This window comes from Cicer arietinum, chromosome 1 (assembly GCF_000331145.2).
Source record: "Cicer arietinum cultivar CDC Frontier isolate Library 1 chromosome 1, Cicar.CDCFrontier_v2.0, whole genome shotgun sequence".
Taxonomy (NCBI): domain Eukaryota; kingdom Viridiplantae; phylum Streptophyta; class Magnoliopsida; order Fabales; family Fabaceae; genus Cicer; species Cicer arietinum.
Window position 1 is genome coordinate 42,548,858 of NC_021160.2, and position 52,182 is coordinate 42,601,039.

Sequence of the window (52,182 nt, forward strand, 5' to 3'; positions counted from 1 at the left end):
AACTGTTTATCAATTAATTTCATACATTTTCTTGATACACAGTGATGTAGATTTTGAAAAAATTGTGAATTATACCCGTGCTCAACATCCTTGATGGTTTTCTGAAAAGAAGATTGAATGATACATATTTGGTTCTTCAATATCATATTCACTGCATCCCAACTTTTACACAAATCACCAAAACTAGTTTGAAGCATGTTTTTCAATCTCCAATGAGCAGACTCAACTCTACAAATAAATTAAATAACACAAACAAATTAAAACAAATCACATAAACTAGTAAATCATGTTTGCTAAAACAACACAATTCATATTTTAAAAATACCTGTTAAATGTTGTGTTCCCCAAATGCATCACTCTATTGGTCCAAACGTTGACAAACCTTTCTTTGTAAGATGTTAACGATGAATTTTCACATAATCAACAAAAAGAATAATATCGGCACACAATAGCTCAAATTGTTGCAAATGATGATCATACTCTTCCACACTAGTTGAATAGACAATCTTTTTTCATAAATTCATTACTTCTTCTTGTCTATCCTTTTTGACATATTGTTTGCATTTTGCCCCAACATTTTTTTCAATATGAAAACGACATAGCAAATGTATTGAAGTAGGAAACACAACACTAATCGCATTCATCATGGCAAGATCTCTATCAGTCACAATAACTTTAGAAATCAAAGACTCAGATTTGAACAACATTCGTACCTTTTCAAATGCCCATATGAAGTTATCTTGTCGCTCTTTTTCCAAATAAGCAAACCCAACTGAAAATGTCAAACTAGTAGATGTGACACCGACTATTTCAAGTAATGGTAACCGATATCTGTTTGTTTTGTATGTGCTATCACATATCAAAACAAAATGAAATGTGTTTAACAACTTTATACAATCAGGATGCGTCCAAAAAATATCTCTCAAAATATCAGAATTTTCCTGTCTTCTTGTCCAATGCACATAATTTTCTTGTTGTATTAACTTCAACAGATGCTGCATTTATGTGTACGGACCTCTCAATGATGATCGATAAGTACTCATTGCTTTATATATTTGAATGGGAATAGTGACATTGGTTTCATTTCTCACTTTCAAAGCATTTAGAATGAATCTGGGTGCAAGCTTATACTTTGTCATATCATTGACAAATTTCCTCTCTTCTTCGTTTAAACGCCCCAAATAAGAATGACCGGTTACAGTATCAAGTAATTCATGATTGTGTGTCCCACAACGAACACTAATTTTCCATCCTTCACCGACACTTAATGGTACACATCTGAGAGTAAATGGACAGTTTTCCTTATGAGAGCAAGTTACTGATTTTTTTGATTCTGATTTATATCTTCCACCTCTTTCGCATCCCAAAATCAATTTGTCTTTTCTTCCCCTAATTCCGTTTGCTTTATCTGATCGAATGGTAACAATTAAAATTCCATTTTTTCTTCCAATGGCTTTTGCCCATTCAAATACAGCTTCTCGAGAAGAAAATACCTACAAAATACGTTTCAAATAAAACATTAACTATATCGCTATAATGAAAATTTAATCGGTGATGAATCATGAGTAGTAATAATAATACCTGATCAGTGGTGAATTTTTCTATAGAATCTATAACATTTTTTGACGCAGAAGCATCAACTCTACTCATACCTAATTTCAAAATTAGTAACAAATTTAATTAAAAATAATATTCTAAATATTGAATTTAAAAAAAAAAATTAAAATAATTTCTAACATAAATATTGAATTTAAAAAAAAATTAAAAAACATTTCGAAACTTTGACTTATTGTAAAAAGTTCGAAATCTGATTTTCGAAAATCTTAAAAATTCGAATAAAAATTTCGAAACTTTTGTGAAAAGCCAAACTTTCGAAGACCAAATTTCATTTCGAAATTTGTAAAAATTCGAATATACATTTCGAAAGTTTCGTGAAAGGCCAAATGTTCGAAGCATTAGTGTATTTCGAAACTTTCAAATGCAACCAAATACTCGAATAATGTCCATTTCGAAAATTTGGTGTTTATCCAAATTTTCGAATATTTGTATTTTTTTAAAAGATATTGCATTTCAAAGGTTTTAAAATAACAAAAGTTTGGAGTAACTTACTGAAATTCATTTCGAAACTTTTAAACTTTCGAATCCTACATTTTTTTTCAAAATTTTCGAAAGTGGTGGGGTGTGAAATCAGAATGGTAATTTTTTAATGATGTTATACTATTTTACAGAGGGGTATAATAGTCTTTAAAAAATACTGGGGGGTGGCAGGTAAAATTGGGGGGGTGCCTGGTACAAAACTCAAATATTAATTGCAATATATTGTCATAAGATCAATTGGGTCCAACATTGTCTACTCATTCATTATTGCAATTTTGTAGTGCTTCTATATTAATTTTTTTATTCCTTCAGGCAACTTAGTTGTACATTTAAAATAATTGTAGCAGAGGTCACAATCAATATTAGTCTTCAAGTGTGCACAACATAGTGTGATAGTTGAGGACTAAATTGAGGGTTAATATACTAATCACTTTTAGTTAAACAAGTGTGGAACAGTCTCTTTGATTTTTCTTATGTGTATTATATTGAATGAAATATTTCCTCAACTCGCTAATGTATGTTGCTAAACTTTGGTTTTTATTTATGAGTTTGTATATAATATTTAATAGATGTATATTTGTCATAGACTTTTTTTTTTGTACAAAAGAGTGGCGAAACCCAAAAGAAAACTAAATGATAAGGTGGATATTCCTAGGCATGCAAGCTCCGAAGATTTCATCATAAAAGTACCTATGGATCTTATACGAAGAAGATTTCACTACAATACAATTAAAATTGTCTAAAGAGAGACTATAGCGTGTCAATCAATATTCTTGTTCCCTCTCGTCAAATATGTTGGATTTGGATGTTCCCAATGAGAGTCAAAATATGATTAATACTCCAAATCAAATTAGGGATCGTCCCACCTAACTTACAATTTCTTACAATTTTCTATGATCATGTCAACCAAAACTTTGGTCACTTTTCACAATAAGCTCTCCACACTCGAAAAGCTCACCATTGTTCTTGCAAGCGCCATCACTATTAAGCTTGATCCATCCTTTTACGAGGGTTTTTACACCCAATGTAGATGATTTCTCATTGATACAATTGTTAATGAAGCGTTTGAGAGGAGCAATCCTCAATCTCTCTAACGAAGTTCTGAATAGTCCTAACTCGGTTGTGAGGTCGTTGAAAGTCCATCTCAAAGATGGCATTGTTTCTCCACGTCCACAAAAACAAGCATGTAGTCATGAAGGTAGATTTCCATCCTTCTATTTGTTTGAACCCGATGATTGTTGAGGTTGTTAGTGACCCAATTCCTACAATCGTAAGAGAAAGATAAATTAGAAGTCAAATTAGATGAAACAATACAAAGCTATTTTTGAGTTGTGTGCACACAGTCACACATAACATGAAGGATTGTCTCATCATATCTCCCACATAAGGAGGAACAAACATGCGAGATCCCCACACACCACTTGCTTATGCAGTAATTTGTAAGGATGCACTCATGGACATCTAACCACATGAACGTCTAAATACGATGAGGACCACCCCAACTCCAAAGGTTCCTCCAGATATTAGTCGTAACTTGGCTATTCCCCTACTGCAACTAATAAACACTTTGTATAGTGAACTATTGTGTGCTAGTTCTGCCCCACCCTAAGATATCATAACAATCTCTATCGGTAAGAGTCGGAAGAACATCCTGGACCACAGTGTCCTCATGGAGTTTCTTAGTTAGGAAGTTCAAGTCCTAGTCACCATTAGTGGTCAATACATCTCTCAAAATAATGGTAGTGTGAATGCAAGAATTGTTGGCACAAGTTGTATATTTGAGAGGAATTGAAATTGAGAAGAAAAGAGAAGAAAAATAGAAAGTCAAAAAAACGAAGATTGATTATCAATCTGGGCAGTCTGGAGAAAGTTCTGGTTAAGCATTACCAGATTGTTCTTGGTTTTAGGCTTTTATAGAAACAATTTTTAGCTGATTCAGTTACAATAAACTTAACCAACTTCTAAGTAACTAATTACAAATAAATTTAAATTACATTTAACGTGCTCCCTGATTCAATTTGATGTCAATCCAGGTTTGATCTTCATCTCTTGAAACTTCACTCTCTTCAAGCTTTTGGTTAAGATGTCAAACTTTGATCATTTGTATTGCAGTGTTCCAGCTTTATCTTACCCTTCATTACTTGATCCCTTAGGAAATGGAATCTCGTTTCTATGTGCTTGCTTCTTCCACGAACACTTGGATGTCTTACTAGGTTTATAGCTGATTTATTATCTATCTTCATCTTCAACGCAACAATGTTTCTCAGTCCCAGTTGTGCCATTAACTCTGCCAGCCACATAGCTTGACATGCTCCCCTAGATGCAGCCACATATTCAGCTTCACATGTGGACAATGCTACTATGCTTTGTTTTTTTCAACACCAAGAGATTGGTGAGTTATTGATGGTAAATACATAGCCCGTGATACTCTTTCTATCATCCATATCTCCACACCAATCATCATCAGTGAACCCAATAAGTTCAACTTCCTCTTCATTCAGTTTTGTGGAATACAAGAGACCAAGCTCAATGGTCTCCTTTATGTATCTCAAGATCCTTTTTGCTGCCATGTAGTGTGATGTCCTAGGCTTCTCCATGTATCTACTAATCAATCCAACACTATATGAGATATCTGACCTAGTGTTGCACAAGTATCTCAAGGATCCTACAATTTGCTTGAAGGTTGTAGGATCAATCAACTCATTATTGCCCTCTTTGGACATCACCATCCCTGATTCTGATGGGTGTTGCTTCCGTTGCAATCTTGCATTTTAAACCTTTTTAATATATCACTTGCATACTTTCTTTGATGCATAAAAATTCCATTTTCCTGATTTCAAATTCAATACCAAGAAAATATGCCAGCATGCCTAAATCAGTCATCTCAAATTCTTTCTCCATTCTGAATTTGAACTCACTGATTTTCACTTCATCACTGCCAATTAGCAGTAATTCATCAACATAAAGGCATATCAGCAATGCAGGTGTTGCTGCTCCCTTCTTGACATAAACTCCATGCTCATTCACACACTTTTCAAATTGCTGCTCTATGAGGAATTTGTCAATCCTCTTGTTTTAGGCCATATAAGGCTTTCTTCTGTTTGTACACATGATCTTTTTTGTTTGTTTTCACATATCCAGGGGGCTGCTTCATATACACCTCTTCATCTAATAATCCATTGAGGAAGGCTGATTTAACATTCATCTGATGCATAGACCAACATTTGTAGCTAGCCATTGATACTACCATCCTTACTGTTTCAATTCTAGCTACTGGGGAAAATACCTCATCATAGTCCAACCCATGTTTTTGCAAAAATCCTTTTGCTACAAGTTTGGCTTTGTACCTGGCAACCTGCCCATCAGGTTTCAATTTCAGTTTATAGACCCATTTCACATCAATTAGTCTCTTGTTCATTGTCAGGGTCATCAGCTCCCATGTCTTGTTCTTTTCTATGGATTCGAGCTCCTCATCCATTGCTGCTATCCATCTAGGATCAGTCAATGCTTCTTCATCACTTATTGATTTTTATTCAGCAAGTAAGGCAAAATGAATTAATTTTCCATCTGCATTGATGGCTGAGTCATATGTTACTTCATATGGCTGTAGTATGATTGAAGGTTGCCTAGCTCTTGCAGATCTCTTCATAGGTTCAAAAGCTGGCTGATTTGCTACCTCTGTTGGTTGGTCCTCAACCAGTTCAACTGCTACTGCACAACTGACTGGTCTGGTTGGTATTCCTGGGCTGATTGCATTCATTGTCCAGTCCCAACCTCTTGATTCATCCACTGGTATATCTCTGCTTATCACCACTTTGTTCTTATTTTGATCATACAACTTCTAAGCCCCAGTGGCATCATAACCCAGCAACACCATTTGTTCATCCATGTCATCAAGCTTCCTCCTGTTTTGAGTTGGTACATGCTTGAAGCACAATGAGCCAAACACTTTCAAGTGATTCACAACTTGCTTTCTTCTAGTCCAAGCTTCTTCAGGTGTCCTTGTGTCTAGTCTCTTGGTTGGCCACCTGTTCAAAATGTATACTGCAGTTGATACTACTTCCCCCCAGAATCTACGAGGCATGTTCTTCCACTTCAACATGCTCCTGGCCATGTTCACTATAGTTATGTTTCTTCTTTCAGCAGTGCCATTATGTTGGGGAGTGAATGGTGCAGTCACTTCATGCAATATCCCTTCTTTTTAACAAAAATCATGGAATTCATGAGAATTATATTCTCCTCCTCCATCTGTCCTGATGATTTTTATACTAGAACCACTTTGTTTTTCCAGCCATTCTCTTGAATTTTTTAAGTATCTCAAACACTTCATTCTTTTCTTTTGATTAGATATATTCACATGTTCTTTGTAAAATCATCAATAAATGGTACAAAGTAGTAATTACCTCCTACTAACATTTCTTCAAATGGACCACAAACATCAGGAAAAAAATTACCTCCATCATTCTTGAGGATCTAGTTGGTAATTCTGATTTAAATGAATTCCTATACTGCTTGGTTTGACAACATTCTTCACATATCTCCTTTAGCACTGGAATTTCTGGAATTCCTATGACCATATCACTACTCTGCAACATTTGAAGACTTCTAAAATTTAGATGTCCAAATCTCTGGTGCCATAGCCAGTCTTCCCTCCTGATTTCTACAGCAAGACACTGATTTTCATTGATCTGTATTTCAATCTTGAAGTTCTGTTATTGGACAATGGTGCCTTCAAGATAAACCTCTTGGCACTATCAAACATCTTCATTTGTCCATTCTCCATACTCATAGAGTATCCCTTCTCCAGTAATTGTCCAAGGCTTAACATATTGTTCTTCATATTTGGCACATACAACACATCACATATGAAAGATTGTTTGTCATCCCTTCTTTAAATCAAGATCTTGCCAACTCCTTCATCTGTTACTGTGCTGTTATCTGCAAATCTGATTTCCCTTTTCACCTTCTCATCAATACTTACAAACCAATCTTTATGGCCAATCATGTGATTCGAGCACCTTGTGTCAAGGTACCACAATCCTGGACAGTCATCCTCCATGCTTGTAGAAGCCATCAGTAACACTTCATCTGAGTCAAAACTGTCTGCCTGGGCCAATTGAACTTCACCATCATCTCTTTGTTCTTTCTTGGATCTGCATTCATCTGCAAAATGCCCATATTTTTGACAATTATAACATTGGACCCTCCTTTTGTCAAACTTCTTCTTGCCAGATGGTTTCTTGCTTTTATTATCACTGTTTTGTTGACTTCTTGAACCTCCAGCCTCCTCATCTTGATCCTGTTTCTGGTGCCATCTTGACTTGCCCTTCCATTTCTTGTTTTTTACTCCATCTTGATTGGACTTCTTGCTGATCTGAGCTTGCAGTGCCTGTGTTTGTGTGTGTGCCTCATCTCTTTCTTTTACCCTTAATTCATGAGCTTCTAGGGAGCTTTGTAGATCTTCCAACTTCATTGTATCAAGGTCCTTTGATTCTTCAATAGCCACCACTATGTGATCGTATCTTTGTGTTAGTGTCCTCAAAATCTTTTCAATGATCACAACCTCAGTCATCACTTCTCCATTGGCTTTCATCTGATTAGTGATTGTCTGCACTCGATTGAAATAGTCAGTCACATTCTCATTGTTCTCCATTTGATGTAATTCATACTTTCTTCTTAGCATTTGAAGTTTGATCTTCTTGGTTTTTTCATCACCCGTGTAATACTTCACCAAGATATCTCATGTCTCTTTTGATGTAGATACCTTTGAGATCATTTCATAATTGTTTGAATTCACACTTTGCTGGATGTAGAACAATGCCTTGCAATCTCTTTTCTTTCAATCTTTGAAAGTTGTTTGTTGTCTTTTTGTTGGATTCACACCAAGTTGTTCATAGCCATCTTGAACAATCTCAAATACTTCTTGAGCTCCCAGCAACGATCTCATTGATGCAGACCACCTCTCCCAGTTCTTCCCATCCAGAATTGGCAAATTCGATGAAAATCCTTCTCCATTCATGTCTTCTTTTACTCACACTTGTGTTTCCCAATTTTGATTCCCCCTCACACTTGCACTTGTGTTTCCCAAGGTTTAGAACCCAAGCTCTTGATGCCAATTGTTGGAACAGGTTGTATATTTGAGATGAATTGAAATTGAGAAGAAAAGAGAAGAAAAACAGAAAGTCAGAAAAACGAATATTGATTATCAATCTGGACAGTCTGGATAATGTTATGTTTAAGCATTACCATACTGTTCTTGATTTTGAAGGCTTTTATAGAAACAATTTTTAGTTGATTCAGTTACAACAAACTTAACTAACTTCTAACCATATTCTAACTGTATTCTAACTAGCTAATTACAAATCAATTTGAATTACATTTAACAAGAATGAGATCCAATAGAGAATAACTCCACATTGCGTGGAACCATCTCCAATTTGAGAGAGTAATCCTGCAGCCAAATTTAGACACTACTGCTTCTCAATTTGCTCTGAACTTTTTGGATAATATGATTCAAATGGCCTCTACTAGATCTTACCTAGAGCAATATTGGCACCTAGATACTTCCCTAGGCTGGTTATAAGGTAAATCAAGATCCTGTTATGCCTGCAATTAATATTTTCAAGATGCTTGGTTCACTTTATTTTATTATAAAAGTGCACTTAATAATTCTCAGTAAGTGTTCAACTCACTCATATATTTGATTGGTTTGGCATTATAAACAGAATTCATGAGAGGTTGCATCAAATTAGAAAAAAATTGTGGGCACCAAACTTTTTTATTTACCTCTTCCTATAAAATTTGTGCAATAGCAACATGAAGTTTTTGAATTTTTTGTTTAATTAAAATTGTAACAATTTGGTATAATGGTATTCTCTAACAATATTAAACTAAGATTTTCCTAAGACTTGCATAACTTACAAAATAATTATTTTTATTCTTGAAAATAAATCTTATTAGTAGTCTACTATGTTACAACCTAGAATAAATAGTCAATGAAGACTATGCATATTTCATGAGATTAACTTATATAGAAATATTTAGTGACCTTATGAAGATGCATGGTTATATAAACAAAGATGATTCTTTTTCAAATCCATACAACATTTATAGAACAGAAGGAACTATGTCCACAAGTATTTGATGAATATATCCTTAGAGTTACATGGAATAATTTTACAACTTAAATATGAACTTAGCAAAGTCTATTGTGACAAAGCACTTGTGTTGTAGACAAGAAGTGCACCACCAGCCAGAAGACCAGCTAGAGTTACTGCCCATATAGCCAACCCAGTCGTACCTGCAGTTTATAAAATTTCTTATCATACTATTTCTAGGAAAATTAATTATTCTTTCACATTTAATTTTGTTATAGTATAATCATAACCAAAATAGTTTAGAGATAGATTTGCATATAACATCAACAATTGGTATTATTCATCAGTTGTGAATTGCAATGTTTTAAAAATCAGACTGAATATTGAATTAACGAGACCTCTGAGTCATTGTTCAATTGATTTAATCAGAGTTGAACTCAAAATCTAATAAATAATAATGCAACATAAAAATCGGTTGAATCAATCATGGTTTGATTTAAAGTAGACTACGAATCAAACAAAACCGACTTGTTCCCAAACGGTTTTAAAATACCGGTTAAGAGAAACAAAAACCCTACAATTCATGCTATTGTTTTTTAGAGTGAATTTAAGACATCAAATTTACCCAAAAAATATAACAAGTTTCTTACCTCCGGCGTAGACGTCACCGGTTGCAGACCAGTCCTTGGGTTCATAGATAGGACTGCATAATAAATCAAACAAATACAATTTGAATAAGTAGTTCAAATTCTATATAATTGCATGAAAATAATTAATAAGTAAACATCAATATCAAGAAATTTAAATAGCACAAACTTAATCTCTAATCCAAAGTTTCTTTTATAAATACTTGAAGATGTACTTCTATGTATATGTATATATAACACGAGAGTCGACATTAGTCTTGACTACACAATTATACATGAATCATGAATGACCATAGTAGTTTAATTTTGATAGATCCTCTCATGAAATAGTTCTTTCACCTAGCTAGTATGATATTATATGTATAAAACTGAACCTAGAATTCACAAAAAATGTAACATATATACCTGTATCCATCAACATTAGCACCATATTTGTCCACAAACTGGTAAACACCCTTTCCCTGAATTGAAGTTGTGAAGTTAGAAGATGCTATGAAAGTTAATTTAATTAAATATTTTCTTTTCCTTTTATGTAATTCATTAAATTTTATATAAAATTCACTTTACTTGTGACAACCATTTTATGTTTGGATACCCCTTTGAATAAATAAATGTAAAAATTAAAGAATAAACTATCAATTTGGTCCTCTAAATTATATGAAATCCGTTTAATTAATTTCTATGATTAAGGTGTTAGGGACTAACCTAATTGATTTTCACATACTTTATAAACTACTTATCTTCTCATATATGAAACTAGTTAGAAGACAGGGTTATACTTAAAGAATTAAATTAAAGATTTACTATTAATTAAGTTGTAATCAGGTAGCAGATGCTTTCACCAAATAGGGATGCTTTTACTAAATATTCTGTTAAAAAAATATCATACTAAAAGAACAATTTATAATACTATTATGAGTAAAAAAAATATTATACTATCATAAGCAATATAATTAAATGCAAAAAAATAAATCAATAACTAAACACAATTCCTAACCTTTTGTTTCCTGCCAGAAGCATCAAGTCCATTGGGAAGGTCCATGCCACCACCAGTTCCTGAAATCATAAAAAAAAATTAGAATGTGAAAAAGATTATATTTAGAAGTGTATATAAAATAGTTATGATAAATATAATAATAAAAAATAATCATAATATATATATATATAATATATGAATGTATGCATGTTATGAAATATAAGAAAATAGGTTGTAATTAATTAATTAACTAACCATAAGGTGTGTCAGTCTTAATCTTCTTGATACCACTGGCCACAACTCTGAAGGGCCTTGAAATTGAAGGAAGTCCTTTCACTGAAGATTTCTCAATTGTGAAAGGGGTTGGTTTCAGACTCAAAGAAGCCATTACTGAAGATGCCATTTTTTCTTTCTTTGATTTTTGGTATGGGAAACAAAACAACTTACTCTTCTCATAATAATAAAGACTACTCACTTTCAATTAGGTGATTTTATTTGTGCCACGTGGCATGTAATTTGTGGTATTGTGGAGGATATGGTAGTGCAAACATTATCTCAAATGAGATTAAATTTTCACCTTTTATTTTTATTTTAGCATATGAAAACAAATAGAATCTTCATACTCATCTTGAGGCACAGACGTGGATATTCTCTCTTATTTATTTATTTATCATCCACACAAAAATGTGAAAGTGATTTTTTTTTTTTTGTTCTCAAACCTTCCATTAATTAGTAATATCAGAGAGAAAAAAGTTAATTAAAAATTCGTATATATATTTTGGATCTCAAATAATGTTACAAAACTTGTCGATCATGGACTAATGTTTTTTTCTTTAAAGTGGGGTCCAAGGCTTTGTTTTGTAATGCTAAACCGCTGGTTTATAATGTATAAGCTTATTTGATCAAAGTAGATTCTGTAATAACTCTTTCACGATTTTATAATGTTTCTTTTTATTAATTTATAGTATTTTTTCGATTTAGCTCAATTAGTTTTTGAGAATACATAACATCATTTTTTCTCTCATTTTTATTATAATTATTTTATTTAATTGAAAAAAAAAATTAAATATTAATTAAATTTTAAAAAATATTCTATATCATTATGAAATATTTATTTTCAACCACTAATTTTATAGAATATTTAAAAATTTAATATGATAATTTATCCACAATCAACTAAACTCATGTCTCTGATATAAAAAGAAAAAAAAAAAAAAAAAAACAAACCCATATGCCATCTGTTAGTTTATCAGACATTCACCAATTTTTACCAAACATGCCTAAGTTGATGTGTTAACAAACGAATTAGTGAATTACTATTAGTTATCCATATATGCATACATATTAACTCAAAAATACCACATGTAAGTTTTGCATATTAAAATAAATTTAAAAAAATTCTATAGAGAAAAAATTTTACACCAAAATTGAATATACATTTATAAATTAATATAATATATTAAAAAAACTCAAATTATTATGTTGATACATCACATTCTTATATATCATGTAACATTAATTAAGTTACATCACTCAATAATATGACGCAAATCTAGAATCCATTCATTATTTGTTCTTCATTCTATTATTTCTTTGTCTATATTTTTAATAAATGATATGATTAAAAAATATAACTATAATTACAAATTTAATTTTATTAATCGTTATTTTTAATAAGTCATTACATATAAATATATAACAATATTTTTATCATACCTTTATAGTTAAAATATACCAAACATTAAATTACCATAAAATATATGAAAGTATAATCATCGTATCTTAAAAATAATTAATAAAAATTATGCACAAATAATCAAATGAGATTTAAATTTAAATAAATGAAAAATATTAAAACAAACAAATCAGCCTTTGCAAAAAAAAATTACAGCAAAACATATTTTTTTTATCAAAATAAAAATGTTAAACTATACATTGGATATTTTTAAAGTAATAAAAGTTTGTGTACATTTTACTTTTATCGGTGCTTAGGTATATATTCTATTTTTTCACTAAAGGATACATCACAATATAGTTTCATTTGACAGTTAAAATAATCAAAATCAAGTAATCATGTCTTATTATTTTTAATATTATCTTTTTTCTCTTAAAAAATAGTACTTTGAATTTATTCATTATAAACAATCTCCAAAAACAAAAAGATACAATCAAATATTTATAAAAAAACATGTAACATAACACCTCTAATGAAAAAATAATTATTCAAAGCATAAGTAAAAGTGAGGCGCAAAATATAATATACAAGAAATAATTATACATTCAATTAGTAAAAAAAATAATAATAATACATTTAAGATAAAAAGTAAAATATAAATAATAATCATATAAAAATCAATGTTTAAATATATATATATATATATATATATATATATATATATATATATATATATATAATCCGCACGTTGCGCAAGTGTTATATGTAAAATATTCTTTCAGTATAAATTTTTAAAAAAAATTGAAGGTGATAATGGTGTATAAATGTAGGAAAAATGAGCGATTTTCACTCTAAAAAATATGATTAAAAAAAGATGAATTAGGGTTTGTATACACAATTAAAAAGATTTAAATGAAATGAGTGATTCTCACTTTAAAAATATTATTAAAAAAAGATGAGTGATTGTTTATATACATTTTGTTTTGTTTTAAATATTCAATCATTATAGAATACTTTCTTCCTATAAAAAATAGAATATATATTTTCCAATTATTAATTTGAGATATATTTATAAGCATTGGTTTTATACGATCCTTATTTTTTTTTTTGTTTTACTTTTTATCTTGAGTACTATTATTTTTTTGACGAATTGAATGAACTATTTTTTCTTATATTTTATGTTTTATGTCTCATTTCCACTTAAATTTTCGATAACTAATTCTTAATTAGGGGTGTTATGTCATGTATTTCTTTCAAAAATATTTTGATTTAATTTTTTTTGTTGGATACTGTATATAATGAATAAACTCAAAGTATTATTTTTTACAACAAAAATAAGAAATAATGTTGAGAATGATAAATAATCACTACTTGATTTTGAATATTTTTATCGTTAATTAAAACTAGGCTCTGATTTATGCTTCATCCAATCTATAAATTTAATATTTTGAAATGAGTGTTTTTATTTTCATGAAGAATTTATATATACAAATACTTTCTTTGTATTAAAGGAATATAATATGTATTTGAGCACTAATAAAAAGAAAATTAACATAAATTGTATATTACTTTGAAAATACTTAATGTATAATTTAACATTTTTATTTAAAAAAAAAATATTCTTTGTTGTTTTTTGTGTGTGCAAAGGTTTGTTAATTTAAATGTTTGTGTTTTAATATTTTTTATTTATTTTAATTTAAACTTCATTAGATTGTTTGTGCATAAGTTTGATTATTGATGTTTCATGTCATTATTATGTTTTTATATATTTGTGGTAATTTACCGTTACTACATTTTGATTAATAAAATATAATTAAAATATTGTGAGTTATTTATATGCAATGAATTAAAAAAGTAATAAATAATTAAATCAAGTTTGTAATGAGAGTTATATTTTTATTGTCGTTTTTTTAATTATAGAGATATAGACAAAGAATTAGTAGAATGTGAAATAAAAAATGAATGAATTCTAGATTGAATGATATGGCAAAATTAGTGTTACATGACATATAAAATTATGATGTATCAACATATAATTTTAGGAGTTTATTTTAATATATTATATTGATTCAATGCTTACAAAATATATATATTCTATTTTTTATAAGAAGAAAGCATTCTACCTATAATGATCGAATGTTTAAAGCAAAACAAAAAAAATATTTATATATATATATAAATAAACAGTCACTCATTTTTTTTAATGATATTTTTTAAAGTGAAAAGCACTCATATTTTATTATAAACTTTTCAATTTTCATTCAATTTGTTTCTTTTATTACAATCAATTATTCTTATAAACTTGAAAATTTATAAATATTAAAATATTTTTTTAAGTCAAATTGATTTATTTATACATAAAAAATATCACCATCCAACTTTTAAAAAAATTCAAATTGGAAGAAAACGTGGGTTATATTTTATAGAGAAAAAAGATTTATACCATAATTGAATACAAATTTAATTTTAACTTTGAAGTTATAGTACAGGCATTTACATCTATTTGTCATATTAAGAGAACAAATTAACAATCATTAATATTGTTTTTGATTGATCTGAATTAAACTATTTGGTTCAAGTCGATTTTACTCACACTGGACTCAAACCATCCACGCGTATTCTACAATATTAGGCAAAAAAAATAATAAAAATAACTACTAAGTTTTGATATAATGGATAACAAATACTGAGTTTTTTGGATCAAAGTGTTTGTGATATAATACATAACCATTATGTATTATACAATACATAACCACTGGACTCAAACCATCCATATGCGTATTCTACAATACATAATCATTACAATGTTGAGATTTGAAGGATAAGGTGTTTGTGATATACTTTTTTCTTCCTTTTCTTGAAAATCTCATGGCCAAATTAACTATGACTAATCAGTATCAAATGAGATAAGTTATTACAGGAAAAACCAAATAAATCATATTAGATGCATATAAAATATTAAGGTAATGAGTGTATAAATTATATAATATCATCACTTAACTCAATACTTGCATTTTCAACAATAGCATGACCACAAATTCACAGCTATATAGTAGATTTGGCCATCCTCTGCATCACAAACATTTACCATATTTGAAAACTCTAATTTTCACAGAAGTACTGCACGTCGAACCAAAAGCTAGCTTCACCGTCTGTGCCAAGTCACTGGTTTTCCAAACACACTATTAGTAATATAATACATCGATGTCTTGAAGAAATATTAAACAAGTTTTTCCATATTAGAGTATATAGCTTAGACTTTGTTAGTTCAGTTTTTGTAAAATAACTAGCACATGTTTCTTACTGTTGACTAAGTTAGTTTTCTGTTAAGGGTTGATTACATCAGTTAGTAACTGATCCTGTTAGTCTCAATGCTATATATATTGTATTCCTCTCTTTGTAATAATTAAGTTGAGTTTAATCATGTACACACAAAGTGTGACAATTATTCAGTAATGAAAACAGAGTTTTCAGTATTAACATTCCACAAGTATTAAACCCGAATTAAAACACTCCCATGTTTGGAGAAATAGAAATGATAATAATGTTGAAAGGCTTCAATCTTTGAACTATAAACAGCTAGAACTAATATCTTTAAGCCTTAAAGCTGCTGCTAATCCACTGTGTATGGCTCCTTCAACATTAGGGCTAACACAAAAGTCACCACATATGGCTAGTCTCTTGTTTCTGTCCCAAAGACATTTTTCCTCTGGTGCAACACTAGTAGCTGGAAATGCACTCCCCCTACAAAACCAACCAATATTATTACAAAATAGTTCTCAACTTCTCATTATAGGACGTGTTTGGAATGACTTACTTGAGCTTATCTATTGGCAAAGGCACTTGTGTGACAATTTTCAGAGAGCTTATGAAATGTGCTTAAGTCGTTTTCAGCTTATTTATATAAGCTCTCTATGATAGCTTATGAAAATAGTTTATAATGTATATGAAAATGGATTGAATTTATTATATCTTATGTTACAAATATTGTTTAGACATTATAAGCACTTATGTGATAAGTGCGTATGCTATAACTAAGCACTTAATTAAGTTGTCTATCCAAACAAAGCCTAAATATGCATTAGATAATAGTATTACAAATAGTAATTATAATTATTTTTCTATTCTCTACGGTTTCTGATGTTAAAAGTAAAAAAAGAAAAAGGAAAACAAAACAAAGTAGTTAGAAAAGAAAAATGTGATACATAATGGCCCTTTCTGTGCACATGTCTATATCCTATACCTATTCAGTTGCTAGAGCTATCTAAAAAGTTAGTATTCATCCATTAACTAGGCAGTAACTATTATATGCTTATCTTAAACACACACTTCTCATGCACAGATGTTATATTACCTCAAATGCAAGCAGAAATAATGCATAGATCAAATCATTGTAAGAAGAAAGGGGTCCCCTTAACATGCACCTGGTCCAAACATGGACGACTTTGTTTAACCTGCTACAACAGGTTAAGTAACCGACTAACTAAAATTAACCTGCAACAGATCAAGGTCGTTGTTCAGGATGATTTATAAGCTAGCTAGGTTTGATAGCTTAAAATGCCTTAATGCCATGATCTCGGGGTTTACTTCCATCTGTGAGACTGAATGTTCTGTGAACCTTTTAAGAGGAGAAACGATATTTAGACAAACAAAATTAACAATTTGGATCTTTAACGCAGTTTAAATATACTACTAATTACATTCAGTAGATGGTTAGCGAATATAACAAGGTGTTACAACTCATTAACCATCAACAAATTGCGATAAATCACAATTTGGAATTTCATTAAGCACAAATTTTAGAAGTTTAAATATACATGATATCTATTAACTATCCAAACTGCGTTCAAATATACATGATTTTTAGGTGTTCAAATAATTAGTATCCATTAACTATGATTTGTGTGAAGTCTGATACTATTTTGAATCCAACTTGGCAGTTATTTGACTCTGAGTGAAATTTGGTTATGGGCTCCAAGGATATGAGCATGAATGACTTCAAGTATTCAAGGGGCTGACTTAGCCGATTACTTAACCTGCTATAGCAGGTTCAACAAAGAGGAGTACTATAAGAAAACCACAGATGAACCAACATCCACTATCCAGCGAAGTGTCAGTGTTACATAGACTATAGTCTAGAACTTGAGATAGTTCTCTCAAGTCTCAGGCTCAAATGATCAAATGCAACGCTAGCGATATTACATAAGTCCATGACATTTGCAATAGCAGTCAACTCGGAGTAACTTACCATCTATGAGCTCTCTTGAAAAAGGGCTGTGATATGTTAGCCCCTGTACTTTGAAATTCTTGGAAAAGCTCTTCAGCCACTTTATTCAATGTAACTTCTGAGGGCTTGTTGAGCCCCGCTTGAGCAATTACATTCTCTGCATACTCTGCTGTCGAATGAAGAACCCATCTTTCACTGTAACAAAACGATGCCAACATTTAAGCAATGTAGAGTAAGGATGCCACCCTTTAATTTGTATGTATTATCTGAGTAAAAGTTTTGTATACATGTGTCCAATCATATCTCTATTGTAGACATTTGTGGAGGGAATTAATGTAAAAAAGTTGTATTATGGTGTGATTTGATTGGATGCATGTGTGAAATAGTGCATAACAACTAATCTATATATATATATATATATATATGGTCGAGTAATGTAACCTTAACCAAATACCTTGTAGCAGAACGGCCTGGCTTGCTGCTATCACAGTAAGCCGAGCGTAAAACTTTAGAATTTTTAACTGAGAAGCCTTTAACTGGAATCTGAACATAGAATTGAATTTTGTAGATTAAGATCCTTGATTTTACATCACAAGAAATGTTCCTACTTCTACATGGAAGATTAAATAGCCAAGCTTTAACTTAACTTGATTATAAATGCAATATCTTTACACAAAAATAATTAGGATAAATATCCCATCTTTTACATTGTAATAGGCAGTCCACATTATACTTTGTTAGAAAAACAATTCCGATTAAAAAAAAAAATCAAAAAACACAAACAGACAATACACAATATTTGATCACAGAGTTCAGCCAATTATGCCTACGTCTCTGACTGCAGTGCGATTGCAATATCTTTCTAAGTATTATATTCAAGCTTAGGGTTTATAGCTAGGGTTGTCTTAATATTTTTGGAAGCCCTGTTCAAATCTAAAAAATTGGGCCCCTAATATAACAATGAAATTTTAATAATTATAAATTATTTCAAAATATTATATTTATACCGAGTGAAACATCAAAAACTCAAACAACTTTATTTAAATTCATCAAAATAAGTAAATTGTAAATAATATCAAAATAAAACTTCAAGCTAGTATTAACCTTCTAGCTATTTAAAAAGAGTCCTCTTTCTAACACTTTTTGAAGCAAATTCATCAACCAAGTCTTCATATTGTATTTAAATAACATCATTTTATTTATAAGTAAAAAAAATATATTTAGGGCCCTGTGCAATAGCCCAAATTGTGGTTAAACATGCATATAACCATCCCTGTTTGTAGGGTACAACTTATGTTTAAATACTAGAGTTCTTTGTCCAAGATTACTCCTGGTCCAGCAACCTGCTCTCTTATCACACTATCAACATACTTTTTGAATTTGAGTGTTAAAAAATATTGCAACAGACTTATTCCTGCGAAACTAATTTTCAGTTGTTTCATACAGGATATTGTTAGAAACTGGTATTTAAGAGACTAATGGATAGAATGATAAACTGAATATTATTATTGATATAACAATTCTATAGGAAATTACACTTGCTGCAATAGGAATAATAAACTACTAATAACCAACATAATCCTCTAGGAATTAGAGAGCCTAGTCTCTCCCAAAGCAACCCAACATACAAAATACCTAATCCCTATCCCTTCCCCTTATTCTCTATTTATTTAGTAATTAAATGGAAGTTACAAAACAGTTATTATAGCAGTTCCAATATTAAAATGACCGTTACTAACAGATATCAAGCTCCATAACTTCATGAGTGTGAAAATGAATAAGGAATAAAACATGAAAGCTTTACAATAAAAAAACAGGAAATAAAGAATCATCGCGCTATAACCAAGCATGAGATGAAATGGGTCCAAAATCAAATGGGCCATATAAAATTCATGTATTAGCAAACTATAGAGTATAGAATATAATGACAGTTCTTGAGTTGTATAATTTAATCATACCGATGATAGAGGCTCTGCAAATGCCAGCATTACTGCGAAACATGGCCTAACAGGAAGATTGTGCAACTTTTCTGACAACTCAGGCAGCAACTTCAGATCTGCATCTTCGCAGATTCCATAGGTGAGTGTAAAACATTCAAAATATATTTCATAATTCCAAGTTCATCAAGTTGAAGTTTAAGTTGAATCTATACAAAAACAACAGCCAAGCCAGTATACCCCAAGTAAATGGGGTCGATATGGATCAACTGAGGCCAAAAAATGTTGTCATTTGTTTCCTCCAGAGATAGAAATAAAATGGTTGACAAGGCTTCGCATTGAAGCATAAAATATGACAACCAAAATCAGATAACATATATAAAAAAAGATGCAGCAAGAAGACCAAAGAGAGATGATACAGTTAAAACAGTTGTGAAATCATTATTCATCAAAGCCTCTTTTAATCTACACTTGTATCCTCTTCATAGCAACATTTTATGGTGGACAATACCCTTCCAAAATAACCATTGTAAATAGAAAATATTTTGTAATTATCTGTAATAATTGTATTCCGCCCACTAATCAGTAGTGCTAGATTTAGAGTAGCCTATATAACCATACTAGCGTTTGTACTTTATTAACAACTTTGAAATAATATTCAGAAAATTATCTCCCATTTTCACAATAGCTAATCAGCAATTCAAGGAAAAAGTGGTAGAAAATGCTCTTCTACCAAAATAAGAACAGTACTACGGATCAAGATTATTTGCATAGAAAATGGCTTATACCTGCTACCCTCTACAATCACTTATGTTGCTTTTGCCAGTTTCATTCAGTAAATAATTTAATAGCAAATATATAAGCTAGTTTGTTCTCTAGATGGCTAGAAAGCATATCCATACCAAGTGGTGGCAACCGACCGGTAACTTCTGCGGTTCTCGTAGAAACTATATTCTTATCTGATGCAACAAGTCCTTTAAACTGACCAAGGTTTTGTCCATCTACCCCTATCAATGACCACAATTTCTCATCTTCCAACCATTCAACTCTTCCAATTCCCACACCAAACTTGCTTTCCACACCTAACAAATAAGAAATTACAATAATAAGAGTGGTTTAGAGTCAAATCTGAACAACAAAAGTAAATTAATAAAAATAATTAAGTAGATACCACTCTCGTTGCATAATGCTTTGCATATAGAATTCATGCCTGGAACACCCACAAATCTCTTGCTTAATCCTTCCTAAAAAATATGTCAGTCAGAGAAAAACACTATTCTAATAAATTTGATCACAAATGCACTAGGATTCTTTACTTGTCATGTCTTCTACATAATTTCGATGAGTACATAACCGATGTTAAAAATGGAAGAAACATAACTGCTTAATCAATTTAAACATATGAAGAATACTTGTCAACCTGCTCTAAGTTGTCAAATTTAAGGGTTTGAAAATCAAATGAGCCAAACTTTTCTTTCCATTCAGCTACGAGACCCCTCAACTCCCATTCTTGAACTAGATGGACCACTTCCGGCTTGCTAACCGAGAAAAACGGAGCACCATGGTCGAAATGCAGCTCCTTGCCATCTTCAGTTTTCTCTCTGAATTTCCAGAGAATAGGAAAAACTTATTAGGACCCACTTACAAATTACCACTAAGCCAATGAAAAGGATTTCAAAACTAAAGTAATTATCACTATATACAATCACTGTTTCTTTGACCAAATAAAGAATATATTACTTGCTTTCAAACAATGCTTCAATTCAAACAATGGATACTAAGAGATTAAGCTACATGCTACTAAACTGAGAAATTGAAATACATAATAGTTCTCCCTGATCAATGCAATAATCAAATATACCAATGAAAAACACCCAAATTAAAATAAAAATAAATAAATTCTTTCAGAAAGAAACTGCAAAATTCTGTACCAATGATATATAAAATATAAAAATTGTCTCTGAACATTGTTGTTAAATAGTGGCCATATAGTATAGCAGAATTTAAGCAAATCAGGTATTGTTCAACAATATACTATTTAGTACAAAAGATTGTCAAATAGTGGCTATAGCCGCGCTAATAATTTGATCAAATCCCTATTTTGTGCGATCCACAATTGACAACACCACGTCAAAATGCTAATAATCCAAATGGATATAACAATAATAATTACACAGAACCCCCATTAAATTAAAAAAGGGGAAAAACCCCATTTAAAAAAAAAAAAAAAAAAAAAAAAAAGAACCTTCTTTGGGACATGCGTCCACCAGGGCCTCTAGCTGAGTCAAAGAGTGTAACAGAAACTCCATTTCTAGCAAGAGTTGATGCACAAACTGCTCCTGAAACTGCAACCATTTCATAATCATAATTACATACAAATATTAGATCAATAAAATCAAAAAAAGATATGAAGAATTGGGTAAAATATGATGCATACTTCCACTACCCAAGACAGCAACCTTGAAGGCTGTGTTACTCATTGTGAATGGGTTGTGAAAGAAATGTAGTTAGTGAGGAGAGATAAAGGGTTGGGTTTGAAAGGGAAGTAGTTGTAACAGTGAAAATATTCATGGCAGTGCTTTTGCTTTGCATTGCATTGCAAGCTCCTTTTTTCCAATGGGTCATTGTCATTGAAATTTACACTAATACTAATTTCTCTATTAAGAACAAGATTATCACCATGCAATGCAATATAATTGATGTTTGCAAATTAACAATCACAAAATTAGGTGGGTAATGAAAATGCTATTTTTAATATTTATTACTAATTTTTTTTTAATTAGTAACTTAAATAAACTAGACATTTGTGAAATTATTCTGCATATGTTTTGTCTCACGTTATTAATATACACCATTTTTTAAGTATATGTATAATTTAAATAGGATCCTTTTAATCCCAACGAACAAGTCATTTAACTAATGCAAGAACCACTAAACCCAATGGGTGAGTGGCCCATTTAGTTTGAGGCATATTTATGTGGATGATGGATATCTATAAATATATGTATAATTTTTTCTGTGTTACACTAACATACAATAAAAACTGTTATATTTTTATATAATATGATCAAATTCAAAATAACTGCATAAAGGTGGAGTGATGGAGCAAAATAGTGAATTGTTATTTGATTAGGGTAAAATAATTTTATATTTACTATGTATATTTTTTAATTCTAAAATATTATATAAATAAAATATCTTATGTGATCTCTTAACTTCAAGTTATTTTTTTTTTATTTGATTATTTATTTAATTTTAAATAACGATTTGATTTTTTAGGTCTTAAAATGTCAACATTACTATCATTTTTTTATAGAAACTCCAAAAATTCATCAAAATCTTCAAACAAAACCTATTAAATCAATTATCATCTTCAACATAATCCAAATTTTCACAAAATTTAAAAATCAAATATTCAAATAAACTCATATTTTCTTCTCCAACGACGTCAAATTCATCAAATAAAGAATGAAAATTTTAAGATTTAGGTTAAGAATTTGATTTGGAGAATGATTGAAATAAGAAGAAGATATTGTCCTGATGATTAGGGGATCAAATCTTAAAATATGAGTTTTTTATTTGATAAATTTGGTGTTGTTGTTGTTAGATATGGAGATATGAGATTATTTGAATATTTGAGTTATGAAATTGATGAATATATAAATTTTCTTAAAATTGGTAATGAATTTTATGGGTTTTGTTTGAAGAGTTTGAAGAATTTTTTGAGTTTAGGTAAAAAAAAATGGATAACATAATTGACATTTTAAGACCTAAATGATCAAATTGTTACTTAAAATTAAATAAAGCACCAAATCGGAGGAAAAAGATAAATAATTGAATTGTTATATGAAATTAAGTTAAGAGACGAGAGAAAGAGATTTTGTCTATTATATATATGAGTTTAATTTTCATGCACTAACAATGTAAACTTTTTTACACATTCGGTAAATCATAATAAATCATATTAGTCATTTTATAAGTAATTACGAAAAAAAGTCAAATATTATTAACGATTTAAGAGTTGTGATTGATTGATGATATAAAAAAAGTTTACACTGACAGTGCATATAAATTAAATTATATATATCATTTTTTTCCGTCAAAAAAATATATTACTTTTTTAGAGTTTAATTTTCATCCATCGATAATATAAAATGTTTTACACTTTCGACACATTATAATCAATATATGTGCGTGATTTTAAAAGTAGTTATAACAAAAATCAAATATTATTACTCATCTAAAGATTGTGATTTGATTGAACGCATAAAAACTCTTTATAGTGACAATATATATAAATCAAATTCATTTATTTATTTATGAATTCACTACTTTATTTTACTAAAATGTTACAATAATTTATTCAAATTTATAAAGTATATTGATGGAAAACAAAATCAATTTTGCTAATTGATGTAGACATTGATATATCACCAAATAAAGTTCCAAATGCAGATGTAGAGCCAGTTTAAGGTCATGCAAAGATGAGATCACAAAGGGCTAGAGTTCTACCAATGTTTTCTCCTATTGTCAAAAGTGAGTTATTTTTCCGTGAGAAAGTACATAAAGAAAAAATTGATAAAGCTCATTGCAATACTAAAAGGCAAGAAGTTGATATCATCACCAAGCCAATGAAGATTGAGAAGCTTAGAGAATTAAGAGAAATAGTAAATGTTGTATCTTTAGAAACTTTGAAATAGTAAATGTTGTATCACCAAGCCAATGTTGTAAGTTGAATAATTTGAAGTCAGTTGTAATTGATGTATAACTAACTTACACTATGATTGGAAGTCTATAAATACAATAAAGTGTTTTAGAGCTTACCCTAAGAATTTCATCAAATACTATTCTCTACCATCTTTCATATAAGTTGAAAGTGCTAACTAACTAAATTTGATCTAACAATAATTATAAATAAAATAAGTTAAATAAACGATAAAATTAGAAGAAAAAGTTAATAAAAAACTTAGTATCTTTTATACTATAGAATATATATTTTAAATAAATTTATTATTGTTTCTTTTATCAATAAATTAATTTGTTATCTAATTGAGAAGAAATAAAATTATAAATATAATAATTTAAACAAAAGATAAAATCAAAAGAATAATACTATACTAAAAATTGGTATTCCTTTAATATATAGGTATAGATATTTAATGGAATTTATTTTATACATCGTCACTTTAAAGTGTTTATATATTGGTAATCAATTACAACTATTAGATTATTAGAATTATTTGAGTTTTATCATAATTATTTCTAAAATCACACATACGATTAATTCTGATGTGTATGAAAATTAAACTTTATTTAATTTTATAAAATTTCATAATTTAAAATATTTTATATTCATCATTTAAGTATATTTATAATTTAAATAGTAGGCTCTGGAAAATCTTTAACTAACCTTTGATGATTTTTTAACACATAATTTATTTGAAGGATAAAATTATTCATCAAATAATATTGCTCTCATCTCACTTTAAAATTATTTGAGTTTTATCATAATTATTTCTAAATTATTTGAGTTTTATCACTTTAAAATTTTTATTGATTCCAAAGAATAAATACCACTTTTAATAAAAAATAAATAAATAAATAAATAAATAAGAGATTTGAATTGATTCGACTTTCGTAATATTTTCTTGTGAAATTTGATTCAAACAAAACTAATGAAGAACAAATTAGTTTTATTCATTGTGATTAACATTTTTAAAGAGGTATGATAAGTGAGTTTGGTTCGAGTTTTATATGTTTAAGAGGAAAAAAGAATTGTATTTTTTCTACGTGTACTTTTTGAAATATAGGTAAGGTGGAAAAATAATCTCTATTTTTCTGCTTAATTTTCTGAGTTGGGCTGATATGTAGAACATATAGCTAGAGCCCATATGGCTTCAGGTGAATAAGAATAGTATTTGGGTCAGAGAGAGTAAATTGTCCTTTTTTTCTTCTAAAAAGTTAATTGAGTTTCATAAATGTATAATAATATTTATTCTCCCCAAGTACTAATATTTGACACTCATCTTATTATTTAAAAATAAAAATAATCAATTAACTTCTCAAATTTACTCTAAAACTATTTTTTTATCTCCATTTTTCTTACATATTTTACTCTAACTTTTTCTCTTGGATAGTCAACACATTGACTATCAAATATAATAGCAAATAGAATATGGCTCATTCCCCATTGCTCTATTAAATAATGTGATGCATTCATGATTAGAAGTAGCACAAAAGTGAGTAGATTTATCATTGAAATTTTGAATTTTCACGAGAACAAGATGATTTTGGCATCAATTGATTTGGAATATTACTTCCTATTTAGTCCATATATCCTCCTGTATGCACATCCAGGCTCAACGCTTTTTCCATTTCACATACCTTATTAAAATTTGGACACTTTTCCCTCTTTGAATAACACTTTAGACTTGATAGAAACATTAGTGTAAAAAGTAGTGGCCTATTATTTATTAATTATAAGGAATATCAAAATTATTGAACATATTGCTCCATTTTCATCTATGAGTTATTAAGTAAATTAAATCTATTAAGTTAGTTCTAATTTTTCAGTATTTTTCAATTAGTTTGTTACACAATTAAGATAAATTACATAAAAAGTTACAAACAAGTTAGTTAGGAAGTTACTTTATGTTTTCTTACTATAGTGCAAGTGCATATATATATATATATATAGAGAGAGAGAGAGAGAGAGGATTGTTTAGATGGACACAGAAGAATATAATTTTTTTTTATAATCTTTTTCACATCTCGTTTAATGCAATTTAGTAATATATTCAACAAAATTTCTCATTCATGATATAATAAACTTCAATATGGTATCAGCAGTAATATAGTTTTTTTTCTTTTTTATTCTTCTTCACATCATGGAGGATCCCCACAACAACAACAATGTCAATCCCTTCTTCATCTCCAATTTGAATAATTTTGGTCTTGTGCTTGTTACCCATTCCCTTATAGGGGAAAATTATGGTTCTTGGTGTCGTGCCATGGTGATGGCGCTAATTGGTCACAACAAATTAGGTTTTGCATACGGTTCCATCGTGCAACCTGCTGAAGACGATCCCCAATTTCTTGCATGGCGATGCAACAATAGCATTGGGGCCTCTTGGATCCTCAATTTTGTTTCAAAAGAAATTCAAGCTTCCACAATCTACTCAAACTCTGCTTCTGAGATTTGGGCTAACCTTCACATGCGATTTCATCAAAACAATGGGCTTCACATTTTTCAGTTAAAAAAGATCTCCTTTCTTGCACTCAAGTTTCTTCATATGTCAGCAATTATTTTACCAAGTTCAAAGCTCTTTAGAAGGAAATTAGTGAATTTCGTCCCATTCATTCTTGTCATTGTGGTAATGTTTAACCTTTGGTCTATTATTTGCATCACGAGTACATTTTTTCCTTCCTCATGGGCCTCAATGATGACTTCAGCCATGTTCGTGGTCAGATTTTGTTGAGTGATCCTTTTCCTCATCTGAATCGTGTTCTTGCCATTGTAACTCAAGACGACAAACAAATACAAGTTAGGTCTTCTCAACCTCCTTCTGAAACTGCAATGGCTTGTGTTGTCCAAACCAAGAATCCAAAGTCCAAAGGAAAAAAATATCGTCCTATATGCACTCATTGTGGCCTGTTAGGACATACTAAATACAAGTGTTTCAAACTCCATGGTTTTCCTACATGCTACAAATCAATCAACCAATCTAAGCCTTCTCACTCAATCAATCAAGTTGTCGACTCTAATTTTGGCTCTTCTGAACCTCCTCAACTAAATTCCCAACAATATCAACAATTAATCTATTGATTTCAAGCGCATCTAAATCTTGTAGCCTCTCCTACTCAAAATTATTCAGAGGAGAAAATTGGTATCTCTTGCTCTTTCTTTAATAATCACTTCATGGATTGTTCTATGCCTAGTCTTGATTCCTTATTTTATAATGTTTGGATTGTAGACTCGGGTGCTACATCTCACATTTGTACTAATTTGAATTTTTTTACTTCTTATGCCTCTTTGTCTAACACCTTTGTTACCCTTCCCAACAAAGCTTAGGTTAAAGTACATGATATTGGTTGCGTTTCTTTAAGTCTCAATCTTTAAATTAGCAATGTTCTTTATATTCCTACTTTCATGGTCAACATTTTGTCTGTTAGTTCTTTGACTAAGGACTCCCACTACATTCTCACTTTTCACACTAATCATTTTGTGATTCAAGAGTCAACACACTAGAGGATGATTGGCAAGGGTGATATGAAGCAATGCTTATATCTCTATGCCCATACTTCTCCAACAACTATTGGTGATACAACAAATCAGTGTGCTCATGTTGATGCATCTTTACTTTCTTTTGTTTTTCCTAATGTTACAAATTATGTTGACAATCTTAAATACCAATTATGGTATTCTCGTTTGGGACATGTATTTGATGTTGTTTTAAAACTTGTTGGCAATAAAATGAATTTTAGAATTGCTCCAATTTTTTCTTCTCATTCTTGTCATGTTTGTCTTTTGGCTAAATTTCATAGATTATCCTTTGATGATCATAATAATTTTTCTACTCATGCTTTTGATCTCATTCATTGTGATATTTGGGAACCTCTAGCCCAACCTACTTATGATGGTCGCGCATATTTTTTTGACTATAGTGGATGATTATAGCAAATTTACTTGGTTATATTTGCTTAAACATAAGTCTAATAATGCTCACCACATGAAGCAGTTTTCTCTTTTGTTCACACTCAATTTAGTAAGTCCATGAAATGCATTAGATCTGACAATGCCAAGGAGTTGGTTTTCACTATGTTTTTGCAGGAATTAGGCATTGAGCACCAGTTCTCATACCCTTATAGGCCACAACATAATTCAGTTGTTGAAAGAAAGCATCAACGCCTCCTCAATGTAGCACGGGCACTTTTTTTTCCAATCTCATATTCCTCTCAAATTTTGGGGTGATTGTGTTAGTAGTGTTGTCCACATCATCAACAGGACTTCTTCACCAGTCTTGAAGAATGCAACCCTTATGAGCTTCTTTATCAAGTTGTCCCTAATTTCAATCATCTTAAAGTGTATGGATGTCTTTCCTATGCAGTTACCATTCCTCAAAGCAGAACCAAGTTCAGCCCTTGTGCCAAGCCATATGTCTTGGTTGGCTACCCTTTAGGCTACAAAGGATATAAGTTGTATGACATTGCTGCCAAGACCTTCATTATCTCTAGAGATGTTGTTTTCCATGAAAATATCTTCCCTTTTCATCATAACACGCCCTCTACTGATGCACCAGATCCTTTCCATCACACTATTCCAGATCACAATGATTCCACCACCACTCCTATTAATGATACTAATCCCACATATCAGCCACCTACAGCTCCTCCTTATCTACCAAGAAGATCTTCTAGAGTGCACAGAGCTCCTCATCATCTTCATAATTATGTTTGTCTTGAATATATTGCAATCATGTACAAAATCATCTCACTTACTCTAAACTATCTAATACTTACAGGGATTACCTCTTACATGTCAATGTTGTTTACGAACCTCGATTCTACCATCAAGTTGTAAAATATGAAGAATGGAGAAAGACTATGGCAGACTAGTTGGCAGCTTTAGAAGCCAATCAAGCTTGGAGCATAATGTCTCTACCTAAAGAAAAAAGGTTATGGGATGCAGATTGTAACACCCTAAATTTTATAATAAACTATTTTATTAGTGAAATATTATTTAAATAATTAATTTGGTGTTAAAATTATTTTAAAATACATGTTGATAAATTTCGTGATTAGTTTTCGTTATATGGGTGTTTTAGATGATGTGCTACTTTTATACATAATGGACTAAATGAATAATCTAAATAACAGATATTATATTTTGTATATTTTTCAAAATAATATTTTAGTGTAATATTTTAAAGAATAAGATTTTTGGCGATTTTACGCGTATATGCGTGTACACAATTAAAGTGATATTTTACAATGCATTTGATTGATGTTAAATGTGCACGTAGTTATATTTCAATTATTTATAATTATTTTATATTTTTACTTATTTATTTTATAAATAATTATTTTGGGATAATAGTGATATTGTGTTTGATTTCCTTTATTTTTATATATTTATTATGATATTGTGATTTTATATGTATTTATTATGATTTAGTAATTAATATAAAGTGTTGATGTTATATTTATTTATTTTATAATTTTGACTATTCTCTAATTATGGTTATAATTTTTTTTTTTTTGAGTATTTGAAAAGATAAGTATTATTATAGTGATTATTTAGAATATGAGAATTTTGGTTATTAATGTATTTTAAAAATTAATTACTTTATTGTATAAAATATTAGTTTTGAAATATTTGTAATATTTTAGTAATTAAATTGTGTAAAAAAATAGTTTTGATAATTGCTTGTTTTATTTAAAAAAAATAGATAAATAAAATAAAAGAGTAACCCATATGCAAGAGTAAACCCTAATTGAACAATAAATAAAAAAACAAGAATTTTAATTGGAAACAGAAAGAAGGAAATATAGCATACGCAAATAAAACAAAAGAGGGCAGACGCATTTGGAGGAAAAAGGAAAATAATTGGCACCATAATCGATAACTATTTCAGAAAATTTTCTCCGTTTTCGTCCAAATTTAAGTATCTTCTTTCATTCATTTAGCTAGTCAATTAAACACATCTTCCCAAATTTGTAACCATCTAATTTCTCTCTAAAATATTCGACTTCTCCGTTTGGTAAATTCATTATTTTGCACTGATCTCCTTCACCGTAAGTCCGATTTGAGTAAAACCAACGTCAAACGATCATGTTAAAAGCGGTTATATTATCCACTAATTGGTTTTTCTGATTTATAGTAAGTTTCCTTAACCGAATTTCGAAATTGGTTTTTATAGTGTCTTCGCATAATTTAATTTTGACGTTTACTCATAAACTGTCGAGTTAGATCAATTGAAAGACAAAGAGTAAAAGAACAAAAATTGTTTTCTCGTGGAACCGCATTCGTGTGTGAAAACATAGAAATAAGGTAAGAGGTGAGAGAGCGTATGAACTCATGAGTATAATATATTGTGAGATGAACGGGAAAACCGTATTTTTCAACGATTCGTCCGGAGCTCGCTACGTACGGCAGTAGCCCTTTGAGTGATAAATTAATTAATGTGCAAAATGAAAATTATGAGATTAAAATGTGGAAAAGAAATACTTATAAGGCGTTGATTGATTCGTTAAATTTGTGGTATTTTATATTATTGTGATATTTGATTTAATTTCGTTAAATGTGTGGCATTTGATATTATTGTGATATTTGATTTAATTTTGTTAAATGTGTGGCATTTGATATTATTGTGATATTTGATTTAATTTTGTTGGTATTTAATATTATTGTGATATTTGATTTAATTTCGTTAAATGTGTGACCTTTGATATTATTGTGATATTTAATTTAATTTCGTTAAATGTATGGTATTTGATATTATTGTGATATGAGATGTCAAATAAATTTGGTGCATATGTTTGATTAGATGGATTTATGTGATGTGATAATAAAAGGTGAATTCATTTTGATAAATTTATGTGATTATGGTGATGTATAATTAATAATAATAATGTTATAAATTTGTGATAAGTCAATATGATAATGTATGATTGATGATAGTGGTGCTATAAAATTGTGATGAGTTTATGTGATGAGATATGATTAATGATAGTGATGTTGAGAATTTGTGATGAGAATATTGAAGTAACTCCATAGTTGATTAAATAGTGGTGATTCTAATTTGTGTTTAAGATAACGGTCTTAACGGTATAAAATATACACAATTTATTTATATAATATAAAAAATATATTTTTAATTTAAAAAATGATATATTAAATTGTAGTTTTTATGGTTTATGTAATTAAAATTCAGGACGCATAAATTGTAAATTAAAAATAAATTTCTCAATTTTATATTAAATGAAAAATTAATTTTTTTATCAAAGAGTATCCAAGTATGATATTGGTAGGAAAAATCCTTAAATAGTTTTACTTATTTTTGACTGAATTTCAGATTATTTGAGTAATTTCCTTTGAAAATTTGAGGAGTAAAACTAAATCTTGAATTTCTATTTAACTTTTGAATAATAAGCAGAATAATTATAAAAAAATAAATATAAATTTTTAAGAAAAAAATATTATGAAACAATTTATTTATTTTTGAAAAATATAGTGCAACAAAAAATAAAAAGTATTTGAACAAAATAACAAATAAAGAATATGTCATACGAAAGAATTTGAGATAAATATATTTAATCTAAATTTCAATTATGTAGTCGATTATCTCTTTAATATCTCTTGATACTTTTATCACTCTTTAATTTTGATGTGTTCACTGTGTTATCATCAATCCAAAAGAGTTTCACTATGTGTCTCTCCCAACCAATCAGATTTTTTTAATTCTTTTTTCTTATTCTCTTTCTATTATAGCAATCACGATGTTGATGATGAAATTTTATTTAAATATCCAAAAGTCATTTTAAATATTTTAATAATTTAATCAAAATCAAATTTTATGATGTTATCTTCTGTAAAAATATTTAATTATTTTTGTAATGCTAGAAAATAAAATTATTACTACTTCATATTCTAGAGACAATATATAATACACCAATTTTGTGATCTAGTTAATTTATAATACACTGATATGTTTAAATACACCAACTTTTGTTAATTAAATTAAAACTCAATTGTTTTTTATAAAAAGAGTCATTAATTATATATATTATCGTTTTTTCTGCTTAGAGACATGTTATATACTTGTAATTATTGAAATTTTATTTGTGATCTAGTACGTAACAAAATAGGTTAAATAATAATTTGATTTCTATCTAAAATTATTTTAGAAAGAAAATTAATTATAAACATATTACGAATGATTTTACAACAAAAAGTACACGGAGATTACTACACCATTATTTTAGTTCTACCAAAACACTAAGAAATTTAGGACTATTATAATATTAATGGCCATATCAGATTACAATTTTTTTTTTATGTATATCCTCTTATTTTAAAAAACTCTATGATATACCATACATTGAAATTTATATACTGCAACCACGTGAATAATTATTATTTTTCTACAATAAGAGGTCGTATCTTGGAGATGCAACTATCTATAATTTTTTAATTTTTTAATTTTTAATTTTTAATTTTAATATTTTTGAGAGGTTAAAATCAAACTGAAGGTTATAGATGTCGCATGTAGGAAGAAAAAAAATCATTATTCATGTAGTCGCAGGGCAGAGATGCTATCTCTTAAAAGTCATAAAAGTAGAGCATTTTGATATATAAATTTCAATGTATCATATAATGGAGATTTTTTTAAAAAAGAGAAGATATACATGAAAAAAATCGAAGATTACAATGTAAAATCGACATCGTGTTTTTTTAACTAAAGCCAAAATCGATTATGATAAAGAATATATATTTTCATTGACGACAAACGAATAACCTAATTAAAAATGTAAAATGGGTCTCCCTATTTCTATATAAATAAGAGGCTTCTGCAAGCTCATTTAATTAACAACTAAATTATACATTGAAATTTTGTCAAAATTATTTTTCATTACTTTCAATTTATTTTACACATACTAATATGTTTCTTGAGAATTTTTTACTCCACGTAATTTCAGTTATATCTTGTGCTTCAATTGGTTAATTATCTAAACTATTGTTTTCTCTAGCTACTTGTTTTATTTTTAACTTTTTAGGTGTAATCCTAAGGTGTCAAAAGAGAAGTGATATTCTATTATTTGTGTGAAGAATATTCTTGGGTTGTAATTTGTAAATGTGTAAGAATGTGTAAGATGTCCTAAGACAACATGCCATAATCAAAGTTAGACTTAGGTGCCTCATGTGATAGTCAACCTATGGAGATCATCGTCATCCTCTCATAATTGGTGCAAGTGTGAAATTCACACACCATTTTATGACTGCTTCATGCACACACTATTTAACGATGTATATATATACCAATTAACCTCAATTGAAAATAAGATTGTTTTACAGTAATATCAATGGATTAAATCTATATATATTGATGTGAAAAAATTTAAAATAATGTTTATAATTAATTATAATATATATGTCGACATATAAATGAAAGTACGTTTAAATGAAAAGACATAACAATTAAACTTAATATCAATATCGAATATTATAAAGGGTATTATATCGAAAGATTGGCGATATGTCAAGAATGTACGAAAACATTAATAAAGCCTATTTAGGGTAATTGTAAGATTGGCTATATGTCAAGAATGTACAAAAACATTAGAGAAAAGCACATTTAATTAATGAGTCGTTGTAATTGACTTTATTTTATAGTATTTTTGAATTCATGACGGGCAAAAGTGGGGAATATATGGTTTGACAATGGCACACGCAACACGTGCCACATGCAACAACAACATGGGTTTGTTAATCTAAACAAATGTTAAGCAATAAGTAATCAACAATTTGCATTGTCAACAATTTACATTGTCAAACAATTTACATTTTCTCAGGCATGTGACTTTTGACCGACGTTGTTTTGCAAACAAGCAGTATTTGTAAATTTGTTGTTTTTTCAAAGTTTTGTATTGAATTATTGGATTTAATGGACATACATTATCCGTGTAAATAATTTGATACTAACAATTAATTTGTTATTATAAATTGTATAGTTATTGATCAATAAAAATTAAAATTATATAGTGAAATGATTAAATCAATTATTATTATTAACGATCATACTTTTCTCTTGAATTATATATATTCAATGTCACTTTCAAAAAAAAAAAAAATTATGTAGAGTTGTGCTATAGTAGTATAGATCCTCTATACATCCTATAATGAGTGATCTATTTAACAATATCACATATTTTAAGAAAAATATATAATTAAAATAGAGTAAATATTATTTTTTATAAAATTATTTTTATAACTATTAGTGTATTCGCCGTCATCATTAATATAAAGTACAGGATAACAAATTAAAAGTAATGTATATAATATTAATTACATGTATTTCCTTTCAAACATAAACAACAAAAATAGCAAAAATCTATTTATGTGATTATTAACAAAATTTAACTAATTCTCCCGCATTTAATGATATAATTCATACAATACTTTTTTATTAATTTATTTTTTTCTATTATTTTTTGGCAAGTACAAATTCTCGTTTTTTATTATTATTTTAAATACATGAAATTAATTACCTTTTAAAACAGTGATATGTAGTTATTTTTATTATATATGACTAAAGATAGTACAATTAAAAAGCAATAACTAATTTAAAACAATTTTTTAGAAAATAATCCAATTATTGTGAGGAAATAAGTTTTGTGAAGAAATTTGTGTACAAATCTATATCTATAATATATAATGGTCCGTTTGATTAATATTTTTAAAAGTTGATTTTAAATTTATATTTTTAAAAATAATTTTTAGAAAAAATATTTAAAAATAATAAAAATTATTTTAGATTCATTAATTATCAATTAAAAATATTATTTTTAAAATTATAGCAACTAAATAAAATATTTAAAATAATATTTTAAGATAAACTATTTCAACTAATTTTTTATTTAAAATTTTATTTTTTAAAATTCAATTTTAAAAATATTATAACAAAAAGATAAAATTTCAAAAAAAATCTTAACCAAAAATACGAACATACAATTACACTTGACACCAAAGTGTCTTGTTCCCGTAACGAATCTTCCTCCCAAGCTTTATGAGACACACTTCATTTGTGGTACCTTATTCAAATAAACTCATACTAGAAATGGAGGGTGCTTGTGATTGTCTTCCCCTTTACGGCATGATATTTTCCATATTAGGAGACAAGCTTAATTAGGAAGATACTTGACATACGTCATCATAAGAATTTGTTTTCTCTGCATCTTCTTATTTTTGTCATATTATATTCTAAATAAGATCTAAGGATCATTCTTTTGTACAGAATTTAAATTTTGTTCTTTGAAATTATAATATTCAGAATTTATCATAAAATTAATATTTCGTGAACGGTTTTTGACACAATTAAAATTTACATTTCAAACAAAAGTTATGAGAAGATGAATGCTATTTAAAAAATTTAAAAATATCTTTTCATTATTTTGTCTGTTCTATAAGGTAAGTCATATAAATTTTTTTGGATGAAAAAATATAGAGATATAAAATTTGAAAAATGAAATTTGAAATGAGAAGAATGTGATTTTATCGAGTTATGACATCATCAACTAATTTTTTTTGCAATAAAATATTTTTTTATGAAAAATATATAGAATCAGAACAAATTAATTTGAGAAAATAATGATTCAAACTTATTTAGTAATTAAGAAATACTATATTTATTTGATATAGAGATATTATATATAGATTATATATTTACAATCCTCACCTCATTAATTTATTAAATATTTGTTAATTTAAGATAAGTTAAAATTTATTGTATATATATGTGTGTTGTAAATATTATTATTGGATTTATATTATAAATATAAGATAAAGATATAAATATTTATTATATAAAAATATAACCATAAGTCCATAATACACGAAAATGAATATTTTATAAAAACAAAAATTGCACCAAAATAAGTATTTTATAAAATCATATTAACTAGAAATTAAACTTAATAAATATTTATTATATATTTGCATTGAAATATAATCATTATTAAAACAATAATAACATGAATAAGTATAATAGTTATTCTTATGAGTGAAAATTATCTCATGCTTAGCAAGAGTAATTATTTATTAAATGCTTAATTGCGGTTTTCGTCCTCATATTTTAGCTGAATCGCAAAAGTAGTCTCCCTATTTTATTTATCTTTAGTTTTAGTCCCCAAATAGAATTTTGGTTCAAAACTTGATGAAGTTTATTATTTTTTTTTTTTTTGCATTTATTTAAATCATACAATGCCTCAAGATCTCGTGGTGCAACAATTATACTTGAAATTTATGATTGTAAATGGTGTGGTGTGACTTGAAAAAATGAAACTTTATCAAATTTTGGATCAAAATTCTGTTTTGGGACCAAAACTAAGGAGAAATAAAATGAAATGACTATTTTTACGATTCAGCTAAAATAGATGAGTCAAAACTGTAATTAAACCTTTATTAAATATGACCTTACTCGTTACTCCATATAAAACTAATTTAAAGGGTGGTGGGATGACAAATGTCACGGTCCCCTAAATTTCATAGGTTTATTTGAGTTATATATAATTAATTATTATGATTTTATAATAAATCAATTGTTAAGTAAATTTATATAGAAATATAATTAAATATGTATTTTATTAATTATTTTCGTATTCAAATGTGTCTTTTTATTAATTAATTTAGTTATCAAACATATATTTTATTAATTAATTTGTCTCATAAAATTATTAATAAAAGAGTGATTAAATATTCTGTTTTGTTTTAATACATTCAGAATGATAGTGATAGCACCTTATACCATTTAGAAAACTAAAACGACTATGATTTTTTATTAATATTAGAGGTTTGATCACACTGTCCTTAAATATTAGTTTTTAGTTAAATCATTGCCCATTAACAATTCTTAACTAGGGATAGAGCAAAACATTCACACCCACATATACTCACAGGTTAAATCTATGCATGATTCATGAAATGTAATAAATTACACTTATATTTATAGTTAATTTGAAAACAAAATCCTAAAAATTATATTTTTACCTTATTCGATGGTCATTTTCTAACTTATTTAATTGTTTCTATACCTTTTATCTTAATTTTTTGAATAATATTTAATACATTGTTGTTTAGAAGGTTTCATTTTACTATCAATTTTAGTATTTGTTTATTTTCTTTCATTAACTACTATAAGCTAACAAAATATATGATGAGATAAATGTATAATGAATTGTCTAATTTTTTATATGAATAAAAAAGTGTTAAACAAGATAATTTCGTGTGAAAATTCATTTTTTTATTTTATAAAAAAAATATTTGTGTTAATTTAATAAATATTCATGGATAACCGTAGATACCAGTGAGGAAACAATACTCATAAAAAGTCGTGAAGTAGATAGGTGGCAGATACATATCTTTCCCAACATTATAAGTTATAACTTATAACAAGAGATGAATATAAAAATAGTTCACCCCACTACATGAATATAAAACAAGTTAGAATGTCAAGCACGTCCCAACTAATATTTATCATCATATAAAGTCAAAAAGTTTTTAATAATTTAACTTCTTTGTGTCTTAGGAAAAAATAGTTTAAAAAATTTATATTTATATCAATTTTTTATTTTGTTTATATTTAAAAATAATATTAATTTGGAAAAACATTTTTAATAATTGCATAGAATTTGAGAAAAAAAAAGGAAAATAACAATCAATATAAATAATTTTATATATTCATTGAATAAAAATAGAGTATGTAAAAGTATTTTACATTTCAATAACCATTAAACTATAAAAATAACTTAGGATAATTACTCTATAAAAAAATTTCTTATTTTTGTTTATTAAAATTTATGTTAATTTTATTCGTAAATAAATGTGGAAGAATATTTCAAGCAGCCACGGTGGTCTGAAACCAAAAAGGAAGGAGAGAAGATTCAAAGTAAGCGTGTACATTGCTTCATGGTTCCTCCCTTATTTTTACATTTAAATTTTTATTCAATTTTTAATTTCATAACCTTTTTCTCTTCTCTCTTCTCCAATCTTTACTTCACCTTCTTCTGAGGTAACATTTGTTTCATTTCATTTTTTTTTGTATAACCTTTTTATTATTAGTTTCTGTTCTGTTTTTATTTCTCTTTTTTCCTTCGTAAAGTTGCAATCTTTTTTCTTTTTGCTTTGTGGGTTATCATGGTTGTTCTCAACACTTTTTTGGGATATTATCTTATTTTCTGTGTGTTTGTGTGATTTTTTTTATGGTTTAGCTTCTGGTCAATTTAGTCTAATTTTTCATTCTTAATCTTCGTTGTGCTGTGAAAAATATCACAAACTGAATAACTATTAAGATTTAAGACTTTGACCTTTGAGCATAGCTTATGCAAAGCATAGTGCTAATAACAAGAGAATTTTTTTCCATAGCTTCTCACCACATGAGGTAATCCTATTTGATGCACTTTGGATACTAAATGTGGTTTACATGAGTCCACTACGTTGTGAGAGTCTAACTACTTCTTCTGGACTCAACCCTGCTATTGAGAAATTATTGTTATTATAGAATAAAGTCAAAAGCATGTTTTCATTTGAAATAATGCTCTCATTTTATTTTTCATGCCATTGGAAACAAACAATGGAGCACATGGTTTTCTCTATATTTTTTTAGAGTTTTCATAATGTTTTCCTTTCAAAATTACAAATTAGATAAATCAGTTGAATTTGCTTAAATTGTTTAGATCTTTTTATGGTAATATCTGAGCTTCACTGTATCCAATATGAAAAAACATGAATGTATTTTTTATGCTTTTTTAAGGCCTGAGATTTTTGCATCATTTTCAATTAGTTTTCTAATTTGACACTTTTTTTTTTATGTTTCATTCAGGTTACATTGGAAGTGCTTTTCATTTGAAGCAATTTGATTGACATCAAAAGATACTTTCTGATATATCATTTCAGACATGACCTGTTTCCCTTTCTTATTCAGTAAAACATCGTCTTCATCGAGACAAAATCCAGACAATGATGAAGGTTAGGAAACTAACAAGTTACAATATATAATATTAATACCAATATTGTATTGTTACTGTTATAGTTTTTAAAAGTTTGCAAGGGATGTGGTTGTATTCTTGAATTTGGATATCTATGATACTAATACATTGAAAAATTTACATACGATATTAGATTTTAATTGAATATACTTTGAACAGATATTTCAGGCATTCATAATGTTAGAATCTATAGCTACAGAGAACTAAGGAATGCCACTGATAACTTTAGTCCGGCCAATAAAATCGGAGAGGGTGGTTTTGGTCCTGTCTACAAGGTAAACTAGACTACTGTATGATTTTTAATTTTTCTTCCTTTTATTTATCAATGATTATGGAACCTGAACATGGTGGATGATCAGGGACAACTTAAAGATGGAAAACTTGCTGCTATAAAAGTTCTTTCAGCAGAATCAAAACAAGGAGTGAAGGAGTTCTTGACAGAGATTAATGTGATATCCGAAATAGAGCATGAAAATTTGGTCAAGTTATATGGTTGTTGTGTGGAAAAAGATAACAGGATATTAGTCTACAATTACCTCGAGAATAATAGTCTTGCACAAACTCTTCTAGGTGAATGCATTTTCTTATATATTTTATCTAGATAATTGTATGTGATTTATATGTTGATGCTTAGTTTGAGACATGATAAGTAGTAGCGTTTCTTTGAAATATTGTTGGTGAAAACCTTTGGAAAAAGTTTTCTGCATAAAATTATAATAACAGCTTACTTCATGGATTTGTTTTATTACTGAAATAATTTTTTTCGTCAATTTTTTCCTCTCCTCATCAGGTGGAAGTCACAATAGTATCCACTTTGATTGGCGAGCGCGATGTAAAATATGCGTTGGGGTTGCACGTGGACTTGCCTTTCTTCACGAAGAAGTCAGGCCTCTTATTGTTCATAGGGATATAAAAGCAAGCAATATTCTCCTTGACAAAGACCTTACACCCAAGATTTCCGATTTTGGCCTTGCAAAGCTTATTCCAGCGAACGTGACTCATGTCAGCACACGTGTAGCAGGAACACTGTAAGTATTGTAATTTACAGTCTCTTGATGAAATTTGAAACTTTAAAATGCTTCTCTTTTTCTGTTTACATATGCTATGCAAATGTTATTTTTGATGAATTATTGTGTCAGAAATTTACTGATGCATGGTATATTTTCAGAGGTTATTTGGCACCGGAGTATGCAATCGGAGGGAGGCTTACACGAAAAGCAGACATTTACAGTTTTGGCGTCCTCCTTGTGGAGATAGTCAGTGGAAGATGTAACACAAACTCGCGACTGCCATCCAATGAACAATTCATTCTAGAGAGGGTATGTACTTCTTCATCCTAATCATACTCACATATCTTTTATTAGCATGCCATCAATTCTTCAACCAATTTGTTTCTTCAATCTTCTGAAATGTGTGTGCTCATCTCTATGTAATGATTTACCTCCTGTATTCATATGCAAAAGCATACTACAAGCTGAACCATTTCAAGTTTATTTATAATTTAAAATTGCTTACTTCACTTTGCTCATCTCGTGTTGTTTGTTTTCGTTTTTTTCATTTTTTTTTTGAACCGAGATTATTGTTCTAACAATATGATATTTTTGGACCTACTCTTATCTAAACTTTTGTTGTTCATATAGGCATGGGCACTTTACGAGCAAAATGAATTAGTTGGGCTGGTAGATACATCACTTAACTGGGAATTCTACGCCGAGCAGGCCTGTAAATTTCTGAAGATTGGCCTTCTTTGCACTCAGGAATCTCCAAAGCACCGGCCGTCCATGTCTTCTGTGGTCAAGATGCTCACCGGAGAAATGAAAGTTGATGACAGTAGGATGACAAAACCTGCCTTGATTTCTGATTTTATGGACCTCAAAGTTAGAAAGAAACAAGAAAGTATAATTGATTTGAAGACTACATCTACATACAATACATCCTCTGCCTCAGATCACCAGGACACTACCATTGCATCAGCTGCAACTACAACCTTTACTACACAATTTGATCACAGCATGTAAACATCAATTCAAAATGCTTCAATATCCTTTAACTTTTTAAAAATTGTTTCATTTTCTTAGGCTTGTTTGTATCTCATGTAAATTTTGCAATATTTCCATACTTATTTGAGTTTTTTTTATTTATTCTGGCTGTAAAGCTTCATGACTAGGAAGATGCTAAATGCACTGTTGTGTAAATATGGACAGGGCTTATATTCAATGATAATTTTGAAGAGTTTTTTGTGTGTGTGTTCTGTTTCTCTCCTCCTCATTATTTATCTTTCTAAAAATAAACCTACTAAATTGTTACCAAAATAAGAAAAGTCCTTTTAGACCAAATACACTTAGCATATGTTTTAGCTTCTGTGTAAACGTGACTTATTATCACCATGGAAAATTCATTTTCCGAACATACACTTAGGATTAGCAACACTCATTTTACAATATGTCATTTGTTGTCTTGAACATGGAGGTGAGATTTAAACAACAATGTTGCCAATCCATTTCCTATGCCTTGGTATGTTGCATAGAGAAATGTTAATAATATTCTCTTTGACACTTATATTTACGTGAAATTCATAAATATCTCACCACTTAAAAATGAGTCTTCTTATTTATAGAAATTAAACACCATAATTTAGTGGAATTTACATAAGTTTAATCCAATCATGAAGACATGGTTGAAAATTAGTTTTAGAGAGTGTGTTTTTCACTTTTTAAAAAATCATTTTAAAATCTTTTAGTTATTTTTCTAAACTCTTAAACAAAATTAGAATTTATTCTTTCGAAAAATCTACTTAGAGAAGTTTCTGAATAAAGCTGTAACTTATTTTTTTACAAGTGAAAAAAAAGGTGTAACTATAATAATTTTTTTAATTTATAATAAAAAGTGATCTTTCAGATAAAAAAAGAAAAAAAAGTTTATGCTTTTCACAAAAAATAAAATTGTGCAATCTTTAAAGTCACTTTTTTCGAAAGTTAAATAAACTAGTATGTATTGGAGCAATAGTGGCTCAAAGTTGTCATTATTTCAGCTCAAGAAAATAGTAAACTTGAGAGTGTTAAACTTCAAGCAAAATCAAACTCAACTTCCTTGTTTTTAAGCCTGTGACTGTTGTTGACCAGACATACCCTATGTCTTCAACCCCTTGCACAATGAGTCATTTTCCTGACAAAGGGTCACAGTCCCCTATATGTACTATTTGCCAAGACTAGCCCTAGATGTTTGTTTTCAGGTTAAGAAGTTCGAGTTTCTTATTGGACATATTCAAAGAATTTCTTAAAAGTCACTTGAAATCTTAACGATGATCGATAATAATTTTTAAAGATATATGTAACATCCTTTTCATCTGTCTTTATGGTTTAAACAATTACTCTATTGAAGTCAGTTCAATAAAAGTAAGAAGAAGAAAAAACAAATATATTTTTAAAATTCAATTCATCTAATCGATATCAATCAGGTCATCATTTGAGGCTCTCAACCATAAAAACGAAGATGACCATTTACTTATACCAAGAAGTATAAGTCAACCATTGTTACAATTTCAGTTGTCTTTTCAGTTGTGGTCCACATTCACCTTATAATTTGTCTTCTTATTATTATGTGTTTGTTTTTGTTGCGAGCAAGATCAATTTTGTTTTAAAAAAGAATTTAACGTGAAGTGATTTATGTTTGAATATGTTCATTTAAAAGTGAGTTCAACAAATAATTTGACACAAAATCAATTATAAAGACAAACACCACATATTTTGTAAAGTTAAAATCAATTCCAAAGTCAAAATTAATATTCTTAAAACACATCTAAACGTGATAAACTTAACTCTAAACTTCTATAATAAATTTTATCTCCACTAAAAGTAAAACTAAAGATTCACTTAATATTTTTTCACCTGTCAACTTTTGTTTGGTAAGGTTTTTAAGGCCGTGAGTGTATAAAATAAATTAAGTAAGCAGGAAGGTAGAAAATGTATATGAAAGATTAATATGATTGATAGGGAAATATAGTTGAATGACATAAAAACATATGGTCTATTTGACTTGCTGCATTTTGCTGAATATGTGCCTCCTAATTTGGGTCATCACAGCTTATAATTAATGAAATCAATCAAAGATGGAATGCCATGACAGCAACAAGCTGCAGCATCTCACCTACCTCAAACAGGTCCTTTTATTTATAAATGAAATAACAGGTCTTATTTTTGTTCTTTTGTTTATTTTATGGAAAATGTTAGTGTACAAATTAACACATGAAGGTCTACATCTTTTGATAGGAAAATGTTAATAAACTAAATAAAAATTGATTAAAGAAAATTAATATATTTAATTAAAAAAATATTGTAATTATGTTGATGTTTAGATAAAATTCAGATGTTATTTTGCAATAAATTTAAAGTTTTTTATCACCCACTAATAAAACTACGATAGAATAAGTGAAGACTTAATAAGTTATAAAATAATTTCATTGTTTGAGAGAAGAACATAGAAAACCAAGTAATAAAAAATTAAGTTATGAATTCAACTCCTCCTTTAGCAAAAATTAAAAATTAACTACTAATGTTAATCTTTAAAAAAATAATAAGTAAAGATAAAGTTTGTGTAACAAACATTAATATTATATTTAATTATGGACAGTAGAGGAAAACAGAGAAGAGACAAAATTCATTATGTCTTCTACTTTGTTTTTCATTTTATTGAAATTAAGTTTATTTTTTAAAAAAATAATCTAAAAAATGATTTTTTTTTTATTAATTAAAAGTGACATGATCATTTTACCATTACTTTAAGAAGATTTAAACAAAGTACTTTAAAATTAGAAGTCTAAATTCTTGCTACTGAATTAAAGATAGTTTAGAGAATGTGAAATATTCTATTAATGGTCACATGGGTGACAAGGACTAATTTGTTAAGTTTCAATTAGAGTATACTGACAAACTTACAACTTGAGAATAAATTCCTCCATTTATTTTGGGATGAAGTTGTTACAAGTATTTATTCTTTAATAATGTTGGTGTCAACTGGTAGAAAAGTAAAAACACTTGATTTTTGGAAATTCTTGATCAAAACTAGATATTTTGAAACATTACACGAAATTATGTTATTTGATCAAAACAACACTAATTATGTCCGTCTTTATATTGTTGGTAGCAACCGGTACATACTGCAAAATTTGTCGGAGTTTTGGAAAATATTGACCAAAACTACTAGATTATTTGCTAACATTATAACAAATTATGTTTATAGAACAAACAAACAATTATTGTTTTTAAATTACACAAGATTAAAACTTACATGATTTGATTTAGTGGTAAGACGAAATATATTGCGGGGTCAATTTTCGTCTGTGTCGTTGCAGAAAGTCAAATATAAATCTTTTTATAAATATTAAAAAAATTAAAAATTTACAATAACTAATTAAGAAAATTGAATTTGATGATGCTTCAAATAATCACATTCAGTATATAATTAATATTCACTAAATAGTCTGATAATATCTTTTTCAATATAAATAACTAAATTATTTGTAAAAAATTCACCATCTATTTTATTTCTAAGTCTTTTCTTGACAATTTTTATTGTTAACTAAATTCTCTTTATGATTGCGATAGAATTTAGAAATGTCAAAACAACACGAATAAATTTAGCAATCAAGTGACATTGTTTCTACTAAATTTCATGAGGAAACTTTTAATTGTACTTTGGGGATATGAATGTATATATATGACATTGTACACAGGTGGAATTATATTAATTTTATGAGGGTTAAAAAATTAATTATATTTTCAAAATTAATGTATTAAATTTAATTATTAACAGAAAAATTCACAATAATAATCTAAAATGTATATTAAAGTAACACAAAAGAAATAAAAATTTACTAAAAGTATTTAAAAAAGTTGAGTTTGACGAGACTTCAAATAATTAAATTCACCTATAAATGATGTTGTGCTAAACATATTAGCAATTTTTTTTAGTTCAAATAATTAAGTTATTTATAAGAAACTTCGTTGATTTTATTTATGAGCCTTTTCTTGATAATTTTTAAAGTTCTCTATTTAGTTGTAGTAGACTTTAGAAGTGTGGGAACAACACGAATAAATTTTACAATCAATTTTACTCTTTTTTTTTTTGTTATTACAAATAAACTAGTTTGAATAGTTAAACATAAAAAATATCAAATTATTCAAAAAAAAAAACATATGCACTGCTTCCCTCGAGATGTTGCGATGCCTCTTGGCAACCATTGATATATTCACGTAAAAGTAATTTAAATAATAAATTTTAGCATAAAATTAAAGTTACAATCTTCAAGTTAAAATTTACTCTAGAGACAAATTAAATTATATTCAATAACATTTAAACACGTTAAAATTAATTTTATACTTTTAAAATCAATTTTGACTCTTCTAAAACTAAAACCAAACATGCATTAAAAGTTACCTTGCAAAATGATTGCGATTAACCAAGATTTCAAGTATGAACTTGCGATTAACCAAGATTTCGAGCATGAACTATTTGAAAAAGCTTCGCCAAACATTGGTTCCACTTCAATATGCTAAATAACAATCAAAAGACAAGGAATTAATGTGGAAAATCCATATCCAAATAAACAACAACCATAAATGTCAAATGACAATAAAAAAATAACATTATGTGGCACTTAGACTTCTTTCAAACATCTCATGACCCATAATACATCTAAACTCTCCGAATAAAATATTTAAACTACATCTCACAACACTCTAATACAAGAGTAGAAGAGAAAAGAAAAACTCAATACAAAGTTAAAGTGATTTTTACTGGTTCAAATTGTAATGAAAAACTAGAGTCATATAGATAACCTTGAGCTATCTCTTTCTTTATAAATTCCAAGCATTGTAAGACTATTTCAATTTCAACCAAAACTCAATAATCTCCACCTTGATTGAAATTGATACATCTTCATTGATTGAAATTGACACATCTTTAGCTTTCATTTTCTATATCAACAATCATAGTTCAAAATAACTATCATACTCCACTGTAAAAAGTATACTCTTCTTGAAGGTAAACCACTTCAAAAATTTATTCTCCATGCTGAAAATCATGCAGCAAGATACAATGCAACCTTTATGTTGACTTTCTCAAGAAATTCTTCAGCAATCGACATGATTTAACAACTCACCATGCATAAATGTCAACCAATGCTTATGTACTAATCAACACCTTGTGTTTTCTAAATTGAATAAACACAGAAGTAGCAATGTCAATCACAATAAAATGAGTTTGAATTGTAAGCCTTTTAAAATTTTGATTCCTATGTTTAATTTAAATTAACTCAAGATCAATATTAGTTGAAACAGAATGTCCATAACATTCTGGATTTTTAGAAGTAAATAAAATAGATTAATTTATATTGAAGTGTGATTTTTATGTGCAAATAATTAAAGATAAGAGATAAAAGGATAACACATAAAAATTATATTGGTTCATCCAACTCGGATTAATCCAATCCTCACAACTGTGAGATTTTCACAATGTGATTCAGAATCCAAATGTTCTCCTTCACATATTTTCTCTTGATCACACCTTGATCAATTACAATATTCACCGTTCAACCTAGGAAGGACTTTCATAGTCAACCTTGAAAGGATATTGACAAACACATTCAATCTAACATAAAATATTGACTTGAGTTACAAATGATGTGTATGATAAAAAAGTGTTTGAGATCTTGAAACTTCTCGACACTTGTTTGAGATAAATAAAGACAAACTCGGTAAATGATGATCCACAAATATAGTGAAAAGAGTTGGAGTTTTCTTAAAGAGTTTTTAACTTGATCTTACTTGAACGAGTGTTGATAAATTTATAAATTGAACTCTTACTTTAATCTTTCAATTGATCTTCAATTTATAGATGATAAGAGGCTTTGAATATTCATTTTAAATTGAATATAGTCGTTGTACATACTTCCTAATGTGCAAATGATCTTATGAAATAATCTCCTTAAATTTAGTGTGATTCTATCCAGAATGTTCTTGATCTGCCTAGAATGTTCTTGCCTTGCTGGAAAGTGGAGAAAAAGAAACGTAATATTGTGTGGTCTGCCATATGACCGTTGTAATTGTTCCAAATCAGAATTATGCAGAACTTTCTGCATAATAATGTAAGTACAATGTATTTGTGTACTTCCTCACAACTTATCAATCTGAAGTTGTTTTCCTCCTTTAGGCATTCAACTCGAGTTATAGGCTTGACCACTGATTTAAGTAGTCTTGATACTCTTTAATTTTTTGTTTAAATTGTGTAAAATGATTTGTTTTAATTATGTCTTTAAAAAAGAATAATCAGAATATTCTTTTATAAAACCATAATATTCTTGGTTATTTATTGTATAGAAAACCTGGATGAGTAATTGAATAGTTGTTTAGTGTTGGTCATTTGTCTCTCAACGTTTTGCAAAAAGTGCAGCAACAATGTCCTTTCGTCCCTGTTGTCATTTCTCATAACTCATCACTTGGAAGATTAATCTGGTCATTGATTTGGAGGTTGTTTTGCTTATTCTAGACTTGATTATAGTTTGAGTAGTCTTAATATTATTTTATCTTGAGGTTTGGACTATGGAGAATAATTTGTTTTAATTTTGTCCTTAAAATGAAATAACCAGAATGATAATTTGATAAACCAAAATGATCTTGATAAACCAGAATGATCTTAATAAACCAAAATGATCTTTTATTAAACTAGAATGATCTTTTGATAAACCAGAATGATCTTGATAAGCCAAAATAATCTTTTAATAAACTATAATGATCTTTTAATAAATCACAATGATCTTTTGGTAAACTAGAATGATCATTTGATAAATCAGAATAATTTTGATAAACCAGAATGATCCTTTGTAAAAACCAGAATGCTCTTCTAACCAATCTATTATCAATCTGGAGATCAATTGGAGTATCATTATGCAGATCAATTTGTAGAACATTTTGCATGTTTGTATTTGTAAGTAGGCTTTCAAACATTGACTTTTAATTGCTCATTAAAGGTTGGAAAGTCCATGTGTGAAATGCTAATTAATTTTCTGCATGTTGCCCTTTCAAAAATATTCTCATTATTAGTTGTTCTTTAATATAATAACCAGAACGTTTCAGTGAATGTTCTTCCAATATTCTTTTGTTGAAGTAATACTTTTTACATTTTCTATGGGTATTGCTTATGTTGTGTCTTGTCCATCAAGTATCACTAAGATACTTTAGTATTAGTATGAATATATTGGACACTTTCTTCATGAAAATGCTATCTTAAAGATGCAATAATCATTATCTTGAATGATTGATATTTGGTATACTCCTTTTGAGATTCTTTAATTATTGAATTGATACTTATGCACTTGATGATGTGAATGATTTCTTGCTTGACCACTTTTGCAATTCATGTTTCTTAAATAAAACTCAAGTGCAATTATTAGTAGATCACCATTGCTCCTAGTATACTCACACTCTTTAAAGTAAATATTTAAACTATATCTCACAATACTTTAACACAAGAGTAGAAGAGAAAACAAAAAATACAAACTTAAAGTGTTTCTGATTGGTGCAAATTGTAATGAAAAACTATATATATCATTGTCGCGGCCTAAAATTTCGAGTTTTCATCGAATTCAATGGAGTCGCCACCAAAATTTATTTTAAAATAGGGAAAATATTGGGAAACCCTTAAAAATGTAAAAATGGTCTTTGAAACCAGATTTTGAGTTCGGGAGTCGATTATGCGTAGGGAAGGTATTAGCACCCTACGACATCCGTTAAAATACGGTTACCTTTAATTAATTGTGCAAAATTATATCAACTTAAATATATTTATTTTTCTTTATTATTAAATATGAATATAAATTGTTTTTTATAAATGTGATTTTTTGAGATAAAAGTGTGTTAAAAAAGAATGGAAAAAAGAAAGTTTTTATTAGTGTGCTTGACAAGAGTGTGATCTTGCTCCTACGTATCTCCCGGTGCGATGGAGAAATCAAAGCTACGTAGTTCTTGGTAAAAAATGTGAATGTGTTGATTGCTTTTAAATAAATTGTATTTTGTTACTTAAAAAAAATAATTTTGACGAACATAAAAAAACTTGTTTGATTTGAATAATTATCTTAAAATATGAATTTTAAGACGATCGAATTGTACAACTCGTGTCTCAAAATCCAAGGAGTAAAAAGATGTCACATCTAATTTAATCCTCTTAAGAATATTTTATTTTTTATTTTTAAATTGAATTTCAAAACAAACAAATAGTTTAATTTGTATCTTAACAACTTCAAAAATAATAGTAATAATAGTAATAATAATAATAATTAAATAAATTTTTTTTTAAAAGGATAAGTTTTAGAGTTATCAAAATATATAATTTGTATTATGTAACTCCGAGATTAAAAGATTTTAATTAACTTTAAATAATTTTTATGATTTATTTGTTTATGAATTTTTAAACGATTTTTTTGAAATAAAATAGTGAAAAGAAAAATATATAGACTTGTAACTTAATCTATTAAATAAATAAAAAAAGATTTTAATACTAATTATAAATGTAACCCTCTTTTAAACTATTTTTTCTAAAATTTGATAAATGAAGAAATAAAATTCATTTTTAAAACTAAATAGCATAAACCAAAAAAAACTACTATAACTTAAAATAAATGATATTTATCACCTTTTAATTATGCCCATCATTAAAATAGAATTATTATAATTAAAAGAAATAAATACTGAAAATAGAGAAACTAAAAAAAGGTTCATCCACCACACAAGTATATTATCAAACAGTTGGCGTGCGTGAAGTATGTGCAGCGTATCAGCTTAGCAGGTAAACAAGGATTCAAAATACAAGCAGAAACAGATTTAGTACAAAACTAACCCAATTACACATCAAAAATCTCAACCAAAACTCTATTCATACACATCAAAAACAAAAATTCAATTTTTCAATAATATACAACAGCAAACCTATAAATGAGGAAAATACCCTTTTCCGTGGCGCGGTGGTGGGTTGATTCTCGTCCTCCGCTTGTTGTTAGTGATCGATTATGTTTAAGGTTAAGGTTATGGGTTGATGGGAAGAAGTATGATGGCAGATTCTTCTTTTTTGATATTACTCTATTTCTATTGTATTTTGGAAACCAGAAGGAAAATCCTCAATTTTATCGTCTGATCTCCTCCTCCCCTTATTCAATTTTTGTTTCAATATATAGACCAAAACGAGGAAGGGTTGTATCCATTGTATAAATTAATTTCTGGATTTTAAACTGATTTGGCAACTACATCAAGCAATCTGGTACAAATTTAAGGGGTGGTTGTTGATCTGGATTTTATGGCAACTACATCAAGCAATCTGGTACAAATTTAAGGGGTGGTTGTTGATCTGGATTTTACAGGTGTGGGTTGTTATTCTGGATTTTACACTGGTGTGGGATATGGAGACGCAACCTCACATGGAGACGCACTGTACACGTCAAAGCTAGCACACGGCAAACCAGAGAAATACAGCAAAGCAGGCAAACCAGAGAAATACGGCAAAGCAAGAGAAACAAGGACTCTTTTGATTTAAGTTTATTTCTTTTTTGGTTAGTTTTATTTATTTATTTATATTAAAAGTAATATAAATCTACTACAATTTTTTTTATAATTTTTAGACAAACATATTTTTATTTAAATTATTTTTATTTAAATTATTTTTATTTTATAGGACAAAATTTGAGGTACTACAGCTGCCCCTATTTAATTATATTTTACATTATATTTTACGTGTTAAAAAATAATTAAATATAAAGACCTAAATTTTGTACAAATTAATTTCAATATGAGAAAATAAAAAAATAATTTGAATTGTAAAAAAAATAAAATAATAAAAAAAAATTGATGATTTAAAAAATACGAAAGCATGTAAAAGAAGTTGGTGATTGACAAAAATAAATAAAAAATAAAAATGATCGTCTTCAGAGTGTTTACCGATGCGTTGATCGACATGAATAAAGTGATGATCGTCTTCGGATTGATTACCCGATGCGTAGATCGACATAAAATAAAGTGATGAATAAAGTGATTATCGTTTTCGGATTGATTACCCAATTCGTAGATCGACATAAAATAAAGTGACGATCGTCTTCGGATTGGTTACCGATGCGTTGATCGATTTATATAAATAAAATGATGACTAAAACCAAAACACGAGTTTAAAATTTAGAATCTAAATAAAATGAGATAAATTTGTTTTATTTTTATTTTTAAAAGGAGGCATGTATGTGGTAATGCAAACGTAAAATGAATAATGTGATACAAAAGTTGTTGAATATAAATAAAATATACATATAAGATATGCATGATAACTCATTATGCATGATATAAGGAGTTGTTGAGTATATGTAAAATATGAGTGAAGATGCATAAATGATGTGTGACTATTTGGAAAAAAATGTAAGACGCATGCAATAAAGATAAATTGCTTTTTATTTATTTTATTATTTTTTAGTTTCCCCGATCCTTATGCGACTTTATACACTTATAAGATTCAATGAATCAACGACGATAACAATCGTTCTTTACATGATGACTCTAGTATATCTTGTGTAATCACTTTTTCTTGAGGTCAATCAAATGTGCATTATTTAAAATGCTTACCCTTCATTTTTTATACATCCAATATCTTGCGTTCCCGTGTATATATTTTCAAGCGTCAAAATATTTAAGATATTTTTTTTATTTCATATATTTCAAATTCCCATATTTATTATCA

The 52,182-nt window shown here is 28.4% G+C and overlaps 5 protein-coding genes across 8 annotated transcripts; 2 read left to right on the forward strand and 3 right to left on the reverse strand.

The window, feature by feature from the left end:
* Positions 1-6,988: 6,988 nt before the first annotated feature.
* On the reverse strand, positions 6,989-7,750 carry LOC140918949 (uncharacterized). Its single transcript, XM_073364031.1, has one exon. The coding sequence runs from the start codon at positions 7,748-7,750 to the stop codon at positions 6,989-6,991; it is 762 nt and encodes a 253-aa protein (XP_073220132.1).
* A 1,412-nt stretch (positions 7,751-9,162) lies between these two features.
* LOC101505387 (photosystem II 10 kDa polypeptide, chloroplastic) lies at positions 9,163-11,268 on the reverse strand. Its single transcript, XM_004488790.3, has 5 exons — positions 11,073-11,268; positions 10,839-10,897; positions 10,247-10,302; positions 9,845-9,897; positions 9,163-9,397 (listed from the first exon to the last, which is right to left on the reverse strand). Exons 1-5 carry the CDS (start codon positions 11,218-11,220, stop codon positions 9,303-9,305), a joined length of 411 nt encoding a protein of 136 aa, XP_004488847.1. The 5' UTR covers positions 11,221-11,268; the 3' UTR covers positions 9,163-9,302.
* Positions 11,269-15,854: 4,586 nt separating this feature from the next.
* Positions 15,855-22,253, reverse strand: LOC101505718 (uncharacterized). 2 transcript variants are annotated; one of them, XM_004488792.4, is made up of 9 exons: positions 22,094-22,253; positions 21,902-22,001; positions 21,077-21,257; positions 20,828-20,900; positions 20,559-20,738; positions 19,678-19,775; positions 18,174-18,262; positions 17,741-17,914; positions 15,855-16,236 (listed from the first exon to the last, which is right to left on the reverse strand). In XM_004488792.4, exons 1-9 carry the CDS (start codon positions 22,134-22,136, stop codon positions 16,062-16,064), a joined length of 1,113 nt encoding a protein of 370 aa, XP_004488849.1. In that variant the 5' UTR covers positions 22,137-22,253; the 3' UTR covers positions 15,855-16,061. The 2 variants fall into 2 exon arrangements, with proteins under 2 accessions (XP_004488849.1, XP_004488848.1); XM_004488791.4 differs by having other exon boundaries at positions 19,678-19,781.
* A 4,290-nt stretch (positions 22,254-26,543) lies between these two features.
* LOC140918951 (uncharacterized) lies at positions 26,544-27,481 on the forward strand. Its single transcript, XM_073364034.1, has 2 exons — positions 26,544-26,950; positions 27,109-27,481. The coding sequence occupies exons 1-2, from the start codon at positions 26,544-26,546 to the stop codon at positions 27,479-27,481; spliced, it is 780 nt and encodes a 259-aa protein (XP_073220135.1).
* Positions 27,482-38,221: 10,740 nt separating this feature from the next.
* LOC101506238 (cold-responsive protein kinase 1-like) lies at positions 38,222-41,661 on the forward strand. 3 transcript variants are annotated; one of them, XM_004488794.4, is made up of 7 exons: positions 38,222-38,318; positions 39,252-39,397; positions 39,577-39,692; positions 39,777-39,987; positions 40,208-40,445; positions 40,586-40,736; positions 41,058-41,661. In XM_004488794.4, exons 2-7 carry the CDS (start codon positions 39,328-39,330, stop codon positions 41,433-41,435), a joined length of 1,164 nt encoding a protein of 387 aa, XP_004488851.1. In that variant the 5' UTR covers positions 38,222-38,318; positions 39,252-39,327; the 3' UTR covers positions 41,436-41,661. The 3 variants fall into 3 exon arrangements, with proteins under 3 accessions (XP_004488851.1, XP_004488850.1, XP_004488852.1); XM_004488793.4 differs by having other exon boundaries at positions 38,303-38,441; XM_004488795.4 differs by lacking the exon at positions 38,222-38,318 and adding an exon at positions 38,509-38,810.
* The last annotated feature ends 10,521 nt before the right edge of the window (positions 41,662-52,182 follow it).

Bases quoted from the DNA above. Each gene is read 5' to 3' on its own strand.
- LOC140918949 (XM_073364031.1), bottom strand. From the start codon at position 7,750: ATGGAGAACAATGAGAATGTGACTGACTATTTCAATCGAGTGCAGACA.
- LOC101505387 (XM_004488790.3), bottom strand. From the start codon at position 11,220: ATGGCATCTTCAGTAATGGCTTCTTTGAGTCTGAAACCAACCCCTTTC. The intron at 10,898-11,072 runs GTTAGTTAATTA...TTATGATTTCAG, and splicing joins TAAGACTGACACACCTTATG to GAACTGGTGGTGGCATGGAC. The intron at 9,898-10,246 runs GTATATATGTTA...TTTATTATGCAG, and splicing joins GCTAATGTTGATGGATACAG to TCCTATCTATGAACCCAAGG.
- LOC101505718 (XM_004488791.4), bottom strand. From the start codon at position 22,136: ATGAGTAACACAGCCTTCAAGGTTGCTGTCTTGGGTAGTGGAA. The intron at 22,002-22,093 runs GTATGCATCATA...AAATGGTTGCAG, and splicing joins TGCTGTCTTGGGTAGTGGAA to TTTCAGGAGCAGTTTGTGCA. The intron at 19,782-20,558 runs GTATGGATATGC...GAATCTGCGAAG, and splicing joins CGGTCGGTTGCCACCACTTG to ATGCAGATCTGAAGTTGCTG.
- LOC140918951 (XM_073364034.1), top strand. From the start codon at position 26,544: ATGGAGGATCCCCACAACAACAACAATGTCAATCCCTTCTTCATCTCC. The intron at 26,951-27,108 runs GTCAGCAATTAT...TGATGACTTCAG, and splicing joins GCACTCAAGTTTCTTCATAT to CCATGTTCGTGGTCAGATTT.
- LOC101506238 (XM_004488794.4), top strand. From the start codon at position 39,328: ATGACCTGTTTCCCTTTCTTATTCAGTAAAACATCGTCTTCATCGAGA. The intron at 39,693-39,776 runs GTAAACTAGACT...GTGGATGATCAG, and splicing joins GTTTTGGTCCTGTCTACAAG to GGACAACTTAAAGATGGAAA. The intron at 40,446-40,585 runs GTAAGTATTGTA...GTATATTTTCAG, and splicing joins ACACGTGTAGCAGGAACACT to AGGTTATTTGGCACCGGAGT.